The following is a 65,817-nucleotide window of genomic DNA, read 5'->3' as shown; positions in this document are numbered from 1 at the left end:
AAAGTTATTTCTATGTGTTTTGAGATGCATTACATGTATATTATATTTACTAATTTTTGGTTTTGTTGTGTTAGGTCAATACTTATATTAACATTATATATAAAAAATTGGTTTTAATTATGTGAAAAATATAAGGGTTAGGGGAAAAATATTAAATAAGTATACAAGTGTATTAGTAATCTAAAAGTGTCAATTGAAGTGCATCTACATTAAGTTTTTTAATTATTTGTGTTACTTACATTGCAGTAAACAAGTATCATTATGGCGGATCGCGATAGACAACGTGCGAAGGGCAAGCAAAAGGTTGGGGAAAGTAGTCAACAAAAGGGGCGGAGGGAACAAAGAGAACAGAGGGAACAAGAGAGACCAGCCAGCCAGCATAGGGGTGACATTACATGGTTACATGGTACTCCCATTGATGGGGATAAGAGAAAATCTATATGTAACTATTGTCACATGCAATTTATGGGAGGTGGGTCCAGTGACTTAAACAACATCCGATTGGAGGATCTAAAGATGTTGTAGGTTGTCATATGGTCCCTCGAAGTAGCCAGGGAGATTGGTGATAGTTTGAGGGGAAGAAAGAAGAGGAAGGGTGCAAGCAAAGGATAAGAGAACAACTTGAGGATACAGTGAGGAGTTCGATGGGAGGAGGAAGACGATACAATGATGATGATGATGATGATGATGATGATGATGATGAATTGCGATTGCGATGACATACAAACAAGCAGAGGAGGCTAGGGATTTTAGGCGGACTGTTTCAAGGAGCGAGTAAGTTTTCAAGATGATCAGCAGAGACAAAGAGTAGGGGGTAGTGGAGGAGCGGCGATTCTGGAGGTCCTAGAACTTTGAATCCTTTTAAAAGATCACAAAGTGTGAGGGCAACCCCAACACCTCTACCATGCAGACCACCATCAACATCCGATCCTAAATTGCATAAGAAGAAAGGAAGCGATCAACCCAATCAAAGGAGCATGGAAGGGGATGAAGGGATTAGTTAAAGAATCAATAGCTAAGTGGATGCTATACCATACCATCCCAAGAACATCGCACAAGGCCCCCATTATGATACCATGATAGATACCATTGCGGGCGCCCAGGATTCAAGGGCCCCACCCCATATAAGGTAATGAATGTTTATCTACCTCAACAAAAGAGTGAGATTGATGAGTACATTAGTGAGATGAGGAATATGTGGGAGACATATGGGGTGACTATAATGGCAGATGGATGGACTGGGCCTACAAGAAAGTCCATCATCAATTTCATGGTTTATTGTGATGGGAGGACAGTGTTCCTCAAATCTGTGGATGTATCCAAAGAGATAAAGGATGCAAAATATATTTACAGATTGTTAAAGGAAGTAGTGGAAAAAGATGTGGGTATTGAGAATGTTGTCCAGATTGTAGCGACAATGGAAGTAACTTCAGTGGCGGTGAGAAGATGATGAACAATAGTAAGTACCGGCTCTTCGGACTCCTTGTGCAGTCCATTGCATTGACTTAATGCTAAAAGATATGGGAAAGTTAAAGTTGGTGAAGACTGTGGTTGAAAGTGCAAGACAAGTCACCAACTTTGTATACAACCACTCCTATGCACTCAATCTATTGAGGGAAAAATGTGGGGGTGACTTGGTTAGGCCTGGCATCACAAGATTTGCCACCAACTACATTGCTCTCAAAAGCATTGAGACAAAGAAGGCCGGGTTGAGAAACATGTTTGCTTCTGAGGAGTGGTTTGAATGGAAGGGTTCCAAGACTGCAAATGGGAGGGAAGCACAAACAACGATGTCATCTGAGGACTTCTGGACCAAACTAAGCAAAGTGGTGAAAGTTTTAGAGCCAGTAGTTAAAGTTCTACACGTTGCTGACTCTGCTCTGAAGGGCCCAACCATGCCAGTCCTATATGCTGCAATAGACTTGATGAAAGATAGTGTCTATAGTGTGGCTCCTCGCGATAGCAAACACTTCTTAGATATCATAAATGCTCATTGGGAGAATCAACTTATGCATCCACGCATAAGGTGAAGTAAATTTGTTTTATGTTTACTAATTCATAGTATTATTATTTACTAATTACCTATGCATTTGACAATACCTCTATTCTATATGTCATATTTCAAAGATACTACTTGAACCCTAAGTATCAATATAACAATAGGCTTGGGTTGGAAACTCAACTTATTGATCTTGTGAAACAAGTAGTGAAGAAGTTGGAGCCAGATGATGCACTACAAGCAATTTGCAACAATGAAGTGAGTTCATTTGGAAACTCAACTTATTCATGCTTTCAAATAAGTAGTGAAGAAGTACTTACTAATTTTCCACATGGGTGTAGATCAAGGTATTTAGGGATGCATTGGGAAGTTTTGGAACCGAGGTGCAATCTGAGCGAGCACGTGGTGATCTTGGTAATTCTTTTAAGTTTTAAATTACATATGTATTGAAATTTGAAAGTTGAAAGTTGAAACGACATTTGACACATGTCTTTTTTGTTGTAAACTTGTAATGCAATTGAATGGTGGGTGTTGTATGGGAATTGGTTGAAAACTTAAGAAGAATAGCAATTAAAGTCCTTGCCCAAACATGTTCGCATCCGGTTGTGAGAGGAACCGAGTACCTTTGCACTCATCCACTCCAAGAGGCGCAACAGATTGGGGTCTCAACGTTATCCGACATGGTGTATGTGCGCTCTACTTGAGACTGAAACTGCAACACATACGCATGGGACATGTGGGATAGAGGGCACCATTGATCTAGCCGACATCTTTCAAGTTGACTCGGCGATGAGGACCCTATTGTGGATTGGGTGAGGGATAGAGGTGAGCTAGTGTTGGATGAGGAGGGAGGTAGGCCCGACCCCATGATAACCGAGATTGGTGCGATGTGGGCGAGTATATGGGCGACGAGGGTCGGATACATGCGAGGAAGCCTACCCATACCATTCCGCCACTGGTGTAATGTTCTTGATGATGAAGACTGGTCTAAGTCCTCGAATGATGATGATGATGATGGTGATGATGGTGGTGGTGATGGTGATCTTGGTGGTGGTAATCTTGGTGGTGGTGATGTTGGTGGTGGTGATCTTTGGTGAAGAATTTGACGAAGATGCGAGAGCGTTATGTGGTAGGCCAGGAGGCCCAGGATACGGCACTGTAGAGCCACTCGATTCACCTGGAGAGACACAGTTTGATCATGCCACACAAGATACGGACCACGAGCACGTGCCCCGCACCCCCACCCTCGAGAGGCCCCTACATACATACAACAGAGCGTAGGGGTCGACAAACACAGTTGCAACCTGATCACATGGACATTGATAACCTATCTAGCTCTGTTGGTGGTTTGAGTATGGGTGATAGGGAGGGAGGACCGACTGGACATTGGCGTGCCCCATCTTTTGACGCACATGCCACTCCATTGGCATCGGATTATGGTGCATCACAACCTTACGGTGGATATGGATATGGATCATCATCATATGGGCAGTTTAGTGGGGTAGGGGACTATGACTACCAGTCCCAGTCCCAGGGACATACTGGATCATCTTTTGTAGATAACATCTTTGCATACCCTAGCGGACCTAGCTACCAACCTCACCAGCCATACATGCAGCCAATGCCATCGCCTCTTGCACCGGTGCCAACATCATATCATAGTGGATCATCTTCTTCACGGACTGGATCGATTGGTAACCCTAGTTTATATCCTAGGATAGGTTACCTACAGTATGTTGATGATTCCATTTACTCAACACTTGTGGATGACTACACTCGTTTCTTCTCCGATTCTATACCGTGGTCCACATATGTCCTTCAAACAGAGAGCAATGGACGTCGACTCCAGCGAGGCATGAGTGGGATTGATCCAGGGAGGCACAGTAACTACTATTAGCAGTTTAGCACTTGTAATTTGTAACTTAAGTTGTGATTTCATTAATCCATGTGTATTTAACTATTTATACATTAGGGTCGGCGACCGTATGTCAATCAAGGGTGCAAGCCCAAAACACCAATTTGAATTCACATTTTTACAATTTTATGGTTTAAATGTGTTTATTAAGCTTAAATAAGGCTGTCCATGAAGTTTCAGGCCTAGATATGGCCAAATACCCCCCGAGATGGACCCCCGAAATATTGCAGAAAAAATGCAATATCTCGGGCATATTTCGCGATATCTCAGATATTTCGGATATCTCGGTAGGCCCGAGATACCGATATATCGCGAGATATAGTACTATGCTCTTTGGGGACTTGCTCTGTGATGGGTTCACTTTACTCTGCATTATTAATTTGCTTATCTTTCGCACTGTAATTTAATGGTATGGCTTCATCTTCAAATTTGCCCTATGTCTTGAGAATGACATATTATGTCTCCAATTTCGTAGGGACTTATTTCATGGAGCAGTTTGTGAAGCTGAGTCCTGTGATGGCATATCTTGGAACAAAGTCACTTCACAGTTGTCGACGCCTAGGCGTCCAGGTTTAATTTGTGCGTAGGAGTCTGTTGGTGTCACCTTGACGTCCAAGCAAGGTTCAAAAACTCATCTCGCTTTGATGTTTCGACCACCGAAACTTCAAAATTTCAGCCAAATTTGCTGGAACATTGCTTTTTTTTGGGTTTCGTTTTGATGCTTCGGTGGGCAAATGGCCACAATTGGCTCCAAAACATTAGGGGAAGCTTGTTTTAGGCTCAATAAACATATTTAAATCTTCAAATTGTAAAAAAAAAGCCCAATTTGGTGTTCTGGATTTGCACCCTTGGTTGGCAGTAAACATTGAACCCTCATGCAATATTATTGCCTATTCTACACATTGTTTGAGTGCTATGAGACATAATTGACAAGTAAAACAAATAAATTATGAAATGATGTATGAAAGCATATAATATTGATTAATTATTTAAGAAATAGTTAAAGACTTAAAATAGAAACTACAAAGTACAGTGAACAATGCATATTACATAGAAACTCAAGTGCAGTGAACAATACATATTTCATAGACACACTAGTCTTCTATGTCCCAACAATATAATACTGTGAGTTTGTGTGTCCTATTGATATGAACTATGATGTGTTGGATCGAGTCCACTCATGGTCCGATGGAGCCGACGTGCATTGTCCTCCGTCTGCATGACATATGCATGCCATGTCATAGTGTTCGAGAAGAAAAAAAGAATAGTCATCCATAATTTCCCTGTAGATGGTCGCATCTACAAACTGCATGTAACTATCCTAGGGTATAGGTCACCATAATGTGAAGAACCAGCCATTGAGCCAATTTCATAAGATGGGAATGAATGCATGTACAACTAGGTAGGAGAAGAAGCTGTCAACAAAGGATGATCTAGTATGTCCCTGTGATTGTGAGTTGGTGACATACTCAAAACTTGGAACAGATGAAGAAGATGCATGCTCCCCAACGCCAGTGAAATGACCATATGGACTGTACTTTGAGAGGGGACTCTCTCCGATAAAGGATGGCATGCCCACTTCCTTTGCTGTCTCCCAGAGTGCTAGACAAGCTGTCAACATCCATACAGTCAGCCTGCTCATTTGCTCCGAACTTGCGATGATGCCCTCTCGTGTAACCTGCATGAGTGGTTGGACGTGCTCTGTGGTCCGTAACCTGTGTAACATGATCAAACTTGGTCTACCCAGTGAATCGAACCGAATCTGGCTCCAGCTCCTGCATCTCCTTTGCTTGGTCATTCTCCTCTCGAAGTCCTGCATATCTATCACCAGTACCATCACCATCACCATCACCACCATCATCGTCATCGTCATCGTCTCCATCTCCTCCATGAGTAGAGGGTGACGGTATGCAAGTCTGACCACCTGAGGAAGTGGATCAGTCAGGGTCCTGATCATCATCCCTGCTAGGTATGGGTTTGAACAGTCGGGGTGTCTATGAGTGTATCCCACTCTCTGTAGCCATGTAGTCATCCACGTCAACACCCATTTCATTGGCTATATGGGGGTCAGGCCTACCCCCAGCCTTATTCATGTCCGGTTCATCTCTATCCCTCACCCACTCCACCAAGGGATCCTCGTCATCTTACTCAATCTGAAAAACATCAGCGAGCTCGATCGGGGAAGTGTCGTTCTCCATACCTATGCATATGTGTTGCATCTTCAGCCTCATATTATACTGCACATATACCAAGTCTGCCAAATGTTAGGAACCTAATCGGTTTCGTCTCTTTGAGTGGATGAGCGAAAACGTACTCCAGTTTCGCTCATGGCCGGAGCGGAACATGTCTAGGATAAGACCTTGATTGCTATCCTCAGCTAATTTTCTGCCAAATCCCCTTACAATACCCACCATTCAGCTGCATTACAACAAGAACACATGTTATTTGCATTTCATAAGTTTAAATACATATGTAAGTAAGAGAATATACTTACTTAATTGCTTATCACTACCATTTCGGCCAGCCTCTGCAGTGGAAAAGGTAGTTTACCTGAAATAGTTGAATGTAGCCAAATCTTCCCCATAAGCAGCAATTGATCTCTTTGTAGTGATGTGGCAACCCCCAGCAGTGTATTGCAGTAGTATGAAGTGGTGCTGTTCCAAAAAAAAGCAAGATTCCAGCAATTTCCCCCTTCTCCAGGTCGAAACAATTGAATTTTCTGTCGAAATTTCGAATGGACTCATGAGACCATGCTTTTTATATAAGGTGCTGTATCATTTCGGTGAGATGGTACAAACAGTACTGAAATCCCGCCAGAATTTCAAAATTTCAGTTGAAACTATGCCCGACTTATATTTCATATCTAATTTCATTTCGAGCAGGTCGAGGTCTCCAAATATTTCGAAATTTCGGCAAGTTTTCGAACTATGGGTCCAAGTCGCCTCCAATACCTTGGGTTGCTTAGACGCCGTGACGACTATGGTCCCATTCTTTCTTACCCATCATAATATTGTTGCCTTTAATTAGGAGGCAGGTATGGAGGTCAAAATAGTGGTTTAAAATCTTGTTGAGACAAAAAAAAAATTCTGATATTTATCACATGTCACTGCGCAGAACTTGTGCTCTTTCACCTGGGTTTCCAACAGAAATTTAATCGCATCACTTTGAAAGTTTTCCTAAACTTGATTTTATTGTAAAAAAGTTTCTATGTTCATCTTATTTGTTTATGGTGTTTGAATATTGATGATCCCCCCCCCCCCCCCCAAAAAAAAAAAATAAATAAATAAGGAAGAAGAAGAAGGGTTTGAATATAGATGATACAACTCAATGAATTGATTTAGTTTCCTATCTCTCCCTCTCTTCCAGTTCACCCTGACCCACCACATGTGCACACTGCACGGTCATATTCTAGTTTATGCTGAACAAGTCAATCTAATCAATACTTTATACATTTTTGGCCAGGTAATTCAACCCTTGCTATACCACTGGTAGATGGGTTTATTGGTTCAGGAAAATCAAGTTGGAAAAATCAGCTACATGAAACCCCCCCCTCCAAAAAAAAAAAAAAAAAAAAAAAAAAAAGAAGAGAAAAATTCCAAGTTGTAATCACTTCTTGATTAACAGAATTCAAATTCCAGTTGGACTTATTCAGTTTATTTCAGAAAATTTGCTGTAAGTAATCATTCTATCCATATTTGGCCACACTGTTCAACCATTTCTGTAACAGTGGTAGGAACTAGTTAGTTTTATTAGCTGACAAAGTTAGTTGAAAGTTCAGCTACATCATTTATCTTTACCCCCTTTACACTTCCACTTATTGATGCAGGTTCATCATAGATATTGGCTTATTTCTTTAGAAATAGGCCTAGGGTTGGGTTATATACATGTTGGGCCTTTGTTCCCAAGGGTTTTCTATGTATTAGGCCACTTTAATGAGCCTAAACTAGGGGTACATAGGTTGCATACGGGATTAGCCCAATACTTGGTTTATTTTTATGTTTTCTAATTGAACCGGTTCAAATTGGTTGCATCCAATTAGTTCAATTTAAGTGATCATGTGACTTGGTTAAGTGGTCATGTGACAACTTAAGTGGTCATGTGATGTAAGTTGGGCTGGATTAGGACTCTATAAGTCCAGCCATGTTTTGAATTTATTTCCTTTAGTATTTTAGTTTCCTAGTCAATTTAAATTACCTAATAGGTTAGGGATAGGATTAGGCCATTCCTTTTTAGTGTCTAAGTCTATTTTTAAGTCTTCTATATAAGTTTGTAAGGGAAGCCAGCATTGTACACGAATTTGATTAATGAAAAAAGCTTTTGCTTGTTGGCTGCCATTGTTGCTGCTCCTGTGCTCCTTGTGAGTGTGCGTCCTTGTGGTTCTATCAAGGTGGAAAGGGACTGGTGGAATCCGGTTGACTCCTTACGCCGTGACGGCTGGGAGGATCTTCTTCAAATTCGAAGGTGGCTTTATCCTTCACAACTGTCAAAGCTTGCTGCCAGTGGAATCTCCAGTAAGTTTGACGCCAAAATTCTTCTTCTAATCCTCTAATCCTTTCCCCCAATTGATCCCCTTTATTTTTGGTTTGAATCCCATAAACCCTAACTCTATTAAAGCCCAAAACCTGCAACTCAATTCTGTCCAGAATTGCAGAATTTCAAAACTCATCCAAACCCTAACCTTTTTATACCATATTGACCCCCTAGACCTGCTCATTAATACCCTATAAACCCCTTTCCCAAATCCCAATATCCAACCCAAACCCTAGGAATTGACCTAAATCCTAGTGCTGTCCATTCGAACCAACAGCCCCTTTTGTTATTTGATCCGGTTGTTTGGCTCCTAGCAGGTCTCCTACCTATCTAGGACTACATTACTTATGGGAGTAATCCCTTGTTGATTAACAAAGTTCAACTTTTTATGGAAGTCAAAGTGAAAAATCCAAGAATATTAACTGAATGTGAAAGATACATTTCTGAACATATCCCTATGCTTGGTTGGTAAAATCTGTGGTTGTCGTGGCCTAGACCTGAGATTGAATCCATTCTTTCCTATTAACACCAAAGATTGCTGCCCTTGCTTGGGAGTCTGGGGCAAATAACACACACACACACACACACACTATATATATATATATATATATATATATATCTTGATCTTGTAGCTTTCTTTTGATGGGTGTGATCAATCCTATAATGCTCTCTGTTTGACATAGTTGCTAATTTGTACGACAATTCTGAGTGATCATTTTTTTTTTAATTTTATGTGCTTGGAATATTAGTTTTGTACCTATATATACTTATAAATGGTTCTTCACTTATCTCCAAGAGACTTTAAATTACAGGAAAGGCCATTAGCATTCGCACATGATGAGGACCACCAGAAACATCAAGATGAAGGACGCTCTGTTGATCTTGCAATGCCATTCTTTCAGAGAGATTCAAGAATACGTCACACTAGTCCTGAACAATTATATCCTGACAAGTCTAGGATGGGGGATAAAAATGCCGAGCCAAGTGAGATGTTATGGATAGGATTTCCGGCTTTTTTGAATGTAGACGAGACAATCTTCAGAAGGGCCTTTATGCCATTTGGTGAGATTGAGAAGGTTACTGTGTTTCCTGGTCGCAGCTATGCCTTTGTGCGATTCAGGAGTGTAGTAGCTGCTTGCAGAGCAAAAGAAGCTCTTCAGGGAAAACTATTTAATAATCCACGTGTAAATATATGCTTTGCAAAGAGTGATAGTGGCCCATCTGAGCATGGAAGGAATTCATTGACCCCTTTATCCCCTCTTTTCAAGTCAAAGAGTCACCCTGGACAACAACCCCCTGAGAGTTTCCGACTGGACAGAAATTTTGGGAGTTCAACTGGAGAAACCCATACGGGATCCCCACATTTTATTTCTAATTTGGAGTCTGGAGATTCTGGTGTCACTGGGCTTGGTAGGAACAATTCTTTATGGACAGGTGGTGGCGGTCCCTTTGAACAGATCAGGTTACAAGCTCCGGGATCCAAACTGGGACCATCAGAAGACGTATATGAACGTAACAGAAGCAGTTCTGCAAGAGACAGGGGTGCTCGCCGTCATGATTTTTCTCCCGATAGACATTCTCTAAAAAGTTCACTTTTTGAAAATTCTTGGAACTTGACAGATGATCCTTTTCTTTTCCGAGAAGCTAAGAAATTAAAGACTGGGACGTTTCCTCCTGAGAAAGAACTTCCAGAGTATCCTTTTTCTGATTTAGAACAAGACAAACCACATGGTGGTGTGCCAAGGATGTTCCCATATTTACCAGAGCGCGAGGCCTACGATAAAAACTTTGAGTCTGGACCATTGAATTATAAATGGATTCCTGATCGCGCCATGAACTTAATCCGTGCTCATGGGGAAGGAGATGATCATGGGAGATCCTCCTTTGACCGCTTTGATGCAGGTTCTGGTTCTTTGCCTAATGCTGTAAAATGGCAAAGATTAAGTCCTGAGTTACGTCAGTCTCCTCGAAATGAAGAATGGAAGTGGGAAGGGACAATAGCAAAGGGAGGAACTCCTGTCTGTCGTGCTCGCTGTTTTCCTGTTGGAAAAGTCCTGGACATCATGCTGTAAGTGTTTGCCGTTAGGTTTAATTTGTTTATTTTAATTGTTAAAATGAAGATTTTTGGGACTAATTAGCTGGAGAAAGATCAAAGAGATTTGAATATGTGAGAAAGAGTTCCCTGCTGCCTATCCTTTCTGGCTATCTTGCTAATTAATTAAATTGTCTTCCAACTTTCTTTACCATTAATTATGATGGTATTGACATATGATATATATGAACTCACCAAGGTTTTATTTGGTGGTGAACTCTAGTAGTCGGGCCTACCCAACCACTTACTTGCTCACATGTATGGGAGTGTTTCATTTGATAAAATGCGTGAAACTAGAGATGTATATGGATAATCAAATATCCGGATTTTATTTGGATTCGTATCTGTTCTTCATATATTTATCCAGATAATTGGATATCATATACAAATTCCAATACCCTTACGGTATCTGGATGGTAATGTGATATGAATCCGAATATCGTTGTTTCTGCTTCAATTTATGTTATTTTTTGTTTAGTGTTTATGTATTAGAAAAACTAGTTGAATATTATTGGATTCAAATTTGGATGTTAATTGAAGTATCAGTCAAATATCCAATCAAATTTAGATAGTAGATTTACTGATCGGGAACGAATTTGATAGTAGTGTACCCGCTCTGAATTCGCTTCGTTTACATCCCTATGCGAAATTGAAACATTTGATTTCTTTTCTTTTTTCCTTTTCCGGTTCTCTATTCGAGCACTTCTTGATGCTAACTTCATGTTACAGGCCTGAGTTTTTAAATTGCACAGCAAGGACAGGTCTTGATATGCTTGTGAAGCATTTTTATCAAGCAGCCAGTGTTTGGGTTGTTTTCTTTGTTCCAGAAAGTGATGCCGACATTGCATTCTATGATGAATTCATGCATTATTTGGGGGAGAAACAGCGAGCAGCAGTTGCTAAATTGGGTGAGAAGACTACCTTGTTTCTTGTGCCACCATCAGATTTCTCTGAGAAAGTTCTGAAAGTACCTGGAAAATTGAGCATATCTGGAGTCATCTTGAGGTTCCAGTACCCCAATTCTAATTTTGGTTCCCCCCATCATCCACTTGAAACTATGGATTCCAAGCTCCCATTATTGCATGAGGATTTACTGTATCCAAAATCAGCCTCACCTGATGTTAGGTCATCTGCCTGGGGTCAAAGTCAAAACTATGTGAACTCATCTTCAGAACCTACTCCATCAGGAACTTCTTTCTCTGCATCAAGGAAAGCAGCAGTTGAAAATCCTTATTTGAGGATTATGGCTGGACCAGCTTCATCTGCATCATTAGAAGGATCCATTCATTCAGTTGGACTGTTACCTGAGTCTCTGAATGAGAGCAGGTATGACCAGTCACTTCAGTGTCACAATCCTGCGTTTCCCTCCAACTGGTCTCACGATTTGCGGACCCTAAATCCTGATGCCGAAAATATACCTACCCAGATATCCAGCAATTCTGCTGTCTGTCCTGATGATTCCATCACACAGGAATATCATCCTATGAAGCCAAGGGTTAAGCAGGAGGCAAGCTTGGGTCATTTCTCACCTGGAATTTTAGGTATTCCTGTATCTGGTGGCAGCAAGTTCACTCAACAGGAAACCAAATCGCAGGCATCTACATCTCTATCCATTCCACCACTGCAGCCTGAACAGCTTGCGCAGTTGACATCTCTTCTCAGACAAAAGCAGGAATCCAGAAATGTGCCTGCTTTCTCCCTAGGTGAAGATAGTAAACAGACAGTCCTAATGAATCAGGCTGCTCCAGTTCGATCATCACAGAGCTCTAATATACGGAATCTTACATCTTCTTCTAACCCTTCAAGTTCACAGATTGGTCAAGGGCAGTTGCTGCAGGCAACAGCCTATGCTCCTGCAATTCGTTTAACAGGTACTGAGCAGCAGATTGGGGGAACCGAATGTCATGGGAATCAACCATTGCAGAGTAATGGTGCTAGAGAAGAGATGGAAGCAGATCCACAGAAACGTCTCCAAGCGACATTGCAGCTGGCTGCAGCTCTTCTCCAACAAATTCAACAGCAAGCAAAGACTGTTGATCAGCGGTAGTTCTATATTGCTGGGTGGAGTTATCTGTCTTTTGTTTACTAAGAGGAAGGGGTCGTGATCATTTCTCTTGTAGATCCCCCCCCCCCTCTCAGTTCAGGAAACAAAGTGTTCAGTATCGTTAAAAATTCGTGTTGCCATAACTCAGAATTTGATGCTACCCTCTCCTTTTGGCTTCTTCTAATCCTTTTTCTTTTTAATCTTTCAGTAATTTCTCTTTATTCTGATAAGTGGGAAATTAATAGATATAATGCCCCAATTGTTCAAATTGGAGGGTGTGCCAGGAGATAAGACATGATTTGTTTTTTTTTTTTGGTTTTGTGGGGAGGGTGACAAAGGAGGATCGAGGCTGGTCCACTTGGTGTCCATTCATAAGCAGCAAGAACCATGGTCTGAAAATGGACCAGGTTCATGGAGTATCGAGCCAGCCAACTCGTGGGAGCTTAATGAGCTTAATAGTTTAATTTTAATTGCTTTATTTTATTCCTAGGTTAATGAGGAAAGTCTATTTAAGTCTTATTTTTATTTCAGTTAAAGTTGTAATAGCTACTTATCTAAGGAAGACTCCTATTCAGAGTAGGACTTTGTTTTAGTTACTATAAAACATTGTAAGGCTGAATAGTCACACACGATTTTGATTATTGAATGAAATAGAATTGCCTTTGGCATGGAATCTGTGAGAAGCAGTGGGGGTGAGATACCCAAGACCTGAGAAAGGTTATTCATCTTTCTTCTTCCTTCTATGCTCTGTTTTACTGCAAACCAGGTATTGTCTTAGTGTTTATTCAATTGTATTGCTGCTGCTAGATTGTTCTCTCTCTGTTTACAATTGATTCAATCACCCTTTCATCCAATACTAATTCCCATCTATCTGTTCTGGTAAATCTGCATTAGTAGAGCTTGAAATGCTACCTGTGGTAGCTCTGTTTTAGAGCTATTTTCGGTCCTGAATCGACCCCCACCTGTGAGAGATCTGACCATCAGTTTGTGTTAAGACTTTGGGGTATTAAAGGGTACCCCAAGAGAACCACTTGATCAGTATATTGGGCTGATCAGACCTGTCAATTTGATTCCATTAAAAATCTCCTAAAATATGTTATTTTGGATATCAGGTTTGATGTTTGTTTGATTACGATATATCCAGCCATCTGATTTGTCTTAAGTTTAGAGGTTTGATTGTTCACACCAAGGGTAGAGTTCAATCCAACTCTTGGATTGAATTTAATTTCAGTTTTGCTGTTTGCTGGTTTTTCTATTTCAGCACTGAAATTCTTTAATTTTTCTCAAATCTCAATCTGTCCATTATTTCTCTCCCATCTTCTGAAGCGTATCTATTCTCACTGCGTTTAATTGTTTATTGAAGTTTGACCTTAATCTGAGAAGGTTGACTTTGAGTGATTTGACTGTGTTCTTGAGATCCTGTTGTGAGATTGGGTCTAGTCTCTATTGTAGATCTGATCTTGCATTAGGGTGGTTGGTTGCATTTTTCTTCACCTTCCCCTGTGTTTTTCATTTTCCACTGAAGTGGTTCCTTGACTCCAGTCTAGTTGTCTTCTACCCACTGTGTTTATTGCACTTATCCTGCATGAATGGTAACCCTTTGAATAAGGAGAGGCTGAAAAATGACTTTTAGACATCTGGCTTAGATTATGAGGCTGCAAGCCAACCACATGAATAGGCGGTGAGATTAGGAACTTAGGGGGAAATTAATTTATTTTAGTTTCTTTTATTTTTTGGGCGTGGGTGGGGTAGGGTGTTCAACATTTCCATGAGTTTGAAGGAAAGCAATCGTTTAGTCATTCTCACACTGTTGGGAAGTAATTGCAAGCATTAGAAAGGGATGCAAACATTCATTGCCTTACTTTTTTGCACCATTTTGATTGTTATCCATCTATATTTATGATAACTTCCTATCCATAAATCTATGTACATCAAATTGGAACATGGAAGCACCGAAGCACATACATATGCTGCATAAGTGAAAAAACAATGTGGACCCTGTAGGAAGTTTATTTCTTTTGCCTCACATTATACATTCAATGTTTTGGAAACTGTTCTAGATTTAATCCATGTGAATATATGAAAAACATATATTATTAGACAACGTAATGAGGACACCATATACAAAAAGAATAATCAAGAAAATAAATGGAGCTACAGCCTGTACAAGAAATGAATCAAAAAAGCTGGAACATAGAGCATCCTGTGACATTCAGCTGCAATGACAAGTGAAACTCATTCTGCAAATTCCTGAACTGAACAAATTTTCTTGCTACTAGAAGTTGAAGTAACTGATGGGTTAGTTGTATTTTGTGTGTGTCTGTATGAGGGAGCTCATGATCTTTCTGTTGCAGTGCTTTTCCTTGCAATCCTTTGCATCTGGGAAACAAAAGTATCATCCAAATTCTGCGACCAAAGATAAGTAAGAAAGTTCACTTGTTAGTGCCTGGCTTAAAGTTCTGGTCATTGTATCATGAAAGTACATTACAAGGGACTCCCTTTTAACATAAGCCTGTGGACCAGCATCTATATGGTAAATGGTAAGAACTTTTTCCTAAATTTGTGGGTGTAAATGTGGATGTTTATGTTCAAAAATTTTATAACAGGTCAGATATCAGAATTCCCTAGAATACTTTGATGTTTGGGGTATGGCATATAACTGTTCTGTAACATGTGGACTTTATCGATGACCTACTCCAAGAACATAACAAGATCCAATATACCAGATTTGGTTTTCTTTCCTGCTCTCAAGAAACTTCAGTACAGTCTAGCAGCATGCCACAGTAAAAACATATCAAAATCTGATACTTTCATTTCTTGAAAAGAAATGCTTAAAGCTAGAAAGGCTATTGCATCTCCCTGTTATCTGCTCCATCTTTCCCAGAACTCATGACATATTGCTACAAAAATCCTGCATGAGAACACCTCATTGCAATTTTGTAATGGAATCTATGTGTTGTGATCTCAGCCTTTGCATCCTTTCACAGACCTCAGCTTCCCCATCTGCCTCGGTTTTCTCCAGTATTCTTTTAAGCCGTGTGCTTCAATTGGCTTGTGTCTGAAAGAATCATATAAAACTTTTAAAGTCAACTCTTTTTTTTCAGATATTAAAAAGCACAGATCTGTGAAATATTTTTAGAGGGTGTAAACAAAATAATTCCAGAAGGTAAATTCTGATTTGGTATACTTTCTTTTCTACATCTTTGAAGCATTTCATAATAAAAGTTAGAAACCTAAACATGAGGAAATAGAAAAGGAAATGAATGTTGGCGATACTTACATTGAGAACAAGCTTCGCTACTGTTGCTTGCAAGTAGTTTTTGTACTTTGTTCTTAGCAGAACTGTAATTCCATTCATCTGTTCCCCCAAAAAATGTTTTTTCATCTCCAATGATAGGTAAGACAGGAGGCCCAAGACTTTAATGTATCCTCAACTCTGCAGTGCAGAACATTGAGAATTCTTTTTTTTTGATATTCAGGAAAGTTCCCAACTGCCATATACATGAAATTCCATTAAGAGATGGTCTCCAAAACATAATAAATTGAAGTTTCTGTGTTTCTAAATGGACTGAAACTAAGAAGTGTGTTTGCCATTCTTACTTGAGTAGGAACAGAATAAAGTGTTGTGAATTGTCTTCTTGTAAGTTTCTGCACATGCATTACAAGCTTTTTGGGGATGCTATCTTTCAAAGACATTAGAATTTCACGGTACTGCTTTTTCAATGCTTTCATGATTGCTTGTTCTATGTTGGCAACAGCTTTCCAAAACAAGTAGTGCCAAGAAGGATCAGGATATTGATAGATGCAATGTATTTAGATAAAGCCTAAAAGAAAACAGATCATCACTATCACCAGTTTAAACCTGCAGTGTTAATAATGGAAGAATTCCAGAAACACTTACATTTTCTAAAATCAGATTATTGGGGCCGTAGGTTGATCACCACTTCATAATCACTCAGAGGATCTTTAATTTTCTGTGAGAGAGAGAGAGTTGCAGAAATCCAGCATGAAAATTGCCAATCTTGTACCCAGATCATATGTAACCGTGGAACAGATAGCTCGAGCCTGCACCTCCATGAACCGGGCTGGGGCAAAAGATAGAACATTGGAAGATGAAGGTTAGAATAGCATTAGTAAGATGGTGTCTTTCAAGAAATTTAGCTGCTTTTCTGTCTTGCAATTTTAGATTTTAGATTTTTTTTTGGGGGGTCAGGGTTGGATAGGAAATATGGGATAGGCTTCTTGTAGTGAATAGCTACTGCTATGATTGGTAGTATTCTATACTGAACCCGATAAATCCCATGACTCACGATCCCTCTCAAAATCAGCAGTTGCATTCAGAAGATCAGTTATGTGAGGCAAAGGGCTTGATGGGAGCCAAGCTATCAGGAAGCCTCTTACTCTGTTACACAACTCAATGCTGTAGACACCAGCTGCTATGTTTGACAGGTCTATGGAACTGAAAGAAGTGCATATATCATAAGATGTTGGGAAATAATAAGATAAAATAACTCGCAAGTTGCACATTTCACTCCATACGTCTTGTTTAATACCGAAAAAACTCATTGTCCAACCCAAAACTTGGACAATTTAGTGTGATTTGGGTTCCAAGTATCGAGTATTAAGTGTTTCTTGGTTAAGTCAGGACACTAATCTTCTAATGGGATGAGGAAAACTTCAAAATGCAATACCAGATTCTCACCATTCATGAAGATAAGATGGGAACATTAGAGTACCTTGGAAGTATGTGCTGATTGTGAATCTTGATTACTGCCTGAATCTCATTGCTCATGTTGTTTATACACAAGTTGTTCATCTGGAGATATGCTGAGGAGATTGCCATGGAGTTCATATGGAAACCCTCAGTGTGTTTGACATGAAAACATCTGTTTCCATCATTTGTCTCCTACACCTTCTTGTAGCTGCTTTCTGTAAGCAAATTATGTTTCTTTAGATTTCTTTATAGGGGTGAACAAATACTGTCAATGGAGGATAATCAAAACAAATCACATGATTAAACTCATTGCAAAGTTAGCTGTGAAGAAAATATTTGATGAACCTGAGATCAATAAGCCACTTAATTTGATTGATCCATGGCACAAAAAAGGGGGAACTGGGCAGACTTCAAAGAAATTTCATTTCCACTGTTAGCCTGTCTTTAACCATCCAATAAGAAATTCAATATCCAACAGGGTTAACTTAATCACAGGTTATGCCCTTCTGTGTAAAAGGTTCTCCTATTATCTAGTCTTGATCGATCAGTTGGTAAAGCTGTTTAGCCAATACTATTGATAATGTTATAGGCAAATAGGCAATATTTTACTGATCAAATTCCCAAGAAAGACATTGCTGTGTGGAATGCAATGGTCACAGCATATAGTGAGGATGGCGTCTATTGTCTGAGGCAAGAGAGCTTTTCAATTTAATGCCAGACGAGATGACCTTTGTGAATAGGAGTCTTATCAGCCTGCAGTACTCATGCAGGTCTTGTTGATAGAGGTCGGCTGGCTCTTCTACTGCACAATCAACCAAAGCTTATTTTGGTTTAGAACCAACAGCCGAGCTGACCACTACTCTGCCTGGTTCTCCTACTGGGTTGAGTCAGGTTTCATTATAAGCAATGGGAGAGGGTTCCTTACACTGCCCGAGTGCGGTTTCGGGCAAATGAGGGAACCCCCTTTGGAATCTGACAATAAGGGAAGGGACATTTATGACATACCACCTCCTCTACATAAACAGTGATATGTGAGGGGGGTGTGCCGTTGTGCACATTTTTTCCCATTAGGTATTCTGATACTTTAGAGGGATGAAAAGAAATGTTATTCTTCATTTATGGTAATGGTATACGTCAGACTTACTCTTCCCCTCGCGGTGTTCCTTCAGCCCAACATTTCTTTCTAGAAGATTCTAGAGGGAAAATCTAATAATCGACTAGATTTAATGACATGGGTCAAGGTTATAGGCATCCGTATGTTGTATCGGCCGGTACCCATGATTCAAAATGCAGAATTGGGATCCAAATTGGTGTCTCTACCGATTCCATCCTAATTCTTGAAACCCTATCGGTATCGGGTGTAAATTAAAAATTAGACTACTTTGTAAGGATCTTTATCCCTGTCCTGTCCAGTTCCTCTAACAAGGGGGGATTGGAATGACCATCTTACCTCTGCCCGAGTGAGGTCCACCCCCCCCCCTATTAGAGGAACTGGGGGAGCTGGGTTGGACAGTGAATTGGAGGAGATAATCATTCCTATTCTTTGAATTTGATACTGATGTGAATCGGATTGCAATACCGATGCTTAAAACCATGGAGGTGGCATTAGATAGAGGTTGGTCCATGGTCAAAGCAAGGAATTGAAGCAAAACCAAAGAATCCTTGCCCATTGTGCCACTCCAATTAAGCTGAGTGCGACTGTGCAATCGATGGAAGAAAGGAAGGGAAGGACAGCCTTTTTAGGCACCTAACAACTAATCTTTTGCTTTTTCTGTGGCCACACAAGGGATTTTGTGGTTGAGAATTAGAATTGGTATTGTGATGCACAGGTTTTTTTTACTTCAATTATGGAGTCTTTCTTAATATTGGCCAGAATGGTAAGGCAAGCAGGAAAGCAATTCTAGAAAAGTAAAAATTGCCAATTCTTTGCTAAAAGGCTTTAAGGTTCATGCATTGCACATTCTTTAGTGGGGTATTCTCATCATTTTGCAGTTAAAATATAGGGCTGATGTTCTATGTGTCGTAGCGCAGCCTGCAGTCAGATACATGGGCCTGCAATTTATGGGAGCAGGATGGTTATTTTGCACACCCCCATGTGTCTGAGCACAGCTTACACCTTGGCCTAAAACATATTTAAAAAAATAAAACATGAGCAAATTGAGAGGGGAGAGGTTTTGTCACTAACCAAAGGAGATGAGAAGAATTGGAGACACAAAAATTGCATCCAAACCACTGTTTTAAAAGAAAATTGAAATTAGATCGGTCAAATTGGTTGTGATCAATCTTGATTTTAAAAGTTTTGAAGTGATCGATTCTAAGATTTTTGGAAGCGATTCCATTTCGATCCCGTATGGACCTTTGATTTCAAGTTTAAAATCCTTGAATTAGCATACACAATTCTCCAGTTTTGAAAATTGAGACCGGAATATTATGAGAGTAATTTAAAATTGGCAGAATTGAGAATTGAGAATTAAGATTGGATTTTACCAACAAAAAAAAAAGAATTAAGATTGGATAAAAATGTGCAATTAGGCTTTGGGAATGAAAGACCGAAAATTAAAAGAAAAAAAAAAGGGCTCAAAAGCAATCATACTATGACTTTAAAGTTCAAATTGTAACGGTCATTTCTTTTTCTCCACACACTGTTCTTCAATCATTCTAACATGTTTTGCTAGGGTTTACACTCTTAAAAGAGACATGGGGGACCAATCAATTCAATTAAATTATACGTGCACCAATGTTTGAAATGGATTGAAATTTCAGGATTTGGGATTTTGGGACAAAGGTGAAATTTGTCAAGATAATTTTTTTGAATATCTCATTAGTAACAAATTTTTGTCAAAAGATTCTTAATTTTTTTGTTCAAAATGTCAAAAAAAATTCCCCTAATTTAACGGATCTTTAGTTTGTTTTTGTATGAACTTATGTATTAGTCAAACCAATGAAAGGGGAAATAAAAAAATTAAAAATAAATAAGAGATCTGAAAATGTTAGTTAATAATAAATTAATAACAAAATAAGTAACTGTATAAAATAATAAGGGTAAAGTACACGTACCCCCCTCAATGCACCCAACATTCCTCGTACCCCCTAAGTTTCTATAAGTCCACGTATCACCCTTGCTTTACCCCCCTAATGCCATTTAAGTCCACACCAGGTATTAAATGCTAAAAAATTACCAAATTATCCTTTCTTATATCTTTCCTAAAATTTAAAAAGACCTAATTGCCCTGATCTATTTGCTAAAATTTGAAAAAACCAAAATGCCCTCATCTTCTCCAAATCATCATCTTCTTTTACATACCCACCACCTCTACCGCCACCACCTCCACCACCACCACCACCACCACCACCATCGTGAAGCCCCACCTCCAGCACCACCGCCACCCACCATTAACCCATTAATTTACTATTCCAATCCCAGATAGAATTCCTGAATATAAGGTGGCCGGCGCATCTCGTATCGTAGGGCAGCCAGCCAGCCAACTCTGCCAGCCATCTCAGACTCAGAGTTGCACTCACACACAGTAGAACTGAGATTTTGAATTCCCGTCCCACCAAAGCTGAAAATCACACATAAAAAAATATTAAAACTAAAATAAAAAGAAGAAGGAATCATCCAAAATCTGAGATTTTTCCCCGAAACACCTCCCACCTTTATCCTTCTGGTTTTTTGCTCTTTTAGTTTTGTCCCCTTCTATTACTCATTCCGCTTCTAATTTTTCCCCTTTTTTTCTTTTTTCTTTTTTGGGTTTTCAAATTAATTAACGAGAGAAGAAAAATATATTGGTTCACAAGACTCAGAAGTGATAGCACCACCTTCCCATGTCTCAGTCTCTCTCTCTCTCTCTTTCCGCTACTGGCTCAATGGTTGTGAATGTTGCGTTTCCGTCTGGACTTGGGGAATTGGGAGGAAGAGAAAAAGAGAGAGATGGGTATGTGATTAGTACCAGTCCCATCTCGTTGATCGCCGCTCTTTTTGGTTGCTTTCTAAGTCTCAGAATTTTTTTCTCCATTTTCCCTTTCATTTTTTCCTCCAATCAAGCTTGAATCCACCACCGCGCCCTTACCAAATCTGCGGTGTTGGTGGAGGAATAGGCAACGGAGGGGGATAGGTGGTGGAATTGGTAAAGGTGGAGGAGTTGGAGGTGGTGCTGGAGGTGGGGCTTCACGGTGGTGATGGTGGTAACGGTGGGTGGTGGTGGGTATGTAAAAGAAGATGATGATTTGGGGAAGATGAGGGCATTTTAGTCTTTTCAAATTTTAGCAAATAGATCAGGGCAATTAGGTCTTTTCAAGTTTTAAAAAAGATATAAGAAAGGGTAGTTTGGTAATTTTTTAACATTTAATACTTTGTGTGGACTTAAATGGCATTAGGGGGGTAAAGCAGGGGTGGTACGTGGAATATTGAGGGGTGGTACGTGGACTTATCAGAAGCTTAGGGGGGTACGAGGAATATTGGGTGCATTATAGGGGGGTACGTGTACTTTACCCAAATAATAACATGAGAAGTAGTTTTCTGTCCAAGAGTGTGGCCTACACCAGCACTCCCATGTGTCTATCTCTCTCCTCCTGTTCAGTTCCTGCTCGATACGGTTGTCCACTTCCTCTCATAGGGAGGCAGAAATGACGACTTAACCTCACTTGGACAATGTATTTGGGCAGGGGATTAGGTAGGTCGTCATTTTCAACCCCCTATGAGAGGAACCAGACAACTGTTCCGGGCAGGGAACCGGAGAGGATAATGATCCATCACATGCTTGATACACAAAGGGACTCACCTGTCAAAGAGGAGAGAGCGTGTGAGAGAAAATAGGATTATGGGAAAGAGTTTTCTGTCTGGGAGCGTGGCCCTTACATTGGGAGTGCGTGAGGAAGCATCAACGGGGGAAGGGGTTTCTACCTTTCATGGGTGTGGGGTAGTCATTTCGCCCCATCCTATAACTGGGTGTAGGAGCCACGCTCAGGACAGTCTTTTTTTTCCTAAAATTATAACATTTTCTCTTCATTTTAGAATAATGGGAAGGATATAATTGGATCTGGGTCTGATTTACGTGGGCCAGATTGTGATACCTTAGTCCCTCAGGCCATTGTGCCATCCACTTTGGCTTTACTTACAAATGGAATTGGCACTGAGGTAAGGGAAGAAGCTATGATGTCATTTGGGGCTGGGCCAGGTCTCAGGACTCAGGGTGGTGGAGGGTCCGGGATAGTTATTGGGATCAGTGGAAGGTCCCAGCCCAGCCCAGCCCGGCCCAGCCCAATAGCCTAGTTCACAGTTTGTGTTGGGTTACAGGGGAGCGTGTATTCCATTCCTTAGTCCCTACCAGCTGTCACCTCAACTCCTCCAGAGTCCAGTCTTCCATTCTTCCCCACCCACCCCTGAGCTCTGTGTCCGTTGCCTTTTTTACTGAAGTCCAGAGTCGGAGCCATAATAACACTAACTTTAGTACTACGTATAAATACTCGTATCTGTATAACACAATACTGTACTGTACTCTGTAACAAATTGAGAATTGGAATTTAAGTTTGGAACTTAGAACATAATAAAAGAAGTACTCGTAGTAGAAGAAAGACAGAGAGAGAGAGAGTTGAACTGTAAAATAATTCTATGATGTAGGTAGGATCCATTGAATTTACCTTTTAACTAATAATTAATTAACTAAGCTAATAAAAGGTAGGGGGAGAGGGAATACATACAAATTTGAGATTTGGAATTTAAAAAGTTGGGTATTTTGTGGAAGGAAGAGAAGAATAAAGCATCGACTGCAGCACAAGGAAGGAAGGAAGGAAGAAGAAGAACAGTGCACTACAACGGCAGCCGAGAAAGTAGTCCCCCCCCCCCCCCCAAGACACCTCTCTCTGTCTCTTTGTTCCGGTGTTTCCTGCTGAAAATTTCACATACACACCACACACACAGTCTCAACCCCACCAAGCAACGGTAGAATACCACAAAGAACAACTAGGAAGCACGGAAGGTCAGAAGCAAGAGTGTCGGCGGCACAGAAAAAAAAAAGAGAACTTTTATCCGCCATGGTAGGAGCCTCGAGTTTTAGAAAAGCAGCGACAAAAATCAAATTTCCTTGTGGTTCGTTCTCAAGGAGCGAACAACCTGAAGACGATGCCATCGTCGACAATAATGTAGGTTTTCTTACGAATCCATCATTCCCGACCCGTAAAAGAAAGAAAAAAAACTTTCCCTCCTTTCATTTCTTGCTTATTTTTTCTTCGCCAATAATGAATTTATATCCTGTATATTGGATTTGATGCATGCTAACTTTATAATCTCTCCTTTTCTCCTACTATTTCCAAGCATTTTCCCCCCAACTTAATGGCATTCTCAAACTTCTTCATTGCATTCAAAAAGAATGAATTTGAGGGGGAAAAAAAGGAGAGAAAGAAAGAAACTTTACTCTTCTTGTTTCTTCTTGGCGTCCTTTCCTTTCCTTACGGATCCAAAATAGGGAAGGAGGAGACCATCCATTCTCTCCTCTCCCCCTCCTCCCTAATTCTTTAATTGAAAAACATTAAACACTTGCAATCATGGCGTGTCAAGATTTTCTTCTTTGAAGTTGGAAGAGGCATATAATAGTATTTCACCTTTCACGCTCTCTGGTGTCTAAAATTCAATTTTTTTATCCAAAAATAAAAAGAACCAAGCGAACTTACTTTTTTCAATGGATGGATTAAATTTTTCCTCTTTTTTTTCTTTTCTTCAGATCTCGGGCTCGTCTCTTTCAATGAAGCGGGAAAATGCCTCAAAGATCGTAGAGGAGATGGAATCCGGTGGCGTCAGCAAGGTAAAGTGTAAACGGTTCATCATAAGACCGACCCCCCCGCCAAGAAAGAAAAAAGAATTATTGGTTCTAGCAAATAGGTGTTAAGCCTGTTTTGGTGATGGTGGTGTTGTTGCAGAATTTGTGTGCGATATGTCTGGAGGCCTTGAGTTACAACAGCACGACAGTGGGAAGCCCAGGGCAAACTGTATTCACGGCGCAGTGCTCACACGCATTCCACTTCAGTTGCATCTCCTCCAACGTCCGCCATGGGAGCGTCACCTGCCCCATTTGCAGAGCGCACTGGACAAAGCTCCCACGCAACCTCAACCCACCTCCTCTCCATATTTCTTCCCTCCCTTGCGTCAACCAATCCGATCCCATCCTCCGCATCCTCGACGACTCCATCGCCACCTTTCGAGTCCACAGGCGCTACTCCCTCCGCTCCGCCCGCTACGACGACGATGACCCTGTGGAGCCTGACCTCACTCAGCCGCCCCAGCCACGCCTCCACCTCACTCTCATCCCAATTCCCCCCTTCACTCCTCTTCCTCCATTACCACCTCCATCTCGGCAACTAATAGCAGGGCCCACTTCGTACCAACAAGGATTAACACCATCGGGACCACCGAGTAACAGAGCTTATCTCTGTGTCTCACTAGCACACCACCAGGCGACAGACCTCGTCCTGGTGGCCAGCCCCAATGGACCACACTTGAGGCTCCTCAAGCAATCCATGGCATTGGTAGTATTCTCCCTTCGCTCCATTGACCGTCTGGCCATCGTCACCTACTCGTCCGCCGCAACACGCGCCTTCCCCTTGCGACGAATGACATCCCATGGGAAACGTACGGCACTGCAAGTTATCGATCGCATTTTCCACATGGGTGAGGCCGACCCAGCTGAAGGCCTCAAGAAAGGCATCAAGATACTGGACGATCGTGCTCACAAGAACCCCAGGTCCTGCATCCTGCACCTCTCTGATAGCCCCACAAGGTCGTATCTTGGCCATGAAATTGACATGGAAATCCCCATTCCGGTACATAGGTTTCACGTTGGGTTTGGCTTCGGCACCTCCAATGGATTCGTGATGCATGAAATCGAAGATTTTTTGGCTAGACTGCTGGGCGGCGTTATCAGAGACACGCAGTTGAGAATTGGAGAGCACGGAGGGGTCGTAAGGCTTGGGGAACTAAGGGGAAGAGAGGAGAGGAGAATTTCTCTAGACATGGGTGACTCTGAATTCATTTGTGTTGGGTATAGCTATATGGAGGGTGGGGTGGATGACTGTATAATAAGTGGCGAAATAGTAGTGGGGGTAGACGATAAACGGGAAAGCCATAGTGGTCAATCAGCTGGGGGGAGAGAGGTTAGCATAGGCGGGAGAACCAGTGCTGAGGGTTGGGATTACCATGATCCTTACATGGCTAGAAGGTGGGCAAGACATTTGCATGGATATAGGCTCTGAAACTCATCCCCGGAACCCTATACAGAAGCCCACCTTTCCTCACAATTGGCTTTGCTCAGTTCATGTGTTATTAGGAATGCTTTCCCTCTGGTGTTAGCTGACCAAAGAGATAACATCCTTGTGTTGGGAAGAATTTTGTGTATGCATTTGTAATTATGGATGACTTCAACTCAAGAGTACCTTGCACGGAGAGATGACATCCTTTGACTCATTCTTAGGAATGTTCAACTGTCCAAGCCCATCTCTGATCTCTGCATCCATGAGTACGGTTTTCATGCTCTGCAATTAAACTCGGGGCATGGAAAGCATAGGGTATTCAGAACTTGTTCAGATACTGGTGTTACAATACTTCTCTTTGGGTGCAATTTGAGTCATTTGTGCACTACAGAGACACCGCAACTCATAGCACCTTGCACTGAGAAATTAAAAAACATTGACTCATTCTTAAGAATGTTATAAATATTATCCAATCCAATCCCATCACCATTCTCCGCAATTTAATTCAGTGTAGAGGATACAGTTGATGAAACTCTTTCTAAAACTATTACCGTGTGATATTCTGCTGCAAGTAACACAACATGAACTCAAATTAGTTGCTTTGGATGCCAACAATCTCTGATCTTGTAATATTCTGCTGGATGTTAGGCACTCTCAAAGCCAAATATTCGAAAAACACCTGCAACAAAAAAATTAAACACAATTACACTCGGTCTTAACAATCTTTCATCTCTAATAATATTTTGGGGTACCAATGGTTCAAAACGATTCTCATACAAATCAACAAATAATTTTGCTAGGAAGCTACAAACAAAAACCCTTGTTACACAAGGAAATTCAATGTGTGGAATGTGTACTCCATCCACAATTCTCAACTTTTCTTTACCAATAGGGGGGGGGGGGGGGTAGGTGCATGAGAATTGAGCATTCCTAGTCAACGGTTGAAGTGTTGACCAGTTCATACACAGACTGTATATGAAACCTGTCATCTTTATTTATTTGTGGAAGCCACTTAGTATGTATCATCATTGGTAGGTTAAGCTGGGATTCACATGTTCCATGTTAATTCTCCAGTTTAAAGGTTGTTTTCCTTTCTCTGTTCTTTTTACCTTACCCTACTCACCCACTCACCCCCTCCAAACCACTTTGAGGGTTCCTACTTTGGGCTTCAGGTTGTTCTGTATTGAACTTTAATTAAAAAGGAGGGTGAGAAGAAGACAGAAAATAAGGTTACAAAGAATTTTTGATATTTTAATGAATGTGCTAGCACTCAAAATTAAAGAGAAAAACTACCTTCATCAGCCTGATACTTGTTCTTGTCATCTCCTGCATATGCCAGTAAATTGAATTTGGGATTCCATTCAACGCTGTTCATCGCAGCCCGACAAGAAATCTGATGGACTGTTCTTCCAGTATGTACATTTGACTGTTTATTAAAACACCAATAATATTAACAAGCCGATTAATTTCAAGCAAGGATTACTCATGGTGGGATGACAGAAAGAAGTATCCCTCACCTGTGATGCACGGAATGGCATGTATGCAGAAGGAGGGGATCCACTATTCAGTGGATTTCAACCTAGGAATTAGGATATGTCCAAGTGCACAAACTGTTCCTGATTGGTGAAATCTAACCATCCGGCCTACACAATGAACCCCATATACCTTCCATAAGAAATTGATAAACTTGATACAATCTTCTAGCTAAATCCTTTTCCTTTCTAACTATTGGCCCAAGTAATCTTCTTGGTTGGACCACCTATGATTGTCGCTCACAACATACATGCCTTGTGCATGCCACAGGAAAAGGGAAAACAACCTTCTATCATGCCATTGTGGTCCTGAGGATTCCTCTTTAAAAAATTTCTCTGTAAAGGACACAGGAAAACATTTAACGAATTTGAAGGAGACATACAATATCAATGAACAAGTCTTCACTGGCAGAAGCAATGTAGTCTCCAGTATAATTGAAGCTTATGGTTCTGACAGGCCATCTGGGAAGAAATAACAAAAAGTCATACATGTAGAAATGGTCCGAATTAGATTGTACACACTACAGATGCCTAGACTAAAGTCAAATCTGAAAACAGAAACTTACTCAAGTTTTGTGAATGTTCTCACACAAAGCATCTCCGAGAGATCCCAAAGGCTGACTAATGAATCAGCACTTCCAACAGCAAAATATCTGCCACGTTAGGAGGTCAGGCAGAGGCTACAAGCCTACAAGCAGGACAATTATTGACATGTCTGTAACTTATAAGAATTGCATAAAAACACATACTAAACAGGATGCACATTATACATGCAGTAAGACACCACATAATGCAGAAATGCCTAAAGTCCCATGTAAAGAAGCAATTCAACGAAATCAAGATTGCTCAAAACTTTTCAAAATGCATTTTGTATCAATAGATTAGCTACCAACAGCATTTAGTTTTCTTGGTGCTCATGATCTGTACTGTTATTATCCAAGGAGAGCCCCAGAATTATTGCTTATCATCCAAAAATCATCATGAAGAGAAAAGGATCCACTAAATTTTCTCAAACAATTTCCCTGAATTTAACAGGCTTAGCTCACTTTAAAGGTCCTAATGTCATAATGACCTATCAATTTGCTTAATGGACTCGCATCTCCCATGTCTATGATCAAAACAGAATTCAGACAATAGAAGCAGATGGTTAACAGTACAAAATAAAAATAAATATAAAAAGGTGAAAGCAAGAAGCTTTTGAAATCACCTTCCTATTGGATCGATTGCTATGCAATAGCAACCTGCTGTGTGAGCCATAAGAGTGTGAAGTACTTTTAGAGATGGGTAAGCCAGTACCTCAACGGTGCCTACAAAGTGGTACAATTAACAAAAATAGAACACCAGTATGAAAATGTATGCTAAAGAATAAGATTCAAATCAGCAATGAAATTCAAACTTCCCAGCATAGAGAACTCGATTTCTGCTCAGTAAACAAAAATTCAATTTGTGGGTTAGTGTAGACCAGAAGTAGCACAGAAATTGTTCTTACCATTTCCTGTTGTAAGAAAGAAAATCTCTCCCGTTGTGTTCCACGCAATCTCATTTACCTGATCAAGAAGCACTTTGTCAAAGATCATTGTTACGTAAAAACAAACATAAACTAGTTTTGGAAGCTTGATGACTCCAATAACTTGACTCAGAAGGGTCTAAGTAGAGTTGAAGCAGTAATCCTTCAACAGCCTGACAAGGGTAGGACTCCCTACATGACCCTAAATATCTGCCATGTGGCAGGGTAATTGGCTCTCAAATTTTATGTACCTTCACAGCATGACAAGGTAGGACTCCACTTCACCGTATCATTTGGTAAAAAACATAAAATATGAAATGCTAACAGTATTTCCAGCAAGTAATTACCTCATAACTAAACTTGCGTTTGTGAATTGGCTTAAATTTGCGAACATCCAATATTGTTAGTTCATCATCCTACAATTAAAGGACGAAAACCAAAAAGAAATAAGATTGGGGCAGTGTGAAAACATACTATTGAAATTTTAAGGCAGCAAGCATTTGTACCATGCATCCATGGCACGTGCAGTAAACCAAATATTTTCACAGGAACTATTAGCACCATAAGGTTACAGACAGCTTTAAAGGAAGGCTGCAAGGACATGAAAGAAACCGACACAATCACAAATCTTTAGCAACAGTTATAGGAATAAGAAACGCACCCTGTTACCAACAGCTATGTGTGTCCCATCAGGTTTGTATGTGATGTTGATGTTTTCACCACTAAGTTCCACAAGTTGAGAGCATTTTCCGCCTGCAAAAATTAAAACTCAGACATTACACGTATTGTAAATATAAAGAGGCAGCTGGGATTTTTGTTTTTTTATTTTTAATTTTTGAATAAAATTTCATTACCAAAGAAGAGAACTACAGGGGCTCCCATGGAAAAGAGGGAGAAAGAAAAATAAAATACAAGCAAATCCCAGCTTAATCAAGAGGCAGCATGGGAAGAGAAGAAAGAAATAGGGAGACCCTATAAATCAATACTTAGACTATTCAACGGGGAGTCTATGGAACGAGAGGCAGCCAATGAGAGATTGCTTCTGATGTTGAAATCAATAGTATCAAGAATCTGCTGCCTCAATCTAGAGGTGGGAGACAAACTTCTGAGGTTACCCTCTAACAAGATATGATAGATACGGTGCCAAAGGAAAGTTTGCCCACAGAATCACAGCTGGATCCACCACCAAAGGTCATGTCCACCCATATTCATTCACTATTGAAGGACAGAATTCTTCTCCGATGGGGCCAGTATTTGGCGAGCTGCCCTTGCCAAATCGCGGAAGAGAACGAACAGGCAAAGAAGAGGTAATCCACATCTTCAGGAGCATTCCAACATAGGCAGCAGTTGGGGGGAACCGGAATGTGTTTGTGGATAAGGAAAGACTGTGTTGGGAGGTAGCGAGAGAGGGCCCTCCAGAGGGTAAAACTGTGATGAGGGATGTGCTTTTTGGACCGCACCAACTTGCACCAAGAGATGAAGGGACCACGAGCCCTGATGAGATCCCAAGCAGATTTAGAGTTGAAGATGCCCGTGGAAGAGGGAGACAAGATGACCAAGTCACCAGAGCCACAGGGCCTTCTGCTGATGGATGGAAGAGCTTCCCAAACAGCCGATAATGGTGGGGGGGGGGGGAGGAGAGGGAGGAGGGTCCCATCCATCAGGGAGAAGGATATCCAATACCAAGGCCAGTCTATCAAAACCCAAGCTGTATCTCACTCTGTCCCCAACCAAGGGGATGAGAATCCCTAGCGGGTGCCAATGATCCAACCAAAGGAGAGTACCAGAGCCAGCATCAACTAGGGACTTTTTTTTTTTTTGGGTGAATATCAACTAGGGACTTGATAGCCCCAAAGACAAGAAATCTGAAAGCCAAAATCTTTCTCTACACCCAACAGGCTTTAGAAGGAACAGGGACTGTCCAAATGGAATCATGGCAAAGGAGGCGAGAGTAGACTTAGTCTACCCAGATGCTTTTCTTCTTGGCAGCAAGCTTCCAAATCAGTTTGAGAATGCCAGCGGAATTGACATCCTCAATTCTTCTTAGCCCAAGGCCCCCCTCCTCTTTGGGGAGGCAAACCGAAGCCCAGCTGGTGGGATGGAGGAAGTTGGAGAAGCCAATTCCTTTTCAGAGAGGAAGGCATACATAAGGGATTCAAAATCTTCTTGATGCAAGACTTGGGCAGCCCAAAAATGCCTGACCAGTATATGTAAGAGGATTGGAGCACAGATCTAATAAGCTCAAGCCTAGCGACATAGGAGAGCAGCTTACCCTTCCAAAGCTGGAGTACCTTGCACATTTGATCCAAAACTGGGGTGCACAGTCAGCCATCAATCTAGAAGTGATCAAAGGCAGACCCAAGTACCTGACTAGTAGCTGGCCTAAGGAAAACCATGCGGCCCCTATAAGGCATAGCACAGTAGAATCAGATATACCAGTAACAAAGAGGACGGACCTTGAGAGATTAGTGCAGAGACCCAAGAAGCTTTTGAAGTGGCACAAACAATCCATAGTGGTCACAATCGAAGAGAGGTTTGCTTGGGAAAAGATCGTGAGATCATCACCAAAAGCCAGGTGAGAGATTTTGAGAGCTTTACATTTTGGCATAGGGGAGATAAGCTGCTTATCCATTTGGATTGGATGCTTCTTAAGAGAAATTCAAGGACCAAGGAGAAAATGTAAAAAGATAGAGGGCAGCCTTGCCAAATACCTAGATGCAAAGTTGTCACACCCCGGCCCGGTTTATAAGGGCCAAGTGTGACTGGATGTCTCTGACATCCAACCAACGCAGCAGGATCGCAAACATAGTTGTCATGGCGTCGCCATGGCGTCTTGGCTCTGGAGAAGGTTGCATGGCGACCTACGCCATGGCGTCCCTCTTTGATTTCTTCTTCCTGTCTCTCTTTCCCTCTTCGATTTCTCCTTCCGGTCTTCGATTTCTTCTTCCCTCTTCGATTTCTTCTTTCCCTCTTCGATTTCTTTCGATTTCTTCTTTCCCTCTTCGATTTCTTCTTCGATTTCTGAATTTTCTTCTTAAAACTTGAGAAACAATAGAGAAAAAATAAAACATGGCTTGAGTATACATATATTAAAACATTAAAAATAGAGAAAATAAAATATGGTCGACATGCTCGCCATGGCGGGCGACATGTCGATATATCGACGTGACACCCCTCCACCGACTTGGATCGCCGTGACAACTATGATCGCAAGTGCAGTACTCTATTCGAAATCATATTCACAAATACAGAATTTAAATGCAGCGGAAGCAATTTAAATATAGAATTAAGGCAATAATAAAGGAAAACTAGTGATAAGCTGTTATATATATATAAGTGAAGAGAAAGTGAGTTACAACACCACACCACAGTAGTAAGAAACAAAAGACATATCTACATAAGTCAAGTACAAAAGTGTGTAATAAAAAGAAGGAAGAAGCCTGGTCTGTCAGGCAGCTCAAGAGAAGGCGCAGTCGTCGCACGAGCACGAAGCATCGTGCTCCACCACGAGAGGAGTGTCAACTCTAAAAGCTGAAGGAGTATCCTTAGCAGAAGAGACTCCCACAGAAGCACCAGAGACAGCAGCAGTAATATCATCTGAAAAATAGGGATATCGACGGGGGTGAGCTCCACTGAGCCCAGTAAGGAAAAACATGCAAACACAAACAAATAGTCCATGATGAATGTCCCTAAACAACATGCTCCTAACATGGATACTAAGTCTCATGAGGTATAAGTACTACTATAATAAAATACTAGCCTCGGTCCCGGAAACACATAACCAGACGTCGGTGACCAGAGCGAAAGCATTCTACTACGGTGGAGACCCGGCAGCTCATGCATCATACATCTGACGCTAACGGACCCCTAGTGACTAACCTTACTGTTTATTCCCACACCTGAGTGTTCTACGGTAACATGGGACAGTGAATGGCATTCAGGAATGTACCCTTAGGACCTACCACTGGTTATCCAACACCTTTCCCCTGTTGGAAAGGGGCGTAGTACTGAGTAATGTAGATCCTGACCATATGCAGTCTAACATGATGGCATTTGTATCAATAGAACAATTATACGTTAACCAGTGCATCATTATCATCATATATACAGTTGCAACATAAATATCAATGCAATGCAGCATGTCAATGCATCTTATTTCACATACAACTAGTGCAAAGAACCAAAAGCTATAACACTACATGAATCTGAGTAATTTTCATGATGCATGACATGGCACACACAACAAGGATACAATTAAGTTAACAAACACATAAATTAAGTTAAAATTCCCTTATCTGCTATGACAGTCTAGTCTAGGGCAACAAGACTCCAGCAATCCAGACAAAACACTCAAGAACAGGCTTATATAGTCCTAAAATAACACAAAATATCATAAATTAGGGTCAAGAATAGTCCCAGGTCAAAACCCAAGCATTGGGGGGCAAATTGGGGTAAAATATTGAACCGGATTCAGAGGCCAAACCCTACGGTCGACCGGTTGCAGACCTGCAATTCCATCCGGTCCAAAAGGCAAAATTGGGGGCTTTGTCTGTAATCCCTGGATCTTGACATGCAAGGTCCAGATTTCATGTTCCTAGCCTATTCTAAAGTGGGTGAAACCAATTTAATGAATTGATTTAAAAAAACTAATATTAATTTGGGGATTTAACAAATAAACCCCAAATTGTAATCCTAGGGTTTGTCAATTGAGTAATTCAGCCAGAAATTGGGTTCCTAAGGGGCAGCCTTCAGGTCACAGCCACAATTGAACCACTAATTGATCCAAACCAGGTTTATATATTCTGAAATTGGTTAATTAAACTTGATCTCCTAAGCTTTAATGGCTGATTAGGTTTAGGGCTTAATTAGGACTGAGAATTGGAGGAAAAGAAGATGGGAAGAGTTGAATTTAGGGCCTACCTGGGTACAACAGTGAATTCAGCTTGTAAACAGGTTTGAAATGTGCAGCAAAGTGCTCAATTGCAGTCCAATGCTCCAATTTCAGGTAGAGAAGCAAAGCCCCATGGATAGCCCTCTCTTTTCCTTCTTCTTCTTCTCCTTTCTCCTTCTTTCTTCTTTCTTCTTTCTTCTTTCTTCTCTAAGGCTTTCTTAGGCTGATTGATTCTTATGTTTTGAGATTTATGAATAGTGTAATGACTAAGGTATATATAGTTGTTAACTAAGGTTTGTTTGTTTACTTAACCCAAAAACCTGTTTTCTAAATTAATTCTTAAAATTGATTCCAAGTAGAATTAATTACTTAATTAGCTTCTTTTAAATGTAATATGATGTCATATGGCATCAGGGGTAATCCAAGCACGGGTAACTACTAGGAACTAGATTCCCCACTAGGGATGCGGGTCCCATAGAGGTAAATTACTATTTTGCCCCCACAACTCTAATTGATCAATATAATACAACATACAATATAAGTAAATAGTACTTACAGTTGGTTTAAGAGATCGAAAGGTTCTGCATGCTGTCCAGCCAGCAGATCCGACATAGGTAGCTCTGGTGTAGGGTACCAGCAGGGTCCTCTGACTCCAGAATAGCAAGCTGGGAAGATTCCCTGGAATCCTCCATAGGTGTGTCGAGGGATTGATCTATGTCCTCGACAGATGCAGCCCATAGCATCGAGGCAACCATGGACACAGAACTGGAACCTGAAATCACACAAGTTCCAAAGCTTAAATTTACAGTGGTTTTCACATTCCCCCCTCCTTATTAGAATTTCATCCTCGAAATTGACGTACCTGGGAGGTCGAAGAGGTAAAGGTATCTCTCTTTCATCAAGTCTTCTCTTTCCCAAGATGCTTCAGCTGTGGAGTGGTTACTCCACCTGACTTTAACAAAAGAGATAGTACGGCTCCTCAAGTTATGTTCCTTCCTATCAATTATCTCCTCAGGCACCTCCTCATATGTCAGGTCAGCAATAAGTTCAACTGGTTACTGAGGTAGTAGATGTGTCGAATCATGGATGTATTGTCTCAGCATAGAGACATGAAATACATCATGTACACCGGCTAGTGATGGGGGCAGTGCAAGCTGATAGGCCACTACACCAACTCTGGCTAGAATCTCAAACGGGCCGATGTATCTGGGATTCAACTTCCCTCTCTTTCCAAACCTCACAACACCTTTGATTGGGGACACCTTCAGGAATGCTTTCTCTCCAACCTTGAACTGTACATGCTGTCTTCTTTTATCAGCATAGCTCTTCTGTCTGGACTGTGCAATCTTGATCTTCTCACTTATGAGGTCTACCTTCTCACAGGGTTTCTGAATCAGCTCAGGGCCCAATATACGCCACTCTCCAACTTTATCCCAGTACAGTGGAGTACGACATGTTTTCCCATATAATGCCTTGAAGGGAGTCATCTCAATAGATGCATGATAGTTGTTATTATAAGCAAATTCTATCAGAGATAGATGTTCATCCCAACTGCCACTCATCTCAAGCACACATGCCCTGAGCATGTCTTCTAAGGTCTGAATTGTCCTCTCTGATTGTCCATCCGTCTCAAGATGATGTGTTGAACTATGGTTCAACTCTGTGCCCATTGCCTTCTGTAGACTCTTCCAGAATCTGGAAGTAAACCTGGGGTCTCTGTCAGACACAATGTCCAATGGTACTCCATGTAATCTGATAATGTTATCAACATACAACTTGGCCAGTTGATCCATGGAGTAGGTAATCTTCATTGGAATGAAATGGGTTGTCTTGGTCAATCTGTCTATAACTACCCAGATGGTATCCATTCCCTTCCTAGTGCGAGGAAGGCCTGTAACAAAGTCCATAGTGATGTTCTCCCATTTCCACTCTGGTATGGCTAGGGGTTGCAGAAGTCCCTGTGGTCGGTGTCTGACAGCCTTAATTTGCTGACAAGTTGAACATTTAGAGAGATAGGTTGCCACATCATACTTCATTCCACGCCACCACAAGTACTATTTCAGATCTCGGTACATTTTTGTACCACCTGGATGTATAGAGAAAGAAGATTGGTGGGCCTCTTGTAAAACCAGACTCTTCAAGTGACTATCAGTAGGTACACATAGTCTGTCTCTGAACATCAGAACCCCATCAGCTGTCACTGTGAAATCTGTATCCTTCTGTGTCCCAGCACGAATACTACTCACAATGTTCTGAAACTCTTCATTAGAAGACTAGGCTGCTATGATTTGGGCTCGCAATGATGGTTGTACCATCAATACTGAAAGTAACTCTTCAGTCTCTCCAAATATAAGTTCCACATTCATTACACTTAAGTCCTTCAGAATTTCATCTTCAATTTCAATCCTGCCTGTTGCCCAATCAGAAGACTTCCTGCTGAGTGCATCTACCACTTCATTGGCCTTTCCTGGGTGATATAAAATATCAAACTCATAATCATTAATGAGTTCAAGCCATCTTCTTTGCCTCATGTTCAACTCCTTCTGAGTGAAGAAGTATTTCAAGCTCTTGTGATCTGTGAAGATTTCAATCTTTTCACCATACAGGTAATGCCTCCACATCTTCAATGCAAATACTACTACAACCAGTTCTAGGTCATGTGTAGGATAGTTCTTCTCATGGTCCTTCTACTGTCGAGAACCATAAGCAATAACCTTCCCATTTTGCATCAATACACACCCTAACCCTGTCTTGGAGGCATCAATATATACTACCATCCCCTCAGTTCCATCAGGAAGAACAAGAACTGGGGTTGTCACCACTCTCTAATTTAATTCTTGAAAACTGTTTTCACAGTCTTCATTCCATTCAAACTTGGCACCCTTCTTAGTGAGCTGTGTCATGGGCACAGCTATCTTCGAGAAGTTCTCTATGAACCTTCTATAGTATCCAGCTAATCGGAAAACTTCTTATCTTTGTCACAGTCTTGGGACTCTCCCAATTCACCACAACTTCAACCTTTCCTGGGTCTTTTATATGGCCTAAGAACCCAACCTGAGGCAACCAAAATTCACACTTGCTGAATTTTGCATAAAGTTGCTTTTCTCTCAATCTTTGTAGAACAAATCTCAAGTGTTGGGCATGCTCCTCCTCATTCTTGGAGTAAACCAAGATGTCATCAATGAAGACTATAACAAAATTGTCCAAGACATCATGGAATACTCAGTTCATCAAAGCCATAAAGGTTGCTGGGGCATTTGTGAGGCCGAAAGACATCACCAGGAACTCATAATGTCCATATCGGGTCTTGAAAGCTGCCTTACTAACATCAGCTTCCCTGATTCAAAGTGGTTGGTACCTTGATCTGAGATCTATCTTTGAAAAGACTTGGGCACCCTGGAGTTGATAAAAAAGATCATCTATCCTTGGCAATGGATATTTATTCTTTATTGTCAACTTATTCAGCTCTCTGTAGTCTATGCACATCTGCATAGAGCCATCCTTCTTATTCACAAACAGTACTGGGGCACCCCAAGGTGAAATACTCGGTCTTATAAACCCCTTCTTCAACAATTCTTGAAGTTGAGCTTGTAACTCTTTCAATTCACTCGGCGCCATTCTATATGGTGCTTTAGATACCGGCGCCGCTCCAGGTACTAGATCAATCACAAACTCATTCTCCCTTGGTGGAGGTGGACTTGTCAAATCATCAGGGAATAAGTCAGGAAACTCCCCTACAATAGGGATCTCTGACATAGGCCTAACCTGTATCCTGGTATCCATAACCGACACAAGGTATCCCTGGCATCCCTTGTCTAGCATCTTCATCATTTTTAAGGCTGAAATCACCATCTTTCTGGGTCTTTTCTTATCACCCACAAAGATGAATCCCTTCTCGCCTCTTGGCTGGAATACAATCTTTCTCTTAGCACATAGCACATTAGCCTTGTATGCTGCCAACCAATCCATCACCAATATGACATCAAAGTCAGTCATATCGAACTGAATCAGATGGGCATTCATGTCTCTGTCAGCAATCCTCATAGCACATGGCTCATACAATGTATTCAGGTCTATCCTCGACCCGGTAGGCGTACTAACTGCTAGACCCTCTGTTAGGCACTTAGGTGATACACCTGTCCTCTTTGCAAATGACGGAGACACAAAGGAATGCGTCGCTCCCGTATCAAACAAGGTGTATGCTGGTGTGGAACAGATGAGAATGGTACCTATATGCCATGACTTGATGATTATACATGCATGATATCAATCATTAAAAATACAATGAGGTATAAGTTTAGAATGATACCAGTAACCACAGCTTGGTTAACCTAAGCCTTACTAGTAGTTACAGAGTAGACCCGACCCTGAGGCTTATTGGCTGGCTGCCAAATGGGAAGTACAGGTCTCCTGTGGAAGCATGTCCTGGATGTATGACCCGCTTGACCACATGTATAGCACTTAAGTCTGCAGTGCTTACTGGAGCTGCTACATCTGTCGCCTTGGTGCTGGGGTTGGCATACACAGGCCTGGATACCGATGATTTAGACTCACTTCTCTGTGGCAGGGCTGGAGCTGAACTAGGACCAGAAGATCTAGTAAACTTACTGAACCCTCTGTCAAAGAATGGTGTTGCTCTTTTGCCTGATCCCTGGCTCACATAATAAGCATCTCTTTGCATATCCTCAACTCTCTTGGCTAATTGGACTGTCTCAGAATATCCCTGATTAATTCTGGTAGACATAATAGAGGCAATCTGTGGCCTCAAACCATCTTCAAACTTTTGGGCCTTGTCTTCATCATTGTTAAGATGTGGGGGAGCGAAGAAGAACAGCTCCTCAAACTTCTGTTGGTACTCAAATACTGACTTTGGCCCTTGAGTCAACTCAACCAATTCGATTTCCTTCTTCTGTCGCACACTGGTAGGGAAGTAATTTGCAAAGAAGGCTTGTTTGAAGATCTTCCATGTTAGAACGTGGTGGGCAGCCTCTAAGATAGGCCTAGTTGTCTCCCACCAAGCCTCCGCTTCATACTGAAGCTTGTATCCAGCACATGTAAGTTTCTGCTCATCAGTACAGCCCAGAAACTTAAAACCTTCTCCATCTCCTTAACCCATTTCACGGGCTGCAATGTATCTTTACTGATTCCAGCAAAAGTAAGAGGCTGGATCTTCCAAAACCTCTCCATTAGGCGACCTTTTGCATCATTATACTGTGCAAGAGCGGTAGGGACAGCAGGGGCTGCCTGTGGAGTTTGTAAGGTTCTAATGACTGCTTGAAATTGATCGCTCATGGTTGTCATGAGTTGCTGCATTTGCTGCTGCTGTCTTTCCATGATAGTGTCTACAAGACCAGCCACATCATGCATAGGCATGTCTGGAGGGTTTTCCTGTGTCCCCTCAGCTGAAGGATCATTATGAGCAGGATTGGAGGAAGAGGTTGCATTTGCACACCCTCTTGCATTATGCCTCCTATAGGTGTTAGGACGCTGTCCGTCCATAATGATCAGCTGAGATAAGAAATAACACATCAAACTATTAGCATACGCATTAGTTTGATATAATGAAGTGCACAATAGCAAGAATACAGTAAGTAACAGTAAAATATGCTTCATCATACTTGATACAATTCAAGGAAGACCTTGAAGCTTATCCGCCCATCTATGGAGGATACTCTCGATGCGAGTGGTGTGAAATTGAAGGTATTCCACCCTTTGATCTATGATATAGAAGTCCCTGGTCATCAAGGACTTGCCGTTCCACAGAATAGACTAAAGATACCTTCGATCATTGATGAGTAGTTCGAGCTTTCGATTCAACTCATCGATATTCTCGGAATTGTAATTGTATTCCTCGATTGGCCTTAACACATAACTCATCTTAAGTTGTTGTTATATGTTAAGCCAAACATTCGAATCCCTAAAAAGAAACACATAAATTATACAACATAATACAATATAATATAAATACATGCATAATTATATAAATAACATATAATATTTTATGCATAAACAATAGTACTAAATATAATTACATACTAATAACAATCAATGTAAAATAAAATATATATAATTTATACTTAACTTATATACATATATACATATATATATCAATTATATATTATATACAAGTATTTTACAAAAATTTACATTATTTTATTTGGTTTTTGGCATATTTATTCAAATTTTTATAAGTTTATATACCTTTATAAGTAATATAGTACTATTATTATTAATATTATTATTATATTTATTTATTTATTTCTACTATTTTTATATAGTTATTAATACTATTTTAATTGATGTATTATATTTTATATATATATATTATATATGTTTATATAATTATTATGTAATTTTTTAAATTATTTTTGAATTTAAAAGCCCAACCGGATTCAGACTCAAAACCAATCGGATTCAGGTGTGAAATCGTACGGTCGACCGTACGGCTTCACAGTGACCATGTCTGAGATTCTAAGTCAACTGGATTCACAGAAATTGTGAATCGGATTCAGACCAGGTGTGAACCGTCGACCGGTTCACGAAACAGTGGCCAACTTCTATAAAAACATGATTTTCCTGAACTTTTGTCTATTTCATCTCCTATTCTTCTCTAACTCTCATCTAAGTCCTAAGGCTCTGAAGGTTACCTAGGGCATTTTAACACTTGGGAAGACATTCAAACACAAGACCTTACACTCCTAATCAAATGCAAGTACTCTAACATCATTTCTTCTCTCTCTTTTGTCTCTTTTTTGATCTAGGTTAGATTTTCTTTATTACTTTTCCCTAGTTCATGAATAAAACAGTAATTTTGTCCCTTTTTCTTGCATTTTTCTTCCTCCATGTTTACTTTATTACTATGGACTTGTCTATTATTTGTTTTTACCTAATTGTTTCATTTCTTACATGTTCCTTATGCTTACACTCACTGTGCACAGCAAGTGCTTGCATAAATGCTCAAATGACCTTTTTAGACTTTTTCCTTGTCCTTTTTTGTTGTTTTGAGTATCAGTGTATGAAACACTATTTTACACTATTTTCCCGAGATATCTTGTTTTTTAGGTTTTTGTCAAATGCCCCCCTGAAAATGCCCATTTGTCCAAATGCCCCCTTACAACTTTTCTAATTGCAAACTCCCCCCTGTTTTTAAAACAGTGTAGCATTTTGGTCCAATCCGTCAGTCTAGGACGTTATGTTCAAACGGCTGGACTTTTTTGACCTTTATGCCCTTGATATGGTAGAATGACGAAATTACCCTCATTAACACTCAACTCTGCAACTCATCTTCCAAACCCTAGCGGTGAAGTTCACAGCCTTTTAATGGCGTCGAAGTTTGGGGATTCTGAGCTCTCCCGGCATTTCGGGAGTTATCGGCGAAGTTCACGGTGACCTCAGCCTTCAGATACAACTTTCATCACCAGGATTCTGAGCTCTCCCGGTGAAGAAGTCTGAATTCAAAACTCTTGTAGAATTTATTATATCAAGAAGAAAACAAGAAGAGAGCCTCTCTATAAGCCAAAGAAACAAATTTATAACATGACCAACGAGCAATTGAGGATTCCTTCGAAGAAGAACAGGAAAAAACATATAAAATAACTCGGAAAACAATGAGATTGTTGATAGAAATTTACAAAATCCCCTTATTTTATCTCCTACAAATTACAGATGATCGACCCATAATAATAAGCTTTGATTGACTTAAGTCAAGATACTAGCTAGAAATCCATGAACCTAGTCAGGGAATAGAGATCTTCGAAACATTCTCAGCTTGATTCCAACAAGACGACGATGCCATCGCCGGTGACGACGAAGAGGAAGACGCATCCACCGCAACTTCGTTCAGCTTCTTGCGGCAAAGGAAAAAATTCCTGGACCCCAGTTCTTTCAGCTTCTCCACCCGATTTAGACCTATTCCAATCAATATAATTGTATCAGAATTCCTAATTCACCTACCCAAATCCCAATAGAAGAAAAAGAAAGAAAAAGAAAGAAAGAAAGAGAGAGAGATCCAATTTCAGATTTACTTTCTAAGCTAAACTGAGAATAATGGAGGTCGAAATCCGCAGGGTCTGTCGTGGGCAGCAAAGGCCTTCTCCCCCCTCTCTGATTCCTGCTTCTCTGTATCCCTTTGTGTCATCATCTCCGTCTTTTAAAGGTTTGGTTTTTGGGATTTTGAAAGAGAGAAAAAGCAAACTTGGAAGAGGTTTTTTTGGAAGCTGGGTGGTTCAGAATAGAGATTCAGTTTTTTTTCATTTGTTTTTTGAATTTTTTTTGCAAAGCTTTTGTTAGGTTTTTCATCTTTTAATTGAAATCAGGGAAGGTGAAATCAGATTCAAGAGAAAATATTGGCCTGTGGTTACAAGTTCTTATTCTTGTTGACATTATAATCATCACCATCTCCAAACACATCATCATCCTTTTTCTCTGAATCCATATACTTGTAATCCCCATCTTCATACACATCCTCTGAATCCATATCAGACCCAGAACCCTAGAACAGAGGAGGTTGTTCAATAGGGCTTAATCACCTCAACCCTACGCAGGTTCAGCAGATTCAAGCCCAGATCCAGCTCCAACAGCAAGTTCGACGGTGACAATGTGGTCCGTAGGATAATTCATCAGAAGGCAATGTGGATTTTTTGGGAACGAAAGATTGTAAGGTGGAGAGCGCACCATGCCATCATTGACAGAGAGCGATGAGTCTGCAACTAGGGTCTTCACCTGAATGATTTCAAGTTCTCTGATTTCAACGAGCCTCCATGGGATGAATCGGTGAAGTTCATATTGCAGAAGTAGAGATCGATTGGGTTTGGAAGATGAGTTGCAGGGTTGAGTGTTAATGAGGGCAATTTGGTCATTCTACCATCAAGGGCATAATGGTCAAAAAAGTCCAACCGTTTGAACATAACGTCCTAAACTAACGGATTGGACCAAAGTGCTACATTGTTTTGAAAATAAGGGGGAGTTTGCAATTAGAAAAGTTGTAAGGGGGCCTTTGGACAAATGGGTATTTTCAGGGGGGCATTTGACAAAAACCCTTTTTTTTTTTTTTTTAATTAGTATTTCATATCTATTTGTCTTTCTCCTAATATTATGTTTATATATGCATGTAATTTGTTCGATTAAATGTTCCTATGAAATTTTTAGCCTAAGTTTACTTATTTCATTAGCCTAGTATACTCTATTGTATTTATATATATGTATAACTAATTTTTTGCACCCAAACATGTATATACATACACTATTAACTTAAAAAAAATTTACTTGATTATCACCACCCATTTTCAGCTCTAGCCTATTTATACTTGCTGTATTTTATTTAATTTTTTTTTCTGACAACAGTGTTCACATATAGGCTGCTGTCCTATAAGTAAACATACATTGATAAATTTTTGTATTACTTACCATTTACCTATGTTTTGCTTGCAGCCTTTGAATATCAAATGGCAGCAGCACGAGGGAGAGGTAGAGGTGGGAGAGGAAGGGGAAGAGGGGCTGCCAACTTAGATGAGGAGTTCGAGCCCCTATTCTTCAGAAATGCCCAGGAAGAGATACGTTATGGATAGCACTTTATGGAGAGAAACTTTGAGATAGAACGAGGAGTAGTCCTCGATGACTTACGGGCTTTCAAAGTCCAAGAGAGATTTGAGAGGTTAGGGTGGCTACCTCTGATTCAGCCCGAGCGCCACTGCTATCCTCGGCTCATCCGGCTGTTCTACAGCAATCTGGGCTACAGACATGAGGAGAATGACTTTATTATCACTAGCAACGTGAAGGGTAGGGAGATCTCCTTCAGCACAGGGCAGTGGGCCCAAATACTAGGGATCTCCAACAGAGGGGAGTGGAGATATTGTCCTCCCAGGACAGAGACTACAGAGTTCCTTGCACGAACTAAGATTCGATGGTTGTTTTCTGTGCTCACTAATGGGACTTCTTATGACAAAGTGTTATCTGAGCTAGACTTCATCCCATCAGCTCGAGTACTCTCCAGGATTTGCAGTCACTGCATTGCACCTAAGTCAGGCCACCGCACCGAGTTGTCTTCTATGCAGATCATCACCACCTACAGCTTGTATTGCTTATGAGATCTACCTGCCCTACCTGATCATGCGCACCATGGCATATTTGCATGATCACCCGAGGTCAGGGAACCTACTATATTCTCGACTCCTTACCAGGGTATTCAGGAGCTTTAGTGTGCCTATGTTAGATGAGGAACATTCAACCAAGAGGGTGTTGAATGTTAACAGAGTGACTTTGGTGAAGATGCGCATTCCGATGCCACCTTTCTCTCCTGAGCTAGGCCATCCAGACTGCATACAGATGGGTCAGCCTGCAGTTGAAGAGGAGCTACCTGTGTATGAGGAGGAGCAGGATGATGATGATGCACATGCAGACATGCCTGTTGATCATCCTACAGCACTATATGGGCATCCGGGTGCCTCTTCTTCATCTACTGCCCCACAGTACTCTTGTGATAGCACTACATGGGGTCAGCTGTTCAGCCGTTGGACAGCTTAGAGAGAGCAGTACACCAGGGCTTTTCACAGCTGAGTGGGAGGGTGAGTGCAGTGGAGACCCAGCTGTCAGAGTGGAGATCTCACTTTCCTGGACAGGGACCACCACCTCAGTGACCACCAGATGTTTCTTTAATCTGTATGTCTCTTTAGTTTAGTCTTTCCTTTTTAGTTCTTTTCTTGTAAGGACTATGTCCTCTTTTGTTTAAACTTGCTAACCCGATGTAACCCAAATCAGCCTAGTTGCTGAAATTTTGTACAGAATCGGATATATATATATTATATACAAGTTTTTATCTTTTCCTGAGTTTTACAATCAATTTCTTTTACTTGGAAGCTTTTAGTTGAAGTTTTTATTTAACCCTAAACTGGACTCACCTTCAGGTCAATGAGTCCAAGAGCAGCCATACTGTGAACTTGATTGCAAATAGAAGTAGAGCATGAATTGCTCTGATACCACTTAAATGTCACACCCCGGCCCGGTTTATAAGGGCCAAGTGTGACTGGATGTCTCTGACATCCAACCAACCCACTAGGATCGCAAGTGCAGTACTCTATTCGCAATCATATTCACAAATACAGAATTTAAATGCAGCGGAAGCAATTTAAATATAGAATTAAGGCAATAATAAAGGAAAACTAGTGATGAGCTGTTATATATATACAAGTGAAGAGAAAGTGAGTTACAACACCACACCATAGTAGTAAGGAACAAAAGACATATCTACATAAGTCAAGTACAAAAGTGTATAATAAAAAGAAGGAAGAAGCCTGGTCTGTCAGGCAGCTCAAGAGAAGGTGCAGTCGTCGCACGAGCACGAAGCATCGTGCTCCACTACGAGAGGAGTGTCAACTCCAAAAGCTGAAGGAGTATCCTAAGCAGAAGAGACTCCCACAGAAGCACCGGAGACAGCAACAGTAATATCATCTAAAAAATAGGGATATCCACGGGGGTGAGCTCCACTGAGCTCAGTAAGGAAAAACATGCAAACACATACAAATAGTCCATGATGAATATCCCTAAACAACATGCTCCTAACATGGATACTAAGTCTCATGAGGTATAAGTACTACTGTAATAAAATATTAGCATCGGTCCCGGAAACACATAACCAAATGTCGGTCACCTGAGCGAAAACATTCTACTACGGTGGAGATCCGGCAGCTCAGGCATCATACATCTGACGCTAACGGACCCCCAATGACTAACCCTACTATTTATTCCCACACCTGATGTTCTACGGTAACATGGGACAATGAATGGCATTCCAAAATTTACCCTTTGGACCTACCACGGGTTATCCAACACCTTTCCTCTGTTGGTAAGGGACGTAGTACTGGGTAATGTAGATCCTAACCATATGCAATCTAACATGATGGCATTTGTGTCAATAGCACAATTGTAAGTTAACCAATGCATCATTATCATCATATATATAGTTCCAACATAAATATCAACGCAATGCAGCATGTCAATGCATCCTATTTCACATGCAACTAGTGCAAAGAACCAAAAGCTATAAAACTACATGAATCTAAGTAAAACAAGGATACAATTAAGTTAATAAACACATAAATTAAGTCAAAATTCGCTTACCTGCTATGACAGTCTAGTCTAGGGCAGCAAGACTCCAGCAATCAAGACAAAACACTCAAGAACAAGCTTATACAGTCCTAAAATAACACAAAACATCATAAATTACGATCAGGAATAGTCCCAGGTCAAAACCCAAGCATTGGGGGGCAAATTGGGGTAAAATATTACAGCGGATTCCGAGGCCAAACCCTACGGTCGACCGGTTGCAAACCTGCAATTCCATCCGGTCCAAAAGGCAAAATTGGGGGCTTTGTCTGTAATCCCTGGATCTTGACATGCAAGGTCCAGATTTCATGTTCCTAGCCTATTCTAAGGTGGGTGAAACCAATTTAATGAATTGATTTCAAAAACTAACATTAATTTGGGGATTTAACAAATAAACCCCAAGTTGTAATCCTAGGGTTTGTCAATTGAGCAATTCAGCCAGAAATTGGGTTCCTAAGGGGCAGCCTTCAGGTCACAGCCACAATTGAACCACTAATTGATCCAAAACAGGTTTATATATGCTGAAATTGGTTAATTAAACTTGATCTCCTAAACTTTAATGGCTGATTAGGTTTAGGGTTTAATTAGGACTGAAAATTGGAGGAAAACAAGATGGGAAGAGTTGAATTTAGGGCCTACCTGGGTACAGCAGTGAATTCAGCTTGTAAACAGGTTTGAAATGTGCAGTAAAGTGCTCAATTGCAGTCCAATGCTCCAATTTCAAGTAGAGAAGCAAAGCCCCGTGGATAGCCCTCTCTTTTCCTTCTTCTTCTTCTCCTTTCTCCTTCTTTCTTCTTTCTTCTCTAAGGCTTTCTTAGGCTGATTGATTCTTATGTTTTGAGATTTATGAATAGTGTAATGACTTAGGTATATATAGTTGTTAACTAAGGTTTGTTTGTTTACTTAACCCAAAAACCTGTTTTCTAAATTAATTCCTAAAATTGATTCTAAGTAGAATTAATTACTTAATTAGCTTCTTTTAAATGTAATATGATGTCATATGACATCAGGGGTAATCCAAGCACGGATAACTACTGGGAACTGGATTCCCCACTGGGGATGTGAGTCCCACAGAGGTAAATTACTATTCTGCCCCTACAACTCTAATTGATCAATATAATACAACATACAATATAAGTAAATAGTACTTACGGCAGGTTTAAGAGATAGAAAGGTTCTGCATGCTGTCCAGCCAACAGATCTGACATAGGTAGCTCTGGTGTAGGGTACCAGCAGGGTCCTCTGACTCCAGAATAGCAAGCTGGGAAGATTCCCTGGAATCCTCCATAGGTGTGTCGAGGGATTGATCTATGTCCTCAACAGATGCAGGCAACAGCATCGAGGCAACCATGGACACAGAACTAGAACCTGAAATCACACAAGTTCCAAAGTTTATTTACAATGGTTTTCACAAAAGTAGCCAGCGGGGGAGCCATTAGTAAGAACTGATAAGTGGACTGAGGAGATGTAGTGAATGATTCAGTTGATGAGAGGTGGGGAAAGCTATATTTGACAAGATGTTGACAATGAAGTCCCACCTCAAAGACTTTAACACTTTGTGGATATCAATCTTCATGAGGGCAACGGGGATGGTTATTTCTGTCAAATCCTCGGACCAGCTCATTACAGAGAAGAATGTTATCTGAAATGTGCATCAGCTTGGGATGAAAGTGGACTGGTACTAGAGAGTCTACCACCAACTTGAGCTTGTTTGCGAAGACTTTAGCAATAAACTTGTAAAGCAAGTTGTAAAGGGCGATAAACCTAAAGAGAAAGGTGTGATTAATCCCTTTAATCTGATCTAGTTTGAAGAAGAAACTCTAAATGGCCTTAATAAGATCCACTTTAATGATATCCACGCGATGGAGTAAAATCCCATGCTAAACCTGTCCAAACCAAGAGATTTGTTGGCTTTGTGAGAAAGGACAGAAGATACGATCTCTTCCTCAGAGGGTATGGTCCAAAGGGGGCCAAGAAGCAAGCTAGGGATGAACTTGTTGAGGATGTTCTCTCTCTCTCCTCATCTCCGCTACACTGAGTTTATTTATACGATGATTCCTAACTGCCCAACATTCCGCACCACACATCATACATATGACTATCCTATAAAATTTTCCTTTAAAGTTTTATAGGAATACGCCAATCACAAAACACTCCAGACAAACCTCTCCAGTTCATCCATCCTATTTCAATTCTCTTGAATAATCATCCTCTATATCACTTTTTTTTATTTATGATTGAACCCAGATACCTAAAATAATCACTTTACAGAATCTCCCCCTCATCAATTTTCACCACCTCATTATCCATCCTGGTGTAACTAAAGTTACACACCATATACTCCGTCTACATTCTACTTATCTTAAAACCATTTGATTCTAAGGTTGATCTCTATAACTCAAACTTTGTGTTAACCCCTGCTTTTGTCTCATCTACCAAAACAATATCATCAGCAAAAAGCATACACCTAGAAACCTCATCTTGAATGTCTCCGGTTAAATCATCCATGATAAGCGCAAACAAATAAGGGCTTAAAGTTGATCCATGGTGTAATCGAATTGTAATTGGAAATTCACTGCCTTGAACCCCCACAATTCTTATACTTGTCACTGCACCACCATACATATCTTTAATTAAAACCACATATTTACTTGAAACACTTCTCTTCTCTAGTACTTGCCATATTAACTCTCAAAGGACTCTGTCATAAGCTTTTTCTAGGTCAATAAAGACCATATGAAAAACCTTCTTACAACCTCTAATCTTTCCATTAGTCCCCTAAGTAAATAGCTTTTGTCGTGGATCTTCCTGGCATAAAACCAAATTGGTTCTCCATAATAGTAGTTTCTTGTCTTCGGTGGGTTTCAATAACCCTCCCATAATTTCATAGTATGACTCATTAGTTTTATGCCTCTATAGTTATTGCAACTCTGAATATCACCTTTATTTTCATAAATCGAATCCATGATGCTTCTCCTCCATTCATCCAGCAGTTTCCTTGTGCACATAATCTTATTAACAACTTGGTTAGCCAAGATAAACCACAGATTCCTAAGCTCTTCCACACTTATATTGGGACCTCATCTGGGCCTTGTGCCTTCCCTACTTTCATCTTCCTTAAAGCTTCTTTTACTTCAAACACCCTAATTTTTTTTATATATCGGCATGTGGTGTTTTGATGGGTAATGCAGTCTTCCAGAACACTATTACTTGAAGTCTCTTCATTTAGTAAGCTGCAGAAATAACCTTCCCATCTCTTCTTAATGTCCCCATCCCTTATTAGTACTTTACCATCTTCACTTTTAATACATCTAACATGGTCGAGATCTCTATTCTTCCTTTCCCTCACTTTAGCTATCTTATAGATAGCTTTTTCTCCTTTGTGCTCAGGTTGTTATAAAGATCTTCATATTTCTTCGCCCCTTGCTTTTCCTTCTTAGCTTCATTTTTGGCAAAACCATACCTTAGTAGATCCTCTACAACCTTAGTCCGTTGACATGTCATAAAACTAGTTTTCTTAGTCTTAATGGTTACTTGAACCTCTCATCATCCCACTACCAAGTCTCTCTAGAGGAATGACGTTTTCCTCTTAATTCACCTAAGACATCTTTAGCAACCTTTTAATACAAGTAGTCATCTCATTCCACATTGTATTAATGTCTCCCTCAAATTCTCAAAGTCCCACCTTCCTTGTTTACTACAACAACAACAACTCAGGCTTATCCCAACTAAATGGGGTCAGCTACATAGATCCTTTCAAAACAAAGTAGGGAAAGGAAAGTAACATGGATGAAAAGTACAAATGAAGAAATGAGATAAGAAAAGTGAGAAATGGAAAATGAAAAATGAAAGTAAGAGGAAAGAGGATAGCCTAGGAAATCAGGAAAATCTCAGCTACATAGTGTCGAGTCTGTCAACAACGTGGATCCTTCCCCTCAAATAGGCTCTATCTGAGGTCAAACTTGACACAAAACCCATACTATACATGTCATTCTTCACAACCTCACCTATGAAAATTTTAGGCCCGCCCCTAGCTCTTTTAGCTACTTCAATCGGAATCAACTCACTCCTTATTGGGGCATCCCCAGGCCTCCGTTGCACATGGTCAAACCACCTTAAACGACATTCTCGGAGCTTGTCGTTGATCGGGGCAACTCCCACATCAGCTCTAATATGTTCGTTCTTCACTTTATCCTTCCTAGTTTTACCACACATACATCTTAACATCCTCATCTTTGCAACACATAGCTTCGTTACATGGCACTTCTTAACTGCCCAACATTCTGCCCCATACATCATAGTTGGTAAGACAACAGCCCTGTAGAACTTCCCTTTAAACTTTAAAGGAATGTGTTGGTAACACAGTACTCCGGCCGCACCTCTCCACTTCATCCATCCCACTTTAATTCTTTATGAAGCAGCATCATCTGTGTCCCCTTCTTTGTGTATGATAAACCCCAGATATCTGAAATAGTCATTTGGCAGTATCTCTCTCTCCTCAATTTTCATCATATCATCATCCCTCATAGTGTGACTACAGTTACACATCATATACTTCGTCTTTGAACTACTAATCTTAAAGCCTCTTGTTTCTAAGGTCGATCTCCACAACTCTAACTTAGCGTTAATCCTTGCTTTTGTCTCATCCACCAAAACGATATCATCAGTGAAGAGCATACACCAGGATACCTTGTCTTGGATGTTCTTGGTTAATTCATCCATGATAAGCGCAAACAAATAAAGGCTTAGAGCTGATCCTTGATGTAACCAAACCCAAGGTTCGAAAACTTGGGTCTTGGTGGCATCTCGGCCAGGCTAGAAACCGAGTCGAGCCGAGATCTCACCGAGATCTCGGCGAGTTGATGCATTTTTTTTTTTTTTTGGGACTCAGACCCCCAACTCGGTGGGTTATACACATATTTTGGGTCTGAAACTTGGTATCCAGCCTATTTCAGGCCATTTAAACACAATGGCATGCCCAGATTTGCCAAAAAACAAGTCCAAATATGAGTTTCACTTTGGACCATAGGTTGGTAGGCGACGAGTCGTACTAAAACAACATAATCTATATATAATTTAGTAAAACATAGCAAATTAGCAATCAAAACATTCTAATTAGCACACATCAATCAAAACATTCAAATAAAATGTACATTACATCAATGTTCACTTAATTTGTTACATAAAATGAGATTGAACAAGAAATTCATCCCTATATCGATCCACATAGAATTTCCATGTCATGGAATTGCTAAAGTGTTGCAGATAGTGTGACACAACTTCCATATAAGTCTTCTGATCAACATATACCAATCTCCCTATCTTAGGGTACATGGGAGGTTGTTGGTATGAGGTATAGGATCCACTGCTACTGTCATATTGAGTTTGAGGCATGTATGACTGGTTTGGGACTAGGAATGTATACCCAACACCTGACCCAGAGCTTTGACTGTCATACTCAGCTGCTGACTGCCCATACTGACCATAGGCACTATAATCAGAACCGGTGCTCTGCTAGCCATAGTCATAGCCATGATGATGCTGAGATGATTGCCATGACTGATGCTCACTAGTAGTATCTATACTCATGTTTCCGAAACTTGTAAGCATAGTGTTCATACTGCTGTTGTCCTCCTCCTGAGCATATGACTGATGTGAGTGTTTGCGACCCTTCTTTCTGTTGTATGTTTTAGGGTGGCCACCATGGTCTTGATCTTGAGTGGCACGCAGAACCGAGACTCACCTGAAACGCACAGGTCCTCCTCGCGCCCAACCGCTTCGTACACGCCGCGCATCCCCTCACGACGATCATCATAATAACCGCCACTCCGCATGCCACTAGCAGCAGCAGCTTCACCACCACCAGCATCACCATCACCATCACTAGCATCACCAGTGTCATCACCACCACCATCATCATCATCAGCAGGACTTCCTACAGCAAGCTCAAAAGGTTTCGGTGACTCTGCATGTGCACGTCCCTCTAGCGTCGACATATATTCATCAACATCAATGCCGGTTACAGACGCAATGGTGGGGTCGGGCCTACCCCCAGATTGATCCATATCAGGTGTACCACGATCCCTCACCCACTGGAATAGGGGATCCTCATCGTCATCAGAGTCCTCTTGAAAAATGTTGGATAGTTCAATGGGTTCTTTATCATTGGCCTCAATTCCTTCACGTATGTGCCTCATCCTTAATCTCATATCAGAGCCATACACAAGCCGCATCCAACCTATTCGCTCTTTAAGTATCATGAGAATGTACTCATTGCCCATCCGAGGATGAACAAGTTCGCTACCTTCAACCTATTCCGCCTCTCCTTCTCAATGTATACCAACCTATTCGCCTGATATCATGAGAATGTACTCCATTGCGCTCACATCCGGAGGATGAACAAGTTTGTGAGAGCACTCTCACCGCTACCTTCCTCAGGTCACGAACTTGTACTATAAAGCACCCACCGCACAGCATTACAAATATAGAATAGTAAGAATATGTACATTCTAAAGAGATAAAATTATAATTCATAAATGTAATATCATGCCACCTACCAGGGTCTGACTTTTGTCTACCCTCCACTACAGCTAGTCGACCGAAACTTGCTGAGGCCTCTCTGGAGTATTTGATCTATTTTCAATTTGAGGCATTAGTATTTCCTATTTAGTAATTACATTCATAAACTAACTACCAAAGTGCCAAAGTCCCATACTCTCACCTCATCATTGCAAGCAGCTTGTGTCTTTGGATGGGGCTCCAACTTCGAGTAATGACTTGAACGCCTCTAACAATTCTATGTCTAGCCCAAGATCATGGGAGTAGTGATACTTTGGATTCAAATAGTATGCTGGTAAAGTAAACACCATAATTATGATTTGTTAGTGACTTAATCGTTTTAATGCCTTTAGGGTTTTGAATATGTAAATGTAAAAAAGTTATAACATTTAAAGTATAAAGTATGTTGAACTCACCAGCCTTATGCAATGGATGACTCAAGTGCTTCTCCCACCGCTCATCAATGATGTTAGTGTAGGACTTTGCACTTCGAGGTATAGCGACTCTAACCATTTCCTTCATTTTTGATGGCAATAAATGTGGCCCAAAGTAGGCTTCTTCTCGTATCAACCATCCTCGATCGCCACCACTGGCTCTAATATGCCAACCACTTTCCCCAAGTCCTTCCAAAATCCATCATTTGCAATGGTCCGCATTGTGCTACCTTTGCTTCTTCCGACTTAGAACCTTGCCAACCAAACCATTCATGACTTGCAAACATACACCTTAGACCTATCGCCTTACTCTGAAAGCTCATCAATGCAATGTAATTGGTGGCAAATCGAGTGACACCAGGCCTCACTAAATCTCCATTACATTTCTCCCTCATCAAGGCTAAAGCATAAGAATGGTTGTACACAAAAGTTGTTACTTGTCTTGCCCTATTTACCACACCCGCCACCAAAGTCTTTTTCCCCATGTCCTTCAGAGATTAAATCAATAGAATGGGCTGCACATGGGGTCCAAAAGAGCCGGATCCTCTTACTCTTCTTATTCATCAACTTCTCTCCAGCCTTTTTATAGTTGGAACCGTTATCCGCCACAATTTGGATAACGTTCCTTGGTCCTACCTCCTCCACCACTTGCTTCAACTCCTTATACAAGTATGATACATCCTTTATATGCTTTGATGCATCGATAAACTTCAAGAATATAGTCTTTCCATTGCAACTCACCATGAAATTTATGATGGACAGCCTAGTAGGTCCAGTCCAACCATCAGCCATAAGAGTAACCCCATATGTCTCCCACATTGGCTTCAAACCATCAATGTATTCTTTTAGCTCCTCTACCTCCTGAGGCAAATATACATTGTATAATTCAAATGGTGAAGGTCCCTTCCATCCTGCACCAACCCTCCCTGCAGCATCAAGGAATGCATTATATTATGTTCCTTATGCTACATTGGCTGGAATGTCATGGTAAAGCATGAACTTGCTGAAGGCTTTTCGTGCTTTCTCTTGTTTACCACCAAATACTTGTGGGATGGTTGGCTGGTAGACATCTTGTTGCCTAAAAGTGGTGGGATCCTGCTCAAAACGGGTTCTGACCTTGTACTCGTGGTCGGGTTTGGGGTCGTGGTATATTTCTTGTCCCAGTGCTTCTCCTCTTCTCATCTTCTTGATCAGTGCACTGAGCGCATCCACCACTCCTCTTGCTTGCTCATATGCTCTTATATTATCAAAATGAAAACTTTGTCTGCTCTCGCCCAAAGTCTCTGGTAAATTCTCCATTCAACCTTTGATTGAAACTCACCAGGTGGAGGCCCAATGTCGATATCATCTCCGCCACGGACCTCTGCATGACCCTCTCTAGTATTGCCTCATTAAACTCTTGTTGCATTCTTTCCCTCTCGATTTTTTTAATCTTCCTCCTTTCAAATGTTATGTCATTGCCACTTTCACTTGGATAGGAACATTTGGGCATGATGAAACATCCTTGCTGACTGCATAAGTGTTGCTTTAACCTGGTGGCTCCTCCGGATAGCAACTTCCCACAATAATTGCATTTGGACTTCTTTTGTCTCAGACATGGGAACTCCATGTTGCCATGCTATATCGACATTGTATACAAAATGTCTTATGTTTTACATCATTACATAAAAAAGCATGTATTAATAACCATGGATCACTTAAAGTAAGGTATTCAAGACTTAAAGTATGCTATTCATAACTCTTAAACGTAATGTCAAGCTACTAGAACTATGAAATAACTATCTCTTATTTATCCCCTAACCCTAGTATTTATTTGTTAATTAAAAATAATATTTTGAATTTTTTTTAAAACTATTTATACCTTAAAGTATAAGAAAAATATAATGTAATGATGAATTTGACACCATTTGAAGTTGAATATTATGTACATATGTTGTACATAATTTTTCATAAGCAATAAGTATTTTTCCTTAATATTATATATATTTTTTTAATTTTTATAATATATTTATTAAATCTGAAAAATAAAATAATTTTTTTAATGGGTGAAAATAAAAAATTAATCCATGGGGCTGTAGAGCATCCCAAGTAGTTTAACATATATGAAAATCATTTTCAAACAATCACTATTCATCCTATTTTTTTCATTTTCTTTTTTCAAATAAATCATTTATTTTTCCAGAAATTATAATAAATAATTTATTAACTGAAAAAAAAAAATCCGACTCCATGAAGTGATAGATCGGGCAAAGATGTTCAACATATATTAAAACCACATGAATCTAACAAGGATTACAAAAAATTTTTTTGGAAAAAATAGATTTGGGGAAGAAATAGAAAACACCTTTGAAATCTTGCAAATAGGTGATGATGCTCCAAATTGGCACTTGAATCTTCACTTTGGCACTTCAATCTAACTCCAAACAGTGCATTCCATCCAACAATCGAAAGAAAGAAGAAGAAATTTGAAGGAGAGGTGTTTTTCCCCTTGGTTTAGAGCCTAAGAACTTCTGTTCCTGCTCTCTCTTATGTTGGAAATGGGTTTTTGGGTGAAAATTGGGCTGAATACAAGTAAATAGCACCTTTGGGCCCAACCGAGATATCGCCGAGATCTCGGCGAGATATTGTTTTTTTTGTACTAAAAATATCTTGATTTTCACCTTCGAGATCTCGGCCGAAAAATTGCACTTTTAGGAACCGACTAGCAACTCGACTCGGTTTTGCCCAAAACCGAGAAACTCGGCGAGATCTCGCGAGTTCTCGAACCTTGACCAAACCGTAATTGGGAATTCCTTGCCCTGGCCTCCCACAGATCTCACACTAGGCACTACACCCTCATACATATCTTTATTTACATCTATATATTTATTCAACACCCCTCTCTTCGCAAGAACATGCTGGATTAAATCGCCAAGGATTATGTCATAAGCTTTCTCCATGAAAATAAAGATCATATGGAGATCCTTCTTGCTAGCTTTACATCTTTCCATGAGCTTCCTCAATAGGTAGATAGTTTTTGTCATGGATCTACCTGGCATAAAACCAAATTGATTCTTCGAGATGAGTCTCTCTTCTCAGATGGGCTTCAACAACCTTCTCCCAAGTAATAAATACCATTATATGCTTCCCCCTCCCCAACCTTGATATGATGGGGGAAACCCAATCTCTATTGTTGGTAGAAACATGTTGCGTCAGACAGTTGATGTAGAATATTTATTACTTTCTTTTTTATGGGCGGGTACAATTCAAAGGACTAGAGTTCGAACTCTAAACCATACTTGTTAAGGCGCCTAGGCGAATCAAGGCGGTCGAGAGGGTTAAAAAACAAGGCGACACCAGAATTCAAGGCGAGGGCAAGGCACCTAGACGCCTAGGCGATGCCTTGACAACTATGCTCTAAACTGCCTATCCAGTAAGCCAAGATGAATTTTAAGAACTGCTTTGAACTAACACAATCTCAACGCCAGCTCTTAGTTTATATCATCAATCAGTTAACACCCAAGCTGGCCTTCCATCCTGGCCCTGGGGTCAAAATTTTCCGAAGGCAGATCAACAATCCAATTATCCTCTCAAACTCAGACCTTTCTGCTACTTGTCAACGCCCCAAATCACTCCCTGTTTTAACAAAACCCTGCTATTCCAATGCTTTTCCAGGCCCAAGAAGCATCTTGGAAAACCCTACGAAGAACTAGGACTGCTAGGGAAGCAAACAGACAAGTATATAGACTTTTTAATAAACAATAGAAAGAAAACAATAAGAGGAATAGGGTAGAAGATTAAAAATAAGTTTATCAAATCAAGCCTTACCTTAAGAAAGTTGATACCTAACATCAAATTGATAAAATTATAAGAAATCAATTGAATAGTAATTAATTTCTTGAACTGAATTCAAGAAAACTTTAGCTATATTCAGATATATTAATAAAAATTCATTAAGAACTCAAAATTAAGGACCCTGATGCAACCTAGGGTTTCAAAACCCTGATGTAGGTCACTATTGGCCCACCCAAATGATAAATAGCACATTAACAACGGTAGTGACAGTTTCATAATTAAGAGACAATATCAACCCCTTCAAAATAAGAAAACAAATTATGGGAGCAAACAGGGATTGATGTAAAGAGGTGAGGAAAATGCTGGAAATTAAAGTAAGAAGGGATTAAATGGAAACAATTCATAAGAAGGAAGGGTATCAATGTATTTACATCACATGTATTAATAGTAAATAAAAGAAATTTTCATCTTCAACCTTGGAATCGTGAGCAGGTTCTTCACGACTCAAACCAGATTTGAATAGGGTGAAGTATCTCCTTCAATACCGCTCCTTTGGGTCTGAAAGTTTAGTGCTAAGATCCTTACAACCAGCCCCTTTGATTGCAAGTAATAAGTAATAACCAGCCCAAAACAGTACCTGAAGGCAGAAATTTGAGGTCTGAAATCAATCCAGGTGGTAGCATAGAGGTCAGATTTGATCTCTGCTGAAAAACTCACGATGGGAGGCTCTGTTGGATACGAAGAACTAGTGATTAAGTCACCTAGAACAAGGTATCCTTGCTCGAGATTCCAGCCCATTCCAAGCAAGTATGGAAACTCAACAACTCACTTCCTTCCGTTTATGTTACCGTTAGCAGTAGAGAAGAAAGGAAACAGTAATAGAAAATAAAGAACAACCAGATAACAACAGGGAGAAAGAAGAAGATGATGAAAGATGAGAGTAGGGAAAGTCACACCTGGAACAAGAGGGAGGAACTGAGAAGAGGAAGTCGCGCACACGCAGCACTTGGCAGCAATACCAATGAAGATTTCATTCCAATCCCAAAACCAAAAGCTACGATGGTTACATGATAGTATATAAAGACTCAAAACACACCTATTCATATATTGAAACCGAGCTAAAGATAGAGTTCAAACTAACTTGGACACCTACTGCTACTAAACAAGCATAACAAAAGGAGTACAAGTTGACAAAAGCAACTCCAATAAAAGAGGAACAAAATCACTAATTAAACTTATGCATAACTACATCAACTCTCCTGCTCTTAATAGAACTCGACTCCATCGAGTTACGTCGCGAACTCAAATGCTTGTAATGAATTCGACGATGAAGCGACACATCTTGGGAAGACAGTTGAACAGCAATTCCATGAGTGGGGAGGAGAGAGTGACTCATAACTAGAGGGGGAGACAATTGCCGACGAGGTATGTCTGATAATGCATGTGGCAACATTAAGTATGTAGACCTAGTTTTACCTTGGTGGTGTTCCATGCACCATTGTAGAGAATACCAGCCTTTCCTTGCCAATGTCGTCCTAGAAGAATGTCACAATGTGCCAACAAGATGACTAGCCCAAACTATAGGTGTATCCGAGCTACTACACTGGCCTCTTCTCGGGCTCTAAGTCCAAAACCCCGCACATGAATCTTCTTGTAGAGGTGCTTCTACGGGAGGTTGAATGCTTGAACAAAATAGCAAAGATAAAACTTGCTTCTACCCTAGTATCAATTACTGTATGAACATCCGTAAAACCATCACGGTGTAGAAGAATACCCTTTTGTCTGACCAGGGGAGCTTTCTCCATAGTTCTGGCGAGATCTCGCCGAGTTTCTCGGTTTTTGGAAAAGCCAAGATGAGTCTGCCCACGAGTCTCAAAAGTGCAATATCTCGGCAAGATCTCGGATCTCGGCTGGATCTCGGTTTCGACCCATTATTTTAACCCACCTACCACTAAAATACCTTACCTAATTGGACAAAACTCGACATATCTCGGCGAGATCTCGGATCTCGGGTCCAGATCTCGGGTTGACCCAAAGTTGAGGCTTTGAGTTGAAAAAAAAAAATGCACCAACTCAGCGAGATCTCTACTCGTCTCGGTTTTTCCAAGAGTCGAGTGGGTACCGAGACCCGAGTTTTAGTACCTTGGCTTTCTCAACTAATCTATTTGAGAATGATGTAAGATTAGTAGAGTGAGCTTCAATCTCATCATCATGACCATCATCGGGGCCATCATCTGCACCAGGAGGAAAAGGTTCAGGAATATCCACATCATCCTTGTTCATATTGACCAACAACTACTCCAACTCAACCATAGTCAAAGGATGGGGCAGTGTTAGAACTAAAGTATGTATGGCAAATTGGCAACCATTTTGTTTCAAAAAATTGATTCCGAGTCAAAATTGGTTTTTTCTGTTTCTGGATATTTGGAGTAATTCTGTACCAACAAATGTTGTATGGTAAAAAAATGTTTCTGCTATTACAGAGAAACAGAAACATATATGGATTCATGGTTTCCTCCTCCATGAGGATGCTCCACTGGATTCATGGCAAGAAAAAAATGTTGGAAGGATTTACCATAAACTAAAGCAAAACCGTGGGAGAAACCCTAACACGATGTGGGTTGCCTATTGAGGTTTCAAAAAAATAGAAGAAGAGGTCGGTTCGGTTAGAGGTGTGGAATGGAGAGTGAGATTTCAGAAATAAAAAAGCAAATAAATCGGATCAATAAAGGATTGAGGGTTAGATTTCAATGGATGGAGAAGAGGGACGGTGGGGTTTTGATTATGAGATTGGGGTGATCAAAGAGAAAATGGAAAAAGGGTTTCAGATGTTGGATTTGGGGTTATGGGAATAAAAGGGGAAGAGGGTGTTCGAAAGAGGTAAGAGGAAAAATAAAAGAAAAGCGATGAGAATCTGAAAAAGAAGAAGAAGAGTTGCAGCGGCTGCTTTAATAAAGCGTAGGAAACAGAGAAGCATCAGATGAAGGAACCCAAACACTAAAGCCAAAAGGGAATATCATCTCCAAATACAGAGTATTTCATTCTAATTCTGCATATCTTGAGGAGGTTGAGGAGGGACGTCGTCCGTAATGAAGAATCAAGGTTCTTCTGGGGAGAGGACTTTCCATCTCTTCATCCCCAAAAATTCTGAAAATTCCCCAATTGCAGTCTTTGCACTCTCTAAATAAGAGCTTTCCTAATACTCTCTATAACGGTTTGGTTTAATTTTCACTAAGCTTTGCTCTCTCTGTTTCATCAAACCCTTCAATAATCCTCAAACCATGACTTCCGACTATAGAATAGCCAGCGCCGTCGGTAGCAAGATGGCTAGAGCCTGCGGCAGTTGCCTACTCAAACGCAGACGAAGAAGAAAGAAAAGAGAGAGAAGTCAAGTTGCAGGGAGGTCTTGTTATGTTTTGATGGTAAATTCCATCAATGCCCATGATTCAATTAAGTCCACTTGTTTCACCGAAAAATTGGTAGAATGGATTCTAAAATGTGAGAAACATCATTTTGGTGTTTCTCAAAAGCTTGCCAGAATCAATTATATCACCCGGTCCATTTCAAAAAATCACATAAACGGACCAGACAAGCCATACATAATCTGTTTCAATTCTGCCCCCAAAATCAAAAAAAAACACCAGAATCCCTTTTTTGGAAGGTTACCATACATATCCTTACTGCCAGAGTGACCTCTCTCACCACAATTTTGACACACAATATTCCTCTACCACTCATTGCCCTTGGAGACTTCTGGCTTTTTACTTGGCTCAACCTTCCTTTCTACAATCTTGAGTGTAGGCCAATAAGCTGAAGATCTCTTGATCAATTCCTTCAAATGATTGTACTTTTCTTCAACGGTCTTAGCATACACAGTTGCCACGTCAACTAACCTGAAATCCTCGTTGGCCATCTCTACTCGAATCTTGGTATTTAACCCACTAGTATACCTCTGAACTTCTTGTTGGTCTGTCTCCTAAAGTCAGCACCTCAAAGACAATTTGTGGAATTCTTAGTGTAACTATCCACATCATTGCTTCTTTGCTAGAAGTTAACCAGTTTGTGAAAATAACACATTCTCATAATTAGGAAGAACGAACTTCTCGTTTCAAAACTGCTTCAAAGCCTCCAATAAGTAACTGGTCCAAGTCGCCTAACAAGCCTCGAAAGTAGTACGTCATCCCACCATGAACATGCATATCCAATTAACTTGGTGAGGATGACCTCACACCTTTTCTCATCCGGAAAGGATTATAAGTGAAAATTCATTCGATTTAGTAAGCCAATCAAGGAAATTCTTTGGCTCCTTTTGGAATTTAATTTTTTAACTATTTTTATTGGATTCAAATAGGAGATATTTGCTTATTTATGAATAATATCTTAAGTAAATGGAACCATTTACTTAAATGATATTTGGCATAAATCAGTGCCAAACCTACTTCAATATCATTTCCAAGAACAATATACACTAGCAAACTTGGGTCATCTCAAGTACCATTTTGAGTGTTCTTTTTGTGAAACTAATTCATGGATTGGTTTTAAAATGTCAAAAATAGGCAGCACAGAAAACTGAGGGCAAATAACCACTTTCTGAGCCTCAAAACCAAGGTTTCGAGTAGGCCTGGAAAAATACCAGGTTTCAACCGAGTTTTAGTTGAAACCTGCCATATCTCGGTTTTGGGGCTGCTACTAAACAAGAACAAAATGAGTACAGATTGACAAAAATAACTGCAATAAAAGAGGGGGGGGGAATCCCTAATTATCCCTATGCATAACTGCATCAGACCCTTTAAAAGAACTGATCAAGAAATGAAGAACTAAGCAAAATTGTATGAAACGCAGCAAAAAATAAGTAAAGAACTCAACAAGAATAGTGGAAATGTGGAATATCTAGGGGAAGCAGCAAGGACTAGCATAAACTGCAAAAAAACCTGCAACTCAGGAAATAGCACAACATCCGTCAGCAAAAAATACTACAGGAATGCATACACCTCAGCCAAAAGCAGTCATTACAATGAAGTCAACAATCCATCCATAAAACCTGTTGACCGGTAGCCGACTTGAACTAGACCACTTTGACCTTATCTTTGACGACCAAACTGACCAAGTAACCAAAAATTACTTGCTAAACCAACTAAACTAAATATCCTACAACCCACGAGACTGATCTTAATAATTACAGGAAATCTACAGGATTCCCCTAATCTACTCTTATGCTTCCCATCCTACAATTTGACGGCAATCACACTTGTAAAACAAGCTCCTCTTGAAAGGCAAAAAGCTTGGAACTCACTAAGTTAAAGTCGTATTTTCTCTATCAAGCATTAATTTGTGCTTTGAGAACACATATTGATTCTTAAGAGATATGTTAGCTCAACTTACTCCGAGCATCCCAAAGGCGAACAGTTTTGTCACCCGATGCAGTGGCAATTAAATCGGCATGTTTGGGGTCCCAGCATAGCTGATCCACACTATCAGTATGCCCTTTCAACTCGACGTCTTTAACCTTACCCTGCAAAAAAATGGGTAGAAAGATTAGTCACATCAGAATTACCATGGGGAAAAAAACACCTTCAAAGCCTGATATGATTTACAATCATGACATAAGAGACTTTCAAATAATGGATTTAGTTACCCAATTGGTCAAAACGGCAACAATTTCTTAAAGTGACTAACCAAATGAAGAACTATGACACAGTCGGTGAAAAAAACGAAGAAAATGTGAATATTGTGATACAAAAGGATCCACCAGGACTGCCACTCGAGAACAAAATAACGTGAACTTCAGAACAGCAAAAGCCCCAGCAACGATGAAATAAATACAAGCGCAACGAACAAAGAACCTTAACGTTCTGCGATATAAGATGAATAGGTGAGGAGGGGAAAAGCTTACGTGGCCGTGTGGCTCTATTTGCCAAACACGAGCTGTTTGATCGACTGAACCGGAAGCTAGCTTCGTGCCTGTGCAATTCCATGCCACCGAATGTACCTTAAGGAGGAAAAAACAGATAATTATTAATATATTTTGGGTCCAATGCTTTCCTGGATGGAAGCCAATATCTAGGGTTTCTGCAACTTAAGAATAACCAAAAGGGGCCAAATATGCGGGAGAGAGTGAAAGTGGCAGGCAATTACCTTCTTCTTGTGACCTTGATATTCTCTGTTGTGAAGATTTTTAAATGGCATTGGTGTTTCCTCCATCTCTGCAAAGCGTTGGGGTTTACGACTACCAGTTTTCAATAATGGCAGGAGTGCACTTCAGTTACAAATATTCACTGAGAATAAAACCTTCGGATCATTCGGCTTTGTGTGCGTCTGGAAAGAGAGTCCGGGAGAGTAGCTCCAGCGCCAGCCTCCTTGTGTCTGTCTCTCTCTTTCTCCCTGTAAAATGACCTCTCTATCCCTTGTCAATTGAACTGAATGAGGAGCACTGATTATCTGAAAAGGGCACAAGAAAGAACACACCGATAATGAGCAACGAAACGATTTCATACATAAGGAGGCAGCAATGTTATTTAATGTGAGGAGGAGAGAGATAGGAGAGTAATATTATCGGAGTATCCTAATGTAACCTCGAAAGTCGTGGGTGGATTCTCATAAATCAATACTAACACGAATCAAATACGGATTTTGATTATCCATTTAGATTCCTAGTGAAGATTGGAGAGGGGAGTCATGAGTATGGAGAGAGCAAAGTTGCAGTGTCACTGTCTTCATTGAGCGGCGGATAACTGAAGAAGACAAGACATTGAATTATCGTATCTAAAATTACATATATATCCTTATGAATCTTTTTCCATTTAATTTCTTGTTTAATTATTTGTATTATACCGTGAATTGATGAGGATATTTTAGTATTAGAAAATATCATTTACAAAACTATTATTTTATCATATTTTTATAATCAAACTTAAACGGATGGGATAATATCACATCTATAATTGAAATATCTGTATTTGCATCTGAGGAACAAATTTTGATAGTTTCTGAAACCGATCTTTCAGTTACGGATATGAAAACAAATTGCATATGGATTTTTCGATTATCCATTTACATTTTTAAGTGTTTTAATTAAATAATCTTTTCCCATAAAAAGTAACAATATAAATAAAATGAATAGAAAATTTCCTACATTTCCCAATGTTATTTGGTTGGCATGCCAAAACAAATGTTAGAAATAATGTCATGGGAAAGAAGGGTTTCTAAGCCGCTGGCAGAGTGATATTCTCTCTCTCACGAACACATTGTTTTATCCCCCATAATTGGTGTGCTGCCCTATGCTCCCTGCTCAAAGAACTATCTCTCTCTCTCTCTCCTCATGAAATGCCCCTCATTGGTGTGCTACCCTATGCCCCTTACTCAAAGAACCCTCTCCTTCATCTTACGTGGTCTATGCTCGGTTATCAAATGAATGTGAGAAAGTAAAGATGTTGGAGTGTTCAATGAAGTGAAATGGAGTGGAAGAAATATTGGTGTTCAATTGTAGTATCCCCCCCCCCCAAAAAAAAAGAATACAAACTTGCAATCAAAATGAGTGAGACCTTCCCGTTTAAGGTTTTATATGCTACTCATAAAATCCCCCATTTTTCAAACCAATTAATTCACGAGCTTATTAGGGGGAATGAGAAAGTTAATTGGAATTTTCTAAATTTGTATATGGAAGAGAGAGAGCTGCTTGATCGTGTGGCCCCTTCACCGTGCGAGGGCCAATGGGAGTGTATGCTAAAGCATCCAACATGGGGGCGTGGTGGTCATTTTGCTTGCCCCTATGTTTGGGCATAGAGACATGGAACCAAGCAGCGTCTTTTTCCCTTAGTATTAATATCTACAAGGCAACCTGGAAATGAACTGAAATTTTATTGATAAGTAGATCCCAATGTCCCCTACTTACATGCCAAATTTTTAATTCAAACAGTATTTGCCAAATGGCAAAATAAAGTTTTGAAAATTTCAAACTACCAAGAGGGAGGGTGCAGGAACAACATAGGATATCCACAGAGGAGAATATACTATTACATGGAGGATATAGAATTGATTTAGTACAAAATTTGATGCGTTGTCAAGCAAAGACCATTTACTAGCTATTCACACAGTCAAAGTAATAAACAAGTTGAGAGATTCTACCTAAATTTATCAATTATAAATTTTTTTTGTCATGTTGAAATTAGGAAATATACATATTTCTATATCAACAAATATGGATTGTATCTTTGAATTTACACCAAATGTTGCTATATGGGAGGGTGATGTGGTAATTTTCAACTATATGAATATCTACAAAATGTTCTAGATTGGTCACATGTCACTATAGAGTATAGACTAAGAGTCAATCATATGCCATCCTATGTACTAGTATATCCCCTTCTATTTCCAACCATCCATTTCTTTTTTAGATTTTTTTTTCTGTACTTGCTTTTTTATTTGCCACTTGGCCAATTCCATTTCAGTTAAGATTTGAAATGTCATTTGCCACCATTGGATGTGATAGGTGTTGCAAACACTCACTTTATTGGAAACAATTGTTGATTTGGGAGTATGAGTAGGAAAAAAGTCTAATAAGTCAATAATTCCGTTCCTAAAAACAACACTGAGTTTTTCCACAATAATATGCAAGGAATAAAAGCAAACTATAATTACAAATATTGATACGTTTATATATACATGTTAAATTAGTAACATTGATATCAAAATTTACATGGAAAACCCCTAAAAAAATTGGTAAAACCCTAAGCGTATGTTTCAAAAATATCCACTATCAACAATAATGGGTATACAAAGTATCTTATGAGGCAATGCATAAAAGAAACTAGAAGATGCCAATTGATGAGGCATAAAACACCCCACCAATCGGAGGCTGCCGCGTGGCAGACCCGAGGTTAGTCCAAGAATCGAACTGAGCTGAGCAGGAAACCGGGCCGACCCGGTCTCCGATAGGTCACCTGACAGAGCCGAGCTCACACAAGTTAGCCGGGGGCTGAGGCTGAGCTCTAATCCGAGCTCACACAAATCAACCATAAACTCTTGGCCGAGTTGACTGCCGAGACCAGCCTCTCGGGCCGACCTCTCAGGCCGAGGTGACTGTCAAGGCCGACCTCCGAGGCCTAGCCCCCTCCTCCACAGAAGCTACCATAGCACCCCACCGGGGATTGCGGGGCCACGTCAGTGCATCACGGGATAAGGATCGACCCACGATCCCAGCGCAACACGAAATCACACTCTACATGGACTCTTATCTTAATAAGAGCCTGACCCCGAAAATAGCTCTCCACTCCGCTCTACGCGAGGGAGCCTTCCAAAAGAAGGACTCCTACCATACTAGGACTCTCCCAACCACCCCATCTCATCCTCACTCTATAAATACCCAGGTATGGAGCACCATTCCTCATCTTGCTTTTCACTACGCAGTTACGCTGTTGCACTGGTGATCTAACTTTAGCATCGGAGAGTCCTAGGCCGGAGCTACACCGGCTCTCTTGTGCTCATCACT

General features: G+C 40.4%; 3 protein-coding genes across 7 annotated transcripts in view; 2 read left to right on the top strand and 1 right to left on the bottom strand.

Annotated features, from left to right (window-relative positions):
* The window catches only part of LOC122640212 (flowering time control protein FPA), a 24,635-nt gene extending 11,787 nt beyond the window's left edge, over positions 1-12,848 (top strand). The window contains exons 3-4 of the mRNA XM_043833367.1: positions 9,257-10,512; positions 11,266-12,848. Of these exons, the coding sequence (XP_043689302.1) occupies positions 9,257-10,512; positions 11,266-12,583 (2,574 nt within the window). The 3' untranslated portion in view covers positions 12,584-12,848. The remainder of the gene's footprint in view (positions 1-9,256; positions 10,513-11,265) is intronic.
* A 6,348-nt stretch (positions 12,849-19,196) lies between these two features.
* On the top strand, positions 19,197-25,712 carry LOC122640421 (E3 ubiquitin-protein ligase WAV3-like). 3 transcript variants are annotated; one of them, XM_043833608.1, is made up of 3 exons: positions 23,244-23,435; positions 24,044-24,094; positions 24,210-25,712. In XM_043833608.1, the coding sequence occupies exons 1-3, from the start codon at positions 23,328-23,330 to the stop codon at positions 25,536-25,538; spliced, it is 1,488 nt and encodes a 495-aa protein (XP_043689543.1). In that variant the 5' UTR covers positions 23,244-23,327; the 3' UTR covers positions 25,539-25,712. The 3 variants fall into 3 exon arrangements, with proteins under 3 accessions (XP_043689544.1, XP_043689543.1, XP_043689542.1); XM_043833607.1 differs by having other exon boundaries at positions 24,014-24,094; XM_043833609.1 differs by lacking the exons at positions 23,244-23,435; positions 24,044-24,094 and adding an exon at positions 19,197-19,202 and having other exon boundaries at positions 24,180-25,712.
* An 86-nt stretch (positions 25,713-25,798) lies between these two features.
* On the bottom strand, positions 25,799-62,595 carry LOC122640423 (THO complex subunit 3). 3 transcript variants are annotated; one of them, XM_043833610.1, is made up of 11 exons: positions 62,466-62,595; positions 62,224-62,319; positions 61,713-61,842; positions 29,236-29,327; positions 28,922-28,990; positions 28,557-28,614; positions 28,275-28,374; positions 27,634-27,720; positions 27,451-27,529; positions 26,829-26,961; positions 25,799-26,214 (listed from the first exon to the last, which is right to left on the bottom strand). In XM_043833610.1, exons 1-11 carry the CDS (start codon positions 62,529-62,531, stop codon positions 26,180-26,182), a joined length of 945 nt encoding a protein of 314 aa, XP_043689545.1. In that variant the 5' UTR covers positions 62,532-62,595; the 3' UTR covers positions 25,799-26,179. The 3 variants fall into 3 exon arrangements, 2 of the variants coding, with proteins under 2 accessions (XP_043689545.1, XP_043689546.1); XR_006329658.1 differs by lacking the exon at positions 25,799-26,214 and adding an exon at positions 27,053-27,178 and having other exon boundaries at positions 26,855-26,961; XM_043833611.1 differs by lacking the exon at positions 25,799-26,214 and adding an exon at positions 27,053-27,114 and having other exon boundaries at positions 26,855-26,961.
* Between the last annotated feature and the right edge of the window lie 3,222 nt (positions 62,596-65,817).

The sequence above is a fragment of the Telopea speciosissima genome, chromosome 9 (genome assembly GCF_018873765.1).
Source record: "Telopea speciosissima isolate NSW1024214 ecotype Mountain lineage chromosome 9, Tspe_v1, whole genome shotgun sequence".
In the NCBI taxonomy this organism is placed as follows: domain Eukaryota; kingdom Viridiplantae; phylum Streptophyta; class Magnoliopsida; order Proteales; family Proteaceae; genus Telopea; species Telopea speciosissima.
This window is presented reverse-complemented; position numbering and strand designations above follow the sequence as displayed.

What these genes read in the sequence shown, in the direction of transcription:
- LOC122640423 (XM_043833610.1), bottom strand. Translation starts at nt 62,531, where the DNA reads ATGGAGGAAACACCAATGCCATTTAAAAATCTTCACAACAGAGAATAT. An exon ending in AACGCAAGTTTAGTTATGAG is followed by an intron (nt 28,615 to 28,921) that starts GTAATTACTTGC and finishes CTTCTTGATCAG; the next exon opens with GTAAATGAGATTGCGTGGAA. An exon ending in CAAGTATCAGGCTGATGAAG is followed by an intron (nt 26,215 to 26,828) that starts GTAGTTTTTCTC and finishes TTTTTGTTGCAG; the next exon opens with GTGTTTTTCGAATATTTGGC.
- LOC122640421 (XM_043833607.1), top strand. Translation starts at nt 23,328, where the DNA reads ATGGTAGGAGCCTCGAGTTTTAGAAAAGCAGCGACAAAAATCAAATTT. An exon ending in ATGCCATCGTCGACAATAAT is followed by an intron (nt 23,436 to 24,013) that starts GTAGGTTTTCTT and finishes TCTTTTCTTCAG; the next exon opens with ATCTCGGGCTCGTCTCTTTC. An exon ending in AATCCGGTGGCGTCAGCAAG is followed by an intron (nt 24,095 to 24,209) that starts GTAAAGTGTAAA and finishes GTGTTGTTGCAG; the next exon opens with AATTTGTGTGCGATATGTCT.